Here is a 72,089-nt window from a genome sequence, read left to right as displayed (position 1 = left end):
AAATTTCCTTCTGTTTACTCTCACTAAAACTGATTGCTGAAGTTATATTTCAGTCCCTTGTGGAAGTTATAACCTTTTACAGAAACAGAAATGTCAACTGCACCATCAAAGTCAAGCAGTCTCTTGGTCAGGTGAATTTCCAAGATATTTTATGAATATTATTTTTCTGGTCCATTAGTTATTTGTATGAAATGAATCAGCTGCATCTGGTAAGATATGGAGAAATGTACTCCTGCAAACAGAATGGTATTTGGATGAGGGAGGTGAAGCTAACTTCAAGGATCAAGGTAGTACAAGAGGGTTTGGTGAACTGTGTAACTTCTGGGATATAGTGAGTAACAGGAGGCAACTCTCTTCTCTTAATTTTCCATATGATATTTTAGACCCCTTTAATTTGTCCTGAAAAACTCTATCAGAGAAAAAGAGAAAAAGTATATCAGAAATACCAAAATGAATGGTTTGATAGCTTCAGATTTTAATTTTGTTTAGTTTTAGGCACTTAACATTAAGTAATACCTCACCTGAATTTTTTTGGCTCAGGCTGATGATAGAGCTTTGTCTTGTTAGTTCTTGTTGCTATATTTTTCAGAGACACAGTCATCCTTTACAGATTAACTGACTTGCTAACAGGCTGACATGGGAAACATTAGTTTTGTTTGGTCTTCTAGTATTTTGCTATCTTCTCTTCAGCTGTCTCTGGAGAGAGAGTTCTTTATTTTGTTAGTAATGAGGAATGGCTTTTAATAATCCTGTTGACTGCTTTAGCGACACTTCCTCTGCTTGTCCATTTGTAGGCACACAGTTTACATTTATTTCTGTTTACTTCACTGACTGGAAACATCCTTTTTTATCTCAGGTGAAAGAAGACAGAGTTATGCTTAAGTATCTATATACTTTGCAGCTATTCTGTTTGCAAGTTATTTTGGTCAATACCAAGCATTTAACAAGTGTCCTGTTAAAACTGGACAGACCTGTAGACTGGCAGATCTTGTGTACAATTAATAAATCTTAGCTGTTGGTTGCCATCACTGCCTCACTCTGTTTCTGGGATGCTCTTGATATTGCTGTCTGGTTAAAAGTTTGGAAGTTTGCGTTATTCCTCTGTGGAAGGATGAAGGGTGAAGTTGTCTCCCTTTGAAGCACCTCTGTTTATAAGTTCAAAGCCCTTTTTCTCTGAACAAAAGGGAACTCAAATAGCCCAATTCAGTTTCCCACCTCCCAGCATGCAGGTGTTTTCCAGACAGCCCATGTGGTATCCCTCCAAAGATTCAGAGTGGTGCATCCCAGCCAAAGTGACTGTTCTCTCCAGAGAGGAGGAAGTGCAGGAAGCAAACATCCACGTGTCTCTCCTGGTCTGTCTTCAGCCCAAAGACAGAGCTGAGTCTCCTGTGCAGACTGGGAGCAAGCAGAGCTCCTGCAGAGAATGGAGGCATTTCCAAAACTCTTGGTTTGTTCTCAGGGACCCAAACCAAAAGTCCTTAGCTGTCTTACTGCTTCCAAAACTAAGATTTTTAGGAAAGAGCAAGATTGGGAAGGAGAGAAAAATACTTTTCCTACAGGAACCACTACATCTGGATGAAAATATAATCTTTTAGGGATGCAAATTCTTTCTCAGCTTGTTGTTCACCCTATAAACACTACATATCCCTGTGCTATTGTGATTACAATTGTATCCATTTTACACATACTCTCATGGTCAAAAAATATTTAGTGAAGAGAATTAAAATTACTGCTGGCTCTGACTTTGTTTTGGCTGAAAACGTGTCTGTGTTTTGAATTGTTTAGGCTGAATTTACTGAACTCTTTCATAGATTTAGCTAAAAATATTGTAGATAGCTATCTTCAGTGTACAGTAGTGGTGAGATTTAGGAGCTTGATCTGGACTAGCAGAATTCATGGCTTCTGCTCAGAGTTAAAACTTCTGATTTTCATTGATAGATTCTCTCACTGCAATAGCCACTGCTCCATAGTTTGCTTAAGTTATGTTCTATAGTTTTTGTAATATATGGTTCCCATACGCATGTATTTCTGTGTTTGGACTGGAATAACACCTCTCTGAAGGATATCTCTAAAATATGCCTGAAAGAGACACTGTTTCTCTGACTCAAATACAGTCCTTATTTTGTTAATGGTTAGCTGTGAGCAGGGTTGCACCAGGTCCATTCTTGAACAGCTCCACACATTTTTCTTTAAATCCATTAAAGCTTCCTCCTCTCCATGGTCCCACTGCTGTCACTTGTGTGAACAACCCCATTGAGTTCAAAGTAATGTCTTGCATAAGGAATTAATTAGTTGAACAAGGAAGTGATTTAAATTACTCTTGTGAAGTGGCCTGTTTTGTCCCTTTCTGCTAATTCTGAAGTGGATATGTCTTAGCTCTGAGACACTAGTTCATCTGATATGTGCTAAGATTGTCACCCTGTAATATTTCAGATGCATTTTGTATTTTTTTCAGTGTTTACTTCTCTCTTCCTCAGGAAAGGTATACCTGTGTGTGTATAGGTCTGCCATCTGCCTATAATTTTATTTCTGATAAGATATGTGAAGAATTTATTTAAAGTTCACAGCACTTTCTCTGCATCCCTTAAAAATTATCCTCTTATGCTGTTATTTGTCTTGTTCCATCCATAACTAGAATCAAAATGGATCTTTAGTTCCAACAGTGGCAGATGGAATCAAGTTGTCCAGTGGGTCAATGCAAACCCAGATTCCGTTCATGGTGCAGCACATGTTCCAGAGTAGGATGTTTTGTGTGCTGGCAGTAGGAAAATTTCAAATTTCTTTACAGGTGCATCCTTTAGGATGGCACGAGCAGTGGCACAGAGCACAGCTGTCACTGGGATGTGAGAATGAATGAAAAAAGTGCAAGTGAAAGAATTTAGTCTGGAAAGTGTCTTTACAGTATTTGAAACTGGAGGGTCTCCTGAAAATGATATGGCAAATTTTTTTTGGTTCTGAAACTGTGGGAGAAAGTATATTTCAAAGCTAATTTATTTGGAACAATTTTAATATCCTGATTTTATGATGGAAAATGGTAAAGTAAAAAGAGAAATATCTCTAACAGGTTTCTAATTGTGTTTCTCTAACAATTTTTTTCTACTAGTTTTTATTTTTATAGGAATTAGAATGTTCTTGGGAGAGTTTTGAAAAACTTTCTAGGTCTTATAAATATTTGAGGGTTATCATTTTTACTTTGTCTCTCCGTATTTCTGCACATTTTTCTTTAAATCTTAAAGCAGAAATGGAAAAAGAAAACCACAGCCATTTACCGAAATATTATGTGTATTTATATCTATGAAAATCTTTAAAACAGAAAAGAATTATGGTACTTCCATTTAATTTTAATTAAATGGTATATCATGTTTTTATTTTATGGAAACCTACATATCAGGTGTACAAATATCTGATATGACCTTGAACAATGTTGCACTACCAATTGCTTTATCAGGTGGAGAAATCATGGTCTTACACTGGACCACGTGGAAAAAAAAGGAGGAAAAATAATTTTTATTTTCCTTGTAGGAAGATATTTTATCATGAAACAAGGCCTACCACTCCTTGTTGAACTTGCTCCCTACTGTTCCCAGGAATGTGTTGCTGCAGTTCCCTTGGATACTCACAGGGATATTTCAAAAGCTCTTCCAAGTAAGTGCTGTTATTGACCTTGATCTCCACAGAAGTGGTGGCATTACTGCTCGAGTCTTGGGGCTCTTTTGGTGACTTCTCCAGTCTCCTTGTCCTTCCATGAGCACAGCTTCCCAGAGGAGCAACTCTTCCAAACTGCTGAGGTTGAAAGAACATGGCTAATTGCAGAAAATGGACATTCACTCATTAGGGGACATCTGTATGTGCTTTTTAGATCACTCATGATTAGAATTCTCATGTTTGTTGGCTGGGAAAAAATTGTTTGACAGAAGTTCCCTAGGAAGCAAATGTTTCCCTAAGGAGCAATGGGTTATCTGAAGAATGAAAACCTACCTGAATTTTTTTGGAGGAATTGATTAAAAGGAGGGGTTTTTTGATCATGACTTTTTTGACAAGAAATTTACCAGTTTACTGGCTCTTCTTCAGGAGTTAAGAAAACAAACTGATTTATAGTTCTCATCCACTTAACATCTTCAATTTAGCAAAAGTATCTGACGTGGCAGGTTTAATCATGGTTCTGACAATTAAGAGATAGACTTTCCCAAAGGCACTGTCATAATTTTACCTTAATCTTCTAATTATATGGTGTGTATGTGTCTCTGTGTAAATTTTGACTCTGATGCCAACTTCCCAAGTACTCTCTTGCTTGAGAGAATGATATAATGCCTTGGGGGTCTTGATATCTAATTACTGAGAGCTTTCCCATCTCTGCATTGTCTAGACTTTGGTTGTATCTTACACCAAAAACCTTGAAGATCCCCAGATAAATACAATACTTTGAGTAGCCTGATTTGTAGAAAGAACAATTTTATGCTAGAGAGTAGTGAACTTCCTTTGGTTTTCAAGCATTTTTTTTCAAGCAGTGTAATGTGAAGATTACATGAGGGTGGAATTCATTTGACTAAATAAAAAAGTCTGTGTATGTAAAGCTCTGGTAGAGTAGCTTCAGGTGAGGTTGGGTTCTGAGTGTCTCAGACTTTGTTCGTAGGCATTGTAGTCAATGCAGTGACTCATCTCATTCTGAGGTAGCAAACTGTAATAGGCCAGTAGGATTTTAAGTACTGAGGTTAGAAAATTGCAGAATCCAAAAGTTGGGTAAAATAAATGCCATCATGACTTTTAGTGCAGTTAAGTTACACTGTGTTGTACTGTGAACATCCAACACAAATAGCAAAAGAAAAGGGGGAATAACTTGTAATACCTGTTAGCTTTATTTAGGTATGTCTGCTATAGGCTGAAATAGGAAATGTTATTTTTATACTATATTATTTATTTGTAACAAACATTTTATGTAATATTTGGAATTTCCCTTGTGATCCTAAATAAATTTAAAATTATGACCTTTTTAAAGCAAGGGAACTAAAATAATAAAAAAAGGCTTTCATACTGGAGAGAGCTCAGAAAGGAAAAATATGTATGATTAAGGGGTATAGAAAAAAATATTTAAGAAGAAAGATTAAAGGAGCAAAAATATATACTATAAGTTAACTGAGGCCTAACAAGGAACCTGATAATCATCTTCAAATATTTGATGCACTTAAACAGTAAAAATAGAGAGAAAATTAATATTTGGGTTAATTTCAATTGGAAAAAATTTCTGACATTGAAGTTAGGTGTGTTTTACTTCAGTGTTGCCAGGAAAACCTATGTGCTGTGAGAGAGCTAAAGCTGAAAGGTGAGATTTATGATTTGTAAGAGGTGTGAAGCCAAAAAGTCTAACAGAAATTATTTAAGAACACTTTATGTTTTAATACTGAATTATAAAAGCTTTTCAACCAGAACAGAATGACATAACAATTGGTACAAATGGATCCAAGTATTTGTGATTTTATTTTTTTCCCCACAAGAAAATAAGATATACCATGGAAAGATCCTGGCTGGCAAAACAAACAACAAGATCCTGGCTGGCAAAACTGAACAACTCCATGACCCAAGAAGACAAACTAGTTCCTTTTCATGTATAAGTTGGATGATCTTCAAGCATCTAAGTTGGCCAGCACTTGCTGACCACAGAAAAAATGGCTTATTCATGAACTGCTGCATTGGTCTTGACACACTATACAGCTTTAATAATTAAGCAAAAGCAAGTTCTTTTTCAAGAGAATTGCCATCATACAGGAAACATAAACTATGTGTTCCAACACTGTGCATAGCCTCCACTGATATGGCCATGAGTGGTACTTCAGCTGACCTCATGAAGTGGGTGGATGAAATATCAGGAGATTATACAATTTGAGAAAAGGATCTCCACCGAGGTCAGGTAGATGAAACTGAGCTGGGAGTGGGAATTGTGGGACCATGCACCTGGATTTACAGCAGGAAAGAAAAGAAGCTGTGTCCTAGGAGCTGCAACAGTGGCTGCATAGCTGTGCACAGCCCAAACCCTTCCCTTTGCCATAGGACACATCTAGTCATGTGGTAGAAATTTGTTTAAAAGAGTCAACTGAAGAATCCTTCTTCTTTAGTCATTTGTATAGTTTGTGAGAACAGGATTCAAAGATTGTCAATCATCTTGAAATCTAACTAGTTTACATCTTGTGCTCTGAACCTATCTATCCTTTTGATCTTTTTTTGCCTTAAGAATGCAATGCATGAGAAATACATAAATAAACTTTAAAGCAAATGATACATGTCAGAAAGTCCTTCTAAAAAAAACTTGAAGAATTCATCAGTGTTCCATGCGAAAAAAAATAAAATAAAAAAGAATGTCTTTTTGGAAGTGGAGCAGATTTTGAGCTGTAGCTGTGTTCATTTACATTCATTTATGTGGAGAATTTAATTGTAATTGCTCACTTCTTTATAAGCAATGCATAAGTAACATCAGACATAGAAAACATATCTGCATGCTTTCACATTTCACCAAACTGCAACAGGTTAGGGTCAATAAAACTACTTAACTAAAAAAGAAGACAATGAGTTTTAATTTGCCACATTGAAATTATTGCTTCAAATCCTTGCATTCATTGGTTGCCTGATCTCAGCCTCTTTAAAAAATAATTGACTCCTCTGCTTGCTCTGAAGCTTTTCAGGTCGTATAGTCTAGTTTTTGTTGTTCTCAGAAAGAATAACCAGACAGGTAACCTCATCTAATTTAAGCACTCTTGGAATCCTGAAGAGAAGTGAGGCAGCTTCCTTGTAGCTGAGACCTGGGAAGTGTGGTAAAACACATGTAATTAATAGGCTGGGAGAATTGGGGTTGTGTAGCCTCAAGAACAGAAGACTCTGGGAAGACTCTTGTTGTTGCCTTTCAATATAAATAGATGTCTTGTAACAAAAAAAAAAAAAAAAAAAAAGAAGAAAGGATTTTTGCCAAGGCCTGTAGAGACTGGACAGGGGCAGTGGTTTTAAAGTGAAAGAAGGTATATTTAGATTGGATATCAGGAAGAAATTTCATACAATATATGTGAGGAGACTTTGGAAAAGTTATTCAGGGAATTTAGATTTTGTGGCTATTTCATCTTTCATCATTGAGAGTGCTTAAAGTCAGGCTGGATGAGGCTTTGAGCAACCAGGTGAGTTGGAGTACATGATCTTTGAAGGGCTCTTCCAACCCAAGAAATTCTATTAATATACTCCAATAAAAATGTGAATGTTTCAGAAAGACTTCCCCCTTCCCCCCTCCTCCCATTTGCTTTGATGTCAGGCATTTAGATCTCTCATTCCTGAGGAAGCAGGGTCCCACACGGTCCTGGCCACACCTGCATAGCTGGGCAGGTGACTTGGAGTCATGAAGACAGATGAGAAGAGAGAAACTGTGTAGAGCAAGCTGTCCTTGCTCCACAAAACTCTTATGTCTATTTTTAATTAAATGATAAAATTAGGAATAGTCCTCTGAATTGTTGTATCTAATTTTTGTCAGTGCTACAGAAAGCTTGAACATTTGAAGAACAGCTGAATAGCCCTCATGGTCTATGGATCCCATGTGGATGGAGCAGCCACAGATTTCAGCTAGTGCCTAAACTTCATAGGGTGATGAAATAATTTGAGTTTCTCTGTTGTGAGATAGAGTTAGATATTTCTTTGCATTTACTTTGAGTGGTGTCCTGAACTGTCATTTGTTTCCTGTAACAAATATCTAATCTTGGGTTTGGATTGCTGGCTACAATGCCTGAAGTTCAGGCAGATGTTGCCCTGTTTGGGTCTATGAGCCCCATGGCCCTTTTCTAGACCATCCTGTGAGCACCAAGGTCTCACTGAAGCCCTTGGATAGTGCTGAGCACTTTTGCTGTAACTGTGTGTTTTGCCCTCCTGACATTCCAGGAGTTAATTGAGATTTACCATGTAATTCTAAAAAGCTGAATCAAGACCTTAGTCTCCACAGTGCACTATGGCTAAAGGTTAGAAATAAAGTGTCATATCAAACCTGCAGGAGCTGGAAGCTAGGGGCTTCATTCAGTTCCATTTTTAAGGCTGAAGTAGGAGCCAACAGAAGCAGGACTTGTGTTCCAGATCTCAGACTAAGAATGTGGTCTTGGCACTTTGACCAAGTGTCATTTGTATATATATAAACAAAGAAAATATTGATAGTGAAATAATCACGGATACATAAACCCAGGACATTAGGCAGCCATGTTTATAGGCATTTTTCAGTTTATAACCATACTTTTAAGAATTTCCTGTCTTTTGTTTTAGCCAGACACAAGGGACTATTTTAAAGCAGTTTTATTTGTGTGCTCTGTTTCCTTCATGCTTTTGTTTGAGCAGAAGAGGATGGGGATAAAAAAAGCAGTCTCCAAGAAAGGTTTACAAAGTTTATGATGCTAGGCTGTGGCAATTCCCTTCTGCACAATTAAGACAATCATAAAAAAAGCATACACCATATTTTGAAATGTCATTATGACTTATTATGTAAACAGATGATGACAAAATATTGCGAGTCATTATTCAAACACAGTACATGATAATTGTTTCTTTGGAGACACTGTGCATTTCTGTTGTGGGCTTTATTTACAGAATTCATTGTAAAAACTTCACAAAGGTACTTAGTGTGTCTTCCCATCATCACATTTCAAAATAATGATCTCAGTCTCTAACCATGTAAACTCTGAAACAAAAGAAGATCCAATTGTCTTTTTGTGTAAACAAGGGTTGTTTACAATGTTAGATCTTCACCAGTAAACCTGGATGGAATATGCATGATAATTACACATATTTTCAAGCTATACATGTGAAATCATAGTCAATGCTTGTTCCAAAACACTCAAACCTAAAAAGATTATTTATTTGATATAAAACCCTATGACCATTATCATTGTCACTTCATTCTTGTATTCTTGGAAAAGATTAAGTTTACAAGTACATTGCCTTGAGATTTTATTCTCTTCTATCTGCAGTTACTGATTCACAAGCAGCACAGAGTACTGCAAATGAAGAATGAACTCTTAGGTGGATCCTAAGGGACTCCACTGGGTTATGTTCTATTTCAGAGCCTCTTCTCTTGGGCAGGACTCATTGTCACGGATTGTACAGAATTCACTGCTACTGATTGAACCCAAAATTTAGGTGTATGCCTCTGGGGCATCTATATATGCGTTTGTCTGTTGTGTATATATGTTTGTAGATGGACTGGTAAAACACAGGACCATGAGATGTCATAGGACACCTGATTTTCCTTCAGCTGCATACCTGGGAGAGAGAATCCTGTGTTCTCCCTGCCAGCTTTATGTATGCTACAAATGGCACTAGAAATGTGAGTTTAGACAACTGTATGAACAGGATACTTAACAAGAGTGTCGAGAAATGTCTGCCTTGCCAGAGACTGGGCATCTCTGTGTGGTCAGCAGTATCCTGGAGGAAGATAAGGCAGGAGATAACAGGTTCACTCACCTTGGCAAATGCAGGGATTGGGACAATGCTGTCTTAGTAAGACAATTTTGGTTAAAGACATAAATCTTGGATAGTTGTAAACATCTCAGATGTCTCAGTATGATAGAATTTTGTGGGAGTCTTCCTGATCTTCAAGACTACTCCCTAGTTTCTAGCTGATCCCACCGAAGGTTAATTTTCTGTCATTAAATTTCTCCAAAAGCGAGAAATATTCTAGGCATGCACAGAACTGTCCACGCCTTCAGTCATTTGGAAGACAGGACTGTGGTACCTCAATGTTTTCCCACTAACTCTGCAATAAGATAATCTCTCTGTGCTGTGAGAGGACTCTCCAAATCTCAATTTTTCATCTGCTATTGTGTCTCACTGTATAGTTAAATCTGCAAAGGGAAACAAAGGGGATATTCTCCCAGAATATGATGCACTTATTAGAGACATAAGTCTTAGGCTTTTCTCAGAAGCAAAAACTCCTTTGAATCCTATTTTGCTCAAGTCTGGAAAATTTTCTATTCACTAAGAGGCAAGAAAAGGAAAGGAAAAGCTCAGAAATTCCATTTCTACTTGAAGGAAGGTCAGACTCATATGGGCAGGTGAGCTCTTAAGTCTCTGTGTGCCTACATATGAGTTCTAATGGAAGCTTAGGTACTGGAACAGGACTTGGAAACATAACTTTGGTTGGATTTGCAATTCTTAGCTTATTTTTTGGACAGAAATTATAAAGTCAGGAAAGAGCAGGGTTAGTGGCATTTCTCTGTCTTTCTAGACTTTCGGCTCATTGGCACTTGTGCCAGTGTTAATTTTGTGGGGCCAGAAAGAATGGTGAACCCACTTATTCAAAAACAAATGACAAAAAAAGCCAACTAGCTTCTTAGCAAGGTGAAGGACCTTGCAGAGCCAGTGAGACACTGGCCATGTAGAAATGTGATTTTAGTATTACCTAAAAGCCTTTATAGAAGACCCCACAACACACCTTGGAATTGCCTAGGCAGAAGCTGATTGTTTCAAAAGGATTTGAGATTCACCTATTGTTTTTTCTGGGTTTTTTTTCTGTATAAGTTTATAAAACCCTTCAAAAATATTTGTAGTGAAAAGATCTCCAATCGGTTTTCTTTGTTACTACTGCTTACAACAACGTGATCTAATGAACATTGTTGACTTTGTCACAAAAGTTCTGCACTTCTGAAAGAAAAGTTAGTATTTCTTTCCACAATAGTGAGAATGGCTCTGATTTGTATAGTTTGGGAATCTGAAAACTCTCATCAAGTGCACTGTAAATTGATAACAAATCCATGTTAACAGCGTAAGAGATAAAAAAACCCCCAAAATACAAGGAAAGAATTCTGGGATTCATAAGGGCAGGTCTGTATTTACATGCATTCCAACAATTGTTTTGAGATTAATTTAGAACACCCAGCTGTTTCTTGTATTTGAACTTCAAGGAATTTTCCTATTTTAACAGAGGATGAAGGAGCAAAGAAGTTTCGTTTTTTTATGCACACATGCATGAATACCGACACTCAAAATGGCGCAAACCATTTCAGTAGTGATAATTTCTTCTCAGTCCAATTAGGTGAACTGAATGTGGTTATGCTGCTGTAGTTCTCAGGGCTCTGATTGCACATAAAAACTTCGAAATCATAACACATGTGGTATTTCCACCTAAAACAAAAGGACAATTATTGAAATGCAGTGGCATTTCATGTAGTATTGGCAGGCAGCTTAGTTGGCAATAATTTAACACTTGCACCATGAAATTAAAATTTACATTCCCTCAGTGAACTTCTTCAGACCAATAGCAGACAGTTCTATCCTTTTAATGAAAGCTGGGAGATTTAATTACTTCAGTTTAACTAAAAAAGCCTTTCCATTGCTTGGTGACAAAGGCAAGAATGCTGGCACTAGTTTGCAGATGCTTTGTGAGTGTACTTTCTACAGTCTCCATAGCTCTGTTTTAGGCATCCAGCTCTCTGAAGGACATGAACTATCCTATAGACTTTTCCACAGATTCCAAGCAATGTGTGTAAATTCCAGCTGTCCATAAATCATTTTTTTGAAAGGCAAGTATTATGGCTGCTATAAACATTTCAAGTAAGTTGCCAGAATCTTCAGCATGGTGTCTTTCTGCACAGAATGTATACAAATTATACTTCTTCTCACAAATTCTTCCCTTTTGCAATGATTCCTGCTGTATTGCGTTACTGTCTACAAAATGAATGCTAAAAAGTGAGCTGTAACTCACCAGACATGGACTGCAAAAAATACATTTGATTTATGTTGCAAAGAGGACTGGTAGGACAGAATTACCAAGTGTGCATCCAGAAACATATTTTTTTCCTGACAGTTGAGAGAACCTTGTAGCTAGAACGTTACCCTGAGGCTACCTATGTGTCCATACAAGTAATCAAAATAAGAAACTTTTACACTTGGTCAGACCAGGATGCAAAGGGACAGTTCGAGGGCCTCTTTTATATCCTAGCAAAGAATTTTGGTGTGAGTAGTGAAAGTTGGTAGGAGGGGAGCAGGGAATGAGGCTTATACTCGTAACAAACAGAGGTGTACTAGAGACAGAGAAGACTGCAAGTGTGCAAGAATTGTATAAGGGAAAAATGGGAAATTAATTCTAGGCTAATATTATATCATAAACCATTTCATATGGTTTTGGTTAATTGACTCGAGAGCTTTTAAAATATTTCTCCCTGGATTTTACTTTTTTTTTCCTTTAAGAAAGACTAAGCAGTAGTTATGTCTTGATTTCATTATTACAGAGGTGATTTACCACAGCCTAGGAATACATCTTCCCTTTACTGTCTGCATGGTACCTCTGAAACATTAGATCTCAAGTTCAGTGCAGTGGAAGTTATCCACATCTCTTTATGCTTTATAATCCCCCACTGCTCTGAATTTAAGGGCGAGACACAACTCTCAGGGGTGAGAGGGAGAGGAGGAGAAGGATAAATCCTCCTACAACCAACCTTTTTGTATTTACTCTCGAAATGGAAAATACAGATGTTGCAGAAGTACACGTCTGGGACATTGTTTCCATACTTTTGACAGAGACTAATTCTCACTGCTTTTCAGCTAAGTGGCTTAAAATCAACTTCTTCTCCCTGCCTGAAACTCTGAGAGTTTTTTGAAATAAAATCATGTGAATACATTTGCTGATCTTGCAGACTATGCTGTTGTACTTATTTCCTTTCTCTTCTCCCCAGAAGCTTTGCAGGATTCTTGTCTGGGTTATAGGGTTTAGGTTATTTTCTTCTTTCACCACTGTTCCAATGCTCCATTTGCAAAGTGTTTAGATTATAGCAGACACGAACTTCCTCTGTCTCAGAGCCAGCCATGAATCAGGCTGAGAGCTGAGACCACTGGCTGTCAGAGGACCTTGAAAAGCTGCAGCTTTAAAATAACAAGTGTTTGACAGCTCAGTTTACAAAACAGCAGATTGTGACTGCATTGTACTGTGGGGCTACATATGACATAATAACTAGGGACTTAAAGTTATTTAGTCTTTTTCCTCTTGCTGCAATTTCCAATAAATAAATCTCTCTGGGACAGGAGGTCTGGTGAGTTGTACAATGCTTGCATTTTCCTCACCACAGCTTATCCCCTCTCTTCTTTATTTTACATATTAAAAACCCCTCAGCTCAGTGCCTGGTAATCGCAGTTCCATAATGTTTCCTGCTGAAAGAGGCGGGCTAATGTAAAGATAAATACATACATTTTTGGTTTTTTTATTAGTCGAGGTATTCATTATAAGTCTTCCTCTCAAAATCTCTTTAGAAACTTCTTAATGGGCAGAGCTTAATATTGTGTATTTGGAGTGTAACACAAGCAATTATTTTTAAAGTTTTAAATGGTCCTTTTGAAAAACTGCTCTGCTCACAGAATTCTTGTGAGTTTTATTTTTCAGAATCAGTGGTCAGAGGTTGCATAAATGTGGATTCATATGCTCTGAAAATGCTGAAGGGAATAGAATGTGACTACTGGAATGTTCTTCTTTCTCCAGTCATAAAATATGATGGAATGAATTAATAACTACTTTACATTAACATATTTGCTAAAAGAGAAAAAGCTATTTTTTCTGCATTCCCTCTTCAATACAGAAATGGTAAGAAATGCCAACATTTTATTGATTTTATTTTCCCTTTACTAATATTGAGGCTTCCAAAGAAACCCAAGAGATATGCTTACTCAGTTTCATTAGACATTCAAATCCCTTTGCTTTTGAAATCCCATGTCCAATTTTTACTTCATATTTTTTCTTTGAAGATCTTAATTCTTTACATTCTGTTTACACTAATTTTACTGTAACCTTTAAATAGATATAATAAAGTTTTGGGATTTATTTTACAGGCAAATCTGCAAGAGTTTCAGCTTAAAAATATTTATAATTGAAAATTAATTTTCTTCACTCTGTTCTATGGAAAAAAGGACACTGGCTATGATAGACTACATCCACAAAGGTTGTACGGTGTAGTAGAGGCATGGATTAATTTTAACTTCAGCTATCTTCAGTTGAGTTCATCATCTTAGGCTCCATCTGTAGTCTATGAAGAGAAACAGGCCTTATTAGGGCATGATTTCACTGACCTATTTTAAGTGTGTACTTCAGGATGAAATGAATCACAACCTGAACTCCACTGTCTGCACTGAATACATCTCCATTGACTGTCAAGGGAACCCTGAATGATTAATTGTGTTGACATCTAAACTGAGCCAGATTATTTCTACTCTTAAAGCTGAAGTGTCCTTAAAGTCTGTGATAATTTTCAGCCTTGAGGAGGAGAGAATTTTAAGCTTCGCATTTTCATCAATATCAAAATGAAGGACATCTAGAGGTATTAGTTGTCCTTGTAGGAGAACCACAGTGAAGCATATGGTCTAAACTCTGTCTGTTAGCGTTTGTGAGGATGGTATAGAATACAAAAACATATCTTCTGGTTCTGATGCCTCTATACAAGGATAGTACAGTAGATGTGGCCTTCAGATTTGAGAAATGTAGAAGATAACTCCTTATGTGAAGGTAAGAAGCTAATTTCACTTGAGTTTCTCACTTTAAGACTTTACACAAAACTTAAAATCTTATCTGAGGCTATGGACTAAATTACATTAGAAATGTGGGACTGAGATGAACTTTCAGGTTCTGGTAAAGCTTGCTTAACATGATGGGTTCTGCACATCCAATCATAAGTGCACAAAAGTATTGCTACTATTGCAGGCTTGTGTGCTACAACTGACTATCTAATCAGGACCAGCTATTTTTGCAAGTTTAAGAACTGCAGTACTTAATTTGCTCTTGCAGTTTTATAGCCATATCCTTAAATGCATTTAAGCATCCAACTTCCACAAAAATAGCTCTTGTGATTAAATGGCCTAAATACTTTTGCAGACCTAACCTCTGGATTTTCTTCCTGACTAAATTCCCCGTGACTTTTGCAGTCAGTACCTCTGAAAATTATTTAAAGTACTTGTCTACTAGATCCAAGTTCTTATCTGAGTTTGTATATTTACCTGTATTAAAAAAAAAAAGGTAGGGCTTTTATATACTCTGAAATGTTAATAGTAGATGTCTTGAATAATGTTGATACAACAATAGGAAGATACACCACAACCAAGAGGAAACAAAATAGTTTCTAATAGTTAATTTTTTTTCTTTTCTTTCTTATAATCACGCTATTTTTAGAACACACTTTAAAGGTTTACTTTAAATAAATTTTTGAATGAATAATTTTTTCTGGGATTTATTCAATAGTTTGTCTTTTTCTGTCTTAATTTTTCTATAATATTTGTGTAATTAGTTGATTTTTCCCCTGAGCTTTACACTTGTGAATGCAACTTTAAAAATAATTCTTCCTATCCATTTGGAGAGAAACAATCTATAAATATGCCTAGGTACTTTCAGGGTTTAGTACTTGACAGTTTTATTAAAAACAACAAGTACACACAGTCAGCATTGTTTCTGTGATGTTACTTGCCCTTGTCTGTAAAATATCAGCAAAGAAAATGAGATATTGGGGTTTCAATTTGCTAAATGAGAGAAGCTATAAAAATTTTCTTATACATCATATTTATGAAGAAAATGTACTACAAGAATAAGAAGTTTGGAAAACTGGCATATTTAGAACTAATTGCCATAGAAGTTAATTTTTTGTGAACCTTCAAGGTCATTATATTTCTTGTTTTTTTTCCCAACCCTTATTAGAAAAGGGATTTCTGCTTCCCACAATCTTTTTACTACTTTTACACACCTTTTGTATTGCCAGATTTAACTTGGAAACTAGGAGCCATAAAATTATTAGAGTTTATTTAGCTGACCTTTTTTTAAACTAACTTTAGTCATCTAAAAATAATGTTTCTGGTTCACACTGGTCATCAAGTTCTTGTTGTAGTCAGAGAAGGCATCTAGAGAAGAGCAGTGAGCTTCCAGGTCCTTGATAACTCCGCAGACTGGGTCACCCAGCCTCGGAGTCAGTCTAGGTCAGAGGAGCCCAACCACCCTCTGACAATGGAAAGTAAATGCAATAATTCCTAGGAAACAAAACCCATCTCAAAAGAGTAATTCCACTGAATCTCTGCAGATGGATGGAGCACTGAACCTAGCACACGTGGAATGCTTTCTCCCCTCCTCAGAAGACAACTCCTGGGATGGCTTATCCTTCTACAGTGACCACCATCCTCAGCCAAAGCTTAAATGGTCCACTGTCTTTGCCGTTCTACAGAATTACTTTTTATTTGTCTTTTTAAAAATATTTTTCATTTGTAAAAAGAAAAACCAGTCCAAAACCTATGAATTAGGAAGAGGAGAATCATTCTTAATCTTCTGATTTTAGAAATGAGAATAAACTATTGTGGGAATTAAAATTTGGGGTTTTTGTTTGTTTTTGTTCATATGTTTGGTTTTTTGGTTTCTTTTATTCTTTTTTAAAATCAAGGTTATATTAAATTCTTTTCCTTTAAGAAGTTCATATGAGCATTGAGAGGAAAAAAAAAATCTAAATGAAAAATAAAATTCCAAGACTTTGAGAAAAGAGAAGTGAGGATAAAAAATAACACTAAAAATAAACAATTTTTAAACTGTCTCTTCAGTAGAACTGCTCTGAAAAGTGTATGTGAGGAGATTGGTTGGAGTTCTGCTAAATTCATTAACCTTGAGAATGTCCACAGAAGTCATAGGATAGGCTACCCAGGACATTGAACTAGGCTTCAAGTTTTTCCCAGGGTAAAGCTTTTCCAGCACTTGCAGCACGATATCAATGCAAAGCTTTCCCCAAACTTCCTGGAACAGTTACAGGCAAATCACTGGAGACATAAAAAGTATCTGGGGCCTCAGCCAACAGCATTCCTCTATGAGTACTGGTATCTCAATTTGTTCTTTATTTTTCTTTATTGGCATTATGCAATTTCAAAGATTTACAGCCAGCTAGACTAGGAAAAATAAAATAAAGCAAGGCCAGAGCTGAGAGTGACAGTAACCCCTTACCACATAGTGGACATAATTTTCTACTGCAAACTCCATTTACTGCGAGCTAGTTTACAGCAGTCTCCCTCTCAATCTTCTGAGATGTTGTAAAAAATCATCAACCCCCCCAGATTATATCTCATCTGTGTTTTGTAGAATGACTGTTTTAATTCACTGAAGCAACAGAATAAACCACAATTGCATATATTTTAGACTGAGAGTATGCTTCCTTAAAAATATATACTATTTTAGCATGTAAATGTCAGCTTCTTAAAACAAACAATCCATAGAATACATGATTATTACTCTATATTTTGTGTATGCTGTCAAAACTTCCAATAGCATTTTAAAGAAGTACCTCAAAGTACTGCTGTTGTGAAACCTTTTGTAGATAATCTCTGTAATCAGGAACCTCTGACTCTAAAAGAGAAGGTTATAAAAGGAACAGAGGTCAGTTTAGCATGTAATTGTCTTTGAGAGATAATGGGAATTGGACATGTAACTCCCATTTGTACCTCACAAAATCTCCCCTAGAGAGAATCAGGAGCCTTTGGTTATGTGGGATCTACCAACAGGACAGAGGGTTGCCTTGGGAGGGCTTTTACCTTGAAAGAAAGTTTCCTACAAATGAATAGGGCAAATGTGTGTAGATTTGGCCTCATGGGAGCCATTTCTTAACTACTTTCCTGCACTTTGTGTCTCTGATGTTATCAGTCATAAGAAGTGGTTGAGGTTAGCAGAGTTAGAGAACTTTCCTTTGCCTCCTGACACAGTAAAATATTTCTCATTCTGTGTGTAGACCATCCCCTGCTCCCACTGATCATTTGCTACAGCTCTGCTTTGGAATACAGCATTTCTAGCAATTACAGATACAGCCAGGGCTGGGTCTGGTCCCTTTGCTGTCTTCCCCTGCCTTGTTTGCCACCTTGCTGGAGAGTGACTGGACGGTTGGCTCTTGTGTGGCCACTCTCAGGCTGTTTCTTCCAAGGGACTGAACTGTGCTCCCATCCCTTGACATCCTTCAGATCATGGACTATGAGCAACAGTGGGCTCTTTCTTTTTGCTTGGAAACATATTCAAGCTTTAGGTTCTCTGCACTTCTCTGCAGAGGATGCTTCCAAAGCCGAAAGGTTTTTTCAACTAAACTGAAATCCAGCTTAATATTTTTCTTGGAATTTGCTTGCTTTGTTTTTCTATCTTCTAACTTTTGGGACTATGCCACCAGCTGTGTTCAGGTGTTCTAAAATATTTCAACATTAGGATTTTAGAAAGATGGCCTTAGTTTTGTCTCAAAATGGCAATCTTTGCATAAACAATAGCAGTACTGTGGAGAAAGATGCCAGATGAAAGGATTTAATCATACTGGATTTTTTTTTTTTTTGGTTCTGTTTGGTCTTTGTGCTGCAGACCTGTCATACAGTCTCAGATGTGGAGCAGTAGTCCACTGCATGAAGTACTCTGTACACAAAACAAGAAAGTAGGTCTTGATAAACTCAGCAACACTTACTGAAAACTTAAATCTTAAATAAAAGAAAAAGTCTTGTAGGGACAACCTTTGCCCTCATTTAGAAACAGTGATTCATTGTGATCAGTTACCAAATTTGGCCTTAAACATAGTCCATGTATTTTGACTGTATATGTCTGGTTTATATATTTTAACTGTGTTTGTTTGACAATAAAGGCAGAAAAGTCTTCCTCTTGAATTTGGTAGAAGTGTTGGCTCTGACCTCTTAGAAAAGAAACAGACCAGGAAAAGATGGTTGTTTTCTGTCTTGAATTCTGTTATTATTCTTAACTCAAATTGTAATTCTTAATTGCCCTGGTATAATTGGACTGCATGCACAATTATTTTTTTGGAGGGAGAAAGCTCACGAGGTCCACAAATCAATTAGACTTCTGTGAATGCTGAGGGAAATGTAAATCTAGAGAAATCAATACACCCTGCCACTCATTGCTCATTTTTAAAAAGATTTGCTTGCCAGCAAACCTTCTCAAATGCATATCACAATAGAAAACTTGGATACAAAATTAAAATACATGGACGTGACAGGACAAAGAATGAAACTGGCAAAAAGCTGGAATATATGCAAAAGCTATACAAAAATTATAAAAACTATGAGCAGGGAACTGTGAATGAGTGAAGGAGCTAAAGGAGGCACAGAACAATTCAGCTACTGCTTTTAAAATTGAAATTTTTTTCACTGTTTCCAAACTTGCCTGCTTACTGAAGGGACACTCCAAAACAGAGGACAATGAATGAAGATTGTTGATGAAAATAATCAGGGACAACTGGGAGCTGGACCTGCTGTGGGATTACTGCACTGCCCTCAGTCCAGCCTGCAGCAGTTGGATGTGAGCCCCTCTCTGTGCCAAGATCGCTGCAAACAGCTGGAGGGACACCCATCCCCCTTCCTCTCTCTGCCAACACAACAGCCAGCTTTAAATTCATTAAATGGGGGTGAGAGAGCAAAAAAAAGTTTTCACTGTTTCCAGGCTGATGTGCAGATGTCTGAACTGGGAGGTTTTTTAAATTTTGAGCAGAAAAACGTAGTGACTGATAAAGAATATTCTCAGAATTAGGAGTTTTGCTTTGAGTGTCTCCTCCAGTGTGAAGGTTTGCAGATGCATGAAACTCTGAAGCAGTAGATTAGAAATATTGTAGAAGAGAAGGGTTTGTGGAATAAGAATTAGAGGACAAAGTTAGCATTACCTATTTCAAATATGCGATATGGTGGAATTTCTGGAGGCTGAGAGAAATGTTATTTGGTGGTTCCTTCAGCTGAAGGTTAGTGATGGAAAATCCCCATCTTGGAATGCATAGGAGAGAATAAAAATAGTTGTTCTTTAAGTCCCCACTTATGGTCACATTAACACCATAAATTCTGATGCCTGGTAGACACATACAAATCCATTGGTGAGCAATTAATAAAAAAATAAACCACCATTCAATTATTTTCTCCCTTTTTGTTTTAATGACTCATCTATATGCTTAACAAAATGCTCTGGGTGAACATTTACTTTTTTCCTTAATTAATTTATAATTGGATTTTTTATTTTCAAGTTCCAAAGCATATTCTAAATGGATTTGAACTCCTATGAAGCCATTAGAAAGCATGTGACATTTGAAAACCAAATTGGAAAATTAAGCATCAAGGTCACAGCAGAACATATATTCTTTTAAATTATTACATGCCTTATTATTAAAATTACATTTACTATGACAATATTAGTGACTGTACAGACATATCTTCTGTGAAATTCTATAATATCCATTCAGAAGTTCAGTTTTGGTCTTCCTTTTCAAAGCAATCCCAAATTCATTTGCTCTGAAATCAGAAAGAAAACTGGATGACACACAGCCTATGCCATTGTATAATGTTGCAAACAGGCTCTTTATCACTAATATTTCCCTGCTTGGAAGTTTCCTGTGGAACTGTAGCACATCCTCTAGAAAGACAAGCTGCCTTAATGTCAAGATAAGCAGTAGAGCAAAAGAATTACAGGCAATACCTTGACTTTGAGAAGCTTTGTGTCACTTTTACAATCTCCTGCTCAGTAGCACCAGGGCATTCTGGTGCTTGGTGTGTTCAGGCTGCCAAATGACCTGAGTCAGGAATGTTCCTTGGGAACAAACCTCCCAGTGACACCTGTGATCTCAGTCAGGGTTTAAAATAAGAACTGCATAGGGCTAAAGCCAGTGTAGAAACCCACAAGCCAAGGAGGCTTGAACTAAAAACCCTTAAAAAATGAGTAATGCTCAGTAGAGGGTAAGGTCCCCAAGCAAGGACAGGCAAGAGACACTGGGCTAAGCAGAGGATTTTGCAGGGTATGCTTCTCCTTTAAGCCTTTTGGCACATTTTGCACTATTTTTTGTTGTTATCTTTAGGTTTTTTCTTTCCTTTTTCTGGTGGAAAAAATTTGTATCTTTCCTCAAGAGAACTCTTTCCCTTGTTATTACTTCAACTTAAAAATATGAAGTGAATGTTGCCCAGATCCTTGTATGTACTAAGTTACATTGAACTTCTAGAGAATCTTGGTATGTGTGGGAGGAGATAATTCCATTGTTTGGAGGAGAGAGTATTTTGGTAGCATAAGAGTCAGAGTTGATTCTTTGGCACAACTTAAAGCTAGTGTCAGCTGCAGGTCAAGACACATAAGATTTCTTAAATTATACTAATTTTACGTTTCTATTTTATCCTTTGTGCTTTTACCACAAACTTAGAGTAGCTTGCAGACAACTCTAACACTGAGATACCTACGCCTTCCTTCTCGTGTGGTGTTTTGTTGCCTGTTGATTTAGCCCTACATCCAGTTGTTATCCACAATCAATTTTGCTCACTCACACAGTTACTCATGCTTAAGGCACTTTCACCTCTGGACATTGTAGGTGTATTTTCTACTGTTCAAAGACAATCATAACACCTCACTTCAACCTAAAACCAACACGTGAACAGAACTTTTGAAAAGGCATGTTGCTTGGATCATACCTATTTTGACATGGAAATAAGGTGAAAGGAAATATTTCTTTCCCTTAAGATCCCTGAATGAATATTGCATCTAGTATGAGCTCTGTATGCCTTTGTTTTCATGCATAAGACTCCATATGCTCTCTCACTTTCAGCACGTAATCACATTTTTATAAAATAACTTTTCAATACCTTTTCTGCAGACATTTGATATTTGACTTCAATGGGATTCTGAAATCATCTGAGGCATATTCCATAGGAAAATGTGCCATAAAATACCATAACATCTATATCATGTCTTCTACAAATTGCTCTTTACATCTAGGATGGGGATACTGGGTGCTTTGTTTATTGGTGCTCATCCCACTGCTATCTCTTCTCTCAGTTCTGGAACATGCTCAGTTACATCCCAAGTTTGTTCCCTTTCAAGCCAAAACAAGAAAGGTCAGAGAGGGAACACTGGAATACTTGTTCCTCTTGTGTCAGCCCTGCTGATGTGGGACTCAGGTAACTGCAGAGCTCAACCAGAGAGCTACAGGAGAATTTCTTCTTAAAGATGCAGCAAAAATTCCTGCCATGGTCCAGGCACTAAATAACACTAGAAATTTAGCAAAAGATCATAAGAACAGTTGAGCCAGCAATGGAGAGAGACTGCAGATTTTGCATGTTTCTCAGATATCTTGAAGCAGGTAACAAAGACTGAAACTATGCAGATGTGAATCACTAGTTTGATGGCATGAAAAACTGTCAGATCCAGGAAATGTAGTTTCATTTGTTCCTGCAAGAGTCTTGTTCAAACAAGCATGTGCATAATGGACACTTCAGTGCTATTGCTAGCATTAAACTGACTGGATTTGTTTTCTGACAGCCTTTAACAAGGTGTGATTATTAGTTTGATCAGTAAGCAAGGCTATAAATGTTAAAAAGATTTTCCAAATAAAAATTCTGGTTTTGGTCATCATATTTTTATGTGACCTGGAGCAATACATTGGGGAAGTCACATTCAGGCAGCTCATGCTGAATTGCAGTGAGTGATCTTCCAAGCAGAGAACTCACACTACCAGTCCCATAAAACACTAAGCATAAGATAAACATGCTATATCCAACAAAGGACTGAAAAATCAATGTATTTTGAATCCTCTTTTGTACTTGCACTTTGGAAAGTGTAATCCTTAGTACTTCTTTCCTCTTGGACTTTTTCCTCACTTGGACTTTCATGTTCTTTCCCACACAGCACTCAGCAGTTTTTTGGGGTATTCATAACTTCATACCTACACCATAGACAAACAATGGCCTTTATTTTAACTGAAAATTGTGCCCTAAATGCTAGTTCCTTATGTTTGTACTATATATCTCATAGGTTTGAAATGTTTATATATATGTATATGTGAAATGATGAATGTTTGTATCCAACTTTTCCACTGAGAGGATAACCTTGAAGACTCTGCTTCTGTGTTTACTATATAAAGCATATTTCTTCCTGGGGAAATTTGTCTGTGGGCAGATTATTATTAAAATGTCTTTCTTAATGCTTACTCTAACTCATTTGCATATCAATCTGCAAGCATGCAAGTTATTACCTACACTATAATTTTGACAGGCTAAGATGATGCTAGTACTGGCTTGAATCTATTTCCAGACCCACAATAAGTTTTCTTGGCAGTTAGAAGAATGTTTGTATTCAGGTAAGTTAGTGATTGGTAGAAGTTTGGGGTTCTCTCAAAGAGACCAGAATTCTCAGCACATTAGGTACAAGACAGACCATCAGGGAAATCAGTGGAGAACTGCACACAAGTCAGTTATTTACTTCAAAAATTAAGGAGTTGTATGATGGGAAGGTAGCATCAGAAAGCTCTGCTCTCATCCTGTAACAGCCCTCAGCTGAATCAAGGGCACAAATTTATTAAGAATATGTCCTATTGTCATGGTAAAAGGCAAACTTCAACCCTAGAACTAAAAATCAGCATCAAAAAGTTTAGTTTTACCCATTTAGGTGTTCTATGGAACCCCCTTCTTTGCAGTGTGGCTTCACAATTTTCAAGGGGTAGATGCAGATTTACCTCAGCCTTTATCAGGCTTATATTTTAATTTACAAAGGACTATCCATTTTCACTTTTTGGCATTACTTTTTGCCCTTCACCGTGACCCCTCTTCTTGATTAAATGTTTCATGATTTTATATGGCCTTTACAGAGCCACAGCAAAGGAGCGTTTTAGATTTAAATAGTTTTGGAGAGCAGGTTGGCTTTCTATCCATCTGCTTCTTCCCAGTGGGCCCACTGTGCTGCCTTCCTGCCTGAGGGGGTCTGCTGTTAGACCTCTGGCAGAATCAGCTTTCCATAGCTGAGTTTCCTACAGAAACCTGACTTCCCTGAGGACGCAGGGAGAGAGCAATAGCAAAGTAGGGAAACCATGTTATTGTCAGATGAAGCAGCTCTGAAGAGTGCCTAGTGCTGCTGGTACAGTACTCAGTTAGCTTGGATTTGCCCTGTTGATGGCTGCACACCCTGCACATCCTGCAGAAACCTGTCCTGCTCTCCCAGGTGTGGCACAGTAACCCCTGGCACAGGGACCTTGTGCTGCTGGCACATTGTGTGTGTGTGTGTGTATGGTGACAAGGCAGCAGCCCCATTTCAGAGAGACCCTGTGGCCTTCAGAGACACAGCAGAGGTTCAGCACTCATCCAGCCCCAGAACTGAAAGGTTTCCCCACTGCAGGCATCCTTTCTGCCCTGCCATCTCCCCCTCCTCCCACCCCATTAGGATTGCTCATAGGTACTGGAAATTTTGTTTTCTCTTGTTAAGTGCTGGTGTTCAAGACATTGTCAAGACCAATAAGAGTTTACATTTGCTTCCTTAATTTATCCTGTAACTTCCCTCAGGAGAAGAGTCAGATTTTAATCAGAGATTCAGTTTGCAGCCTTGCTGTTGGAAGTTGGTCAGGGCTCAAGGACTTGTGAAGCTGAGTATGGGAACCTGGGGATATAGTGAAAAGGTGCTTCAGTATTTCTCTGTTTCAGTTTGCATTAAAAATACAAATGCCTTGCCATTATCTGTGCAGCTTGGGTTACTTTTATTGTGTTTGTCACTGTCTATTACTCGTTCTTTAAATATAAGAAATGAATAAGTTTTGTAGGAATTGTCACATTTTATTCAGCCATGTAGGCAGTTTGGGTCAATTCAAGAGGTAAAAAAACACATGAGGAGAAATAAAGGTTTTTCTTGAGAATGATTCTGAAGGAGAGGTGGTCTTTACTGTTTTAACTTTTCTTCAGTAATAAAGCATCTTTCTAGATAGTTCATTAAACTAAAAAATATCCTAAGTGGTCAATCTTTCTATCCCTTCAGGTATGTGAGACATTCTTAATGACAGGCTCATTTTTGCTTTTGGTGACAGAAAAAGCAGGCTGCCAAAATCGTAAAAATTGAAATCACACAGACCTACATATTTACATAGTGTTTTTTTCTAAGCATTATTCCCCTGTGCTACTGGTACAAACTCATCTACTCAATAGGTTGACTTGTTCAACTCCATGTGTGCTGCAGGTGACTCTAATAAAACCACACACCTAAAGGCTGAGGCAGCTCAGAGATACCTACACAAACATTAGTGAACTGCTGTGCCTAATTTCCACTTTCTGGTACCCATTTCTCAGCCTCCCCTTCTCTGTGGTGTTACTTCCTTCACCTAAGCAAGATAATATCAACAGGTACTCTGAAGTGACAACCACAGGAGCAGAAGCACAGCCACTTTCAAATGGAGGAGGTTTAATGTATGAGCCTAAAGGATCACAATCCCCATCAATAACAAACCCAACACAACCCAGTGCGTTATGAAGAAATGGCTTTGTTCCTAAAGTAAAGTATACAGAAATCCATCTAACTATGAGCTTCATGAGTTCTTCACTCAGCAAAACTATCAAGGCAGGCAAAAGTCAGTGTCTATTTTCTAAGGCTAATTCTGGGCCACCAAAAAACTGCACCCCAAAAGCTGTGTACAAACAAAGAAAAGAAAATTTTTGATATAATGCATGCTAAACATGCAAAAACACAGGAATGACTCCAAAAACTATTAAACAAGAGAGCCATGTAAAGCGCAATTCTGATCCTGAAGGAATGTTAAGTTGTCAGAGAAACAAACAAAAGCAGGTGTTTCAGTATAGTGCTGGCTTAGTAGCTATGACTGCTGTTGCCTGAACTTCCTCAAATGGGTGGTTCCTCTGCAGGAACCTTTGATTTGCAGGCTGTGCAAAACCATGACATGACCCCAGAGCCAGAGGAGTAACACCTGCCCCTGCTACCTCTCTTTCAAACAATGAGCACAAATGAAGCTGAATAGATAAATGGACTTTATCTCATGTCCCTGAGATGTTGCTCACCAGCTGGAAAACCAGATAGAGGTTTTGGGTGATGCATGCCTGTCAGCTGTGACCTGTACCATCAGATGAACAGCTATCAGATGATTGTAGGCTTAAATCACTGGTATTCAGCAAGGAAAGATTCAAACAAATGGCTTGCATATGAAGGGTTACAGCCAAAAGAATGGTTGTCCTGCAGGATGCTGTGTTTATCTTTTCCCCTTTTTATTGATGGGTAGCATTCCTGGAAGGCTTAAATTTTTTAGGAATTTTAGGAGAGCTGTTTTTTTCCTAGCATTCTATATGTTTCCTTTTCAAAATTACAGCAGTTATAACACTAACTTATCTATTTTTTTTTGCAGTTTTTGAGAGATAGTTCTTGCATTATCACCACAGCTATTGACTCCCTTACTTTTCTACCTAAAAAAGGAAAAAGGTAAGAACTGATTTTCTTTCTTTTACTGACCATCTATGTATTTGACTATTAGGTATGCAATACTATGAAAGTTAAAGAAATAATATATCCCTGTATGGAAATCCATATGTTAATTAAGGAAATGCTGTTTCTATACTTTGAAATTACAAAGAAATTTCTCCATCAGAGAAATTAATTTTAGTTACATGCCTAAGACACTGTTTAATGTTTAATGGTTCTCTAGCCAACAAATTTGAGAGTACACATTTAAATATGCAAACAAAATATTTTTCTGGTAAGAGAAGAACTATTTTTCTAACTTTTATTCTGCAACACATCTTTTTACTCTGTTATATCTCACCTGTTCAAAACCAGAGGATTATAATGCTAATCCAAGACAAGCTGTAGTGATTCAGACACACAGTCACAATGCTCAGTGGACTAAACAAAGAATTATTGATGTTCACCCTCTAAACACTCCAAAAATAAACAAAGTTTTTTTGAAGTTACTCATAAACAGCTTCCACTAGGGCTTCAGTGGACATGAACTCCCTAATATTTTAAGTTCCAAATATGTGAAAATGAGTCCAAGATTGACTATGAGTGATGAATTTTGACCTAGATATGATTGAACTTGAAAAAAAGCATCTGTTATTGCTTAGTTTTGTTATTGCTTCTTCCATCAGTAGCAAATAATCCAAATGTGAACACATAGCATTACAGTGTTTCAAAGAAAGAAGAGGGGAAGATAGGAAGGGTGACCACAGAAAACTGGTCCCTCAAATCCAGGATTCTAACAGGTAAAATCCTGCTTTAACACAGCATCATACACTGAGGTTTGTCTGAAATGAATAATGTAAATCTGACTAGAAATAATTGTACATAAAGTAGTATGTCATTTAAATAGTGTTATTGCCTAGATCTGTGGAAATATAATGAGATAAATTGTTCTTTTAGTGGTGTGAGACTAGAAGTGGAGTATTACTCCAACTGCAAAATGCTGCCAGCACTGTGGATGTGTGTGTGCAGGACAAGCATCAAGTCTCACTGGCCCACAGACCAATGCTGAGCTGTTTCTCAAAACTTTTATTGTAACACACACTTGACAGCTGCAGATAGAGCTTTTGTACACACAAATCCCAACATCCTCAGGCAGATTTATTTCCAAAACTCTTGTAAACGAACAATGAAAAGCTAAATTTCAGGCACCCTTCTCCACGCTGTTTTGTCTTGTTTCTTTCAACACACACACTGCTCAAGCCCAGCTCCCAGCTGCCTGTGTGCCCTGTCTGTGCCAGTGCTTCTGGTTGTAGCACTGTGATCACTCACTGAATGGGAATTGCAATTTCAGGCAGTGGCACCAGAGTGACAGTCATGGGGAGCAAATGTGTAACTGCTGTAGGGGCAATGGAGCTAGCATGAGTGAGGAGATAGACTTCACCTCTGAGATGAAATCTTCTGAAAAGACAGTGTCTGTCCTTCAGCACATCTCTGGTATGCTTTTCTACCTATCTTGTTTGCAGAAAATACTGTATCATACCATTACTTTTTGAAAAAGAAGAAAAAAATGACTGCAGATTGTGTGATTAAGAATCAGAGTACAAAAAAACTATCACAAAACCCAAGGATTTAAGATTTATTATAAAATGACTGAATTTTGAGAGCCTAAATCAGGGGACCCTTCTTTCATTGTGATGACAGTGGATTTAGTCTTAATCAAGAGTGATGAAACTCATTATCCATTCTTAGGGAAGAAACAGAATGGAAGTACAGTACTGAGTAATACTATTTATATATTTGAATGTAATGTTTCAAAATCTATACTCAAGAAGTCCTTTTTAGGTTAAAAGTAATGTTCCCATAACATGTAGTATAGGTCTGATTGAAGATTTAATATGCAAACCTTCTCCTGTCAGTACTTCACAGTGATATTTATCAAAATCTTCAGTTTGCACTGAGCCTACTGTGTCTGTACAAGGGGAAAAAATAAGAAATCTAAAGCCAATAGAAAACCCTAACTTGTTTTTGCAGATTGTACTACTGTTTTTCTGCTGTCCTGGTTCATGTGTAATTTATTGCATTCTTTTGCACTGTAAAAGCAAATGGCAAAACAAATGTTCTTGCAAATGGGATACTTTCTTCTATCTTATTTTCTCCTTTGTCTCCCATCTTCACTCCAATCAATACTGGGATCTGAAATCACATTTATTCACTTTAAATCTTGACCGAATCTGAAAGGAGTTGAGGGGGAGGTGGAGGGAGAAGATTTGTTACCCAAAGAAATTTTCTTTGCTGAATATCAAAAGCCTGCAGCAAGCAATGTGGGAGAGCTTTGAAAGAGCAAGTCAGAGCAATCCTTTTAAATAGTAAGTTTGAGGCAATGCTATCATGTTCTTACAGAAACCAAAATGGTGCTTTCTGTCTGAAAGGAACACCTCAAAGTGGTACTGGAAAGCAAGAGGTGTGAAAAACAAAACCTTGAGGGTTCCAAGCCAAAGAGACAACTATGATCCAGTAACTTGGTTAGTTTTGTAGGGCAATATACGTGCTCACAAAGGTGGACACCTGAGGTGGGCCAAGAGCACCTCCAAGAGCAAAACTCTCAAGGAGTTTCTCCATCAGATCCAGTTTGTACTACTGATTAATTTCTGTTCTGGCCCTTAAAATAAATGGGAGGTTGAATTTAGCCAATCAGGCCAGGCTGAGTATTTTTGAATTTCCTCCTACCTCACCTACTCTGAACAGCACTGAGCACTATGTTAACAAACCTCTTCAGCTTCCTCTAATCCTAAAGGGAATTTCATGTTGGTAAAAGCTCAGTGTATTTATTAGGGCTGTTCATTTTGCATTTGAGGAAAGAATTTCACAGCTATATTTCTAAAGATTTCAAGTTGACTAAACAATGGCAGCCTCTGTTGACATCAGGAAGCACTGGCAGCAGACATTTAGCAACCAGAGCTATATATTATGTATGCTGTGTAAACCTTTACTCTCATGCTAAACAGCACTTAAAAATGCCAACAGTGTTATTCCATATATTTCCCACAGAGCTCTATTGTATGCACAAATGCCTTCAACAACTTGCACTGCCATTCCTGGAACAGTCCTGGACAAGACACACTTTTAGAAGAACATTTTATCAGTGACCAGATCTAGTGAGCTTAGTAACAATAATTCAAGAGAGGCAAGAGTTAATGCAGAAGGAATGGCACATTTCCTGAAAGGCTTCTGCCTTCTGCTATGGACTATTTCACTCAGACCTCCCACAGAGTCAGCTTTCTAAAACTGTGGGTTTCTTTTTATTCCTAGTTTAGAAGCTGCAGAACATTGAAAAGGCAGATAAAGTATCCTCTCTCATTTTTTTCTCTGTCCTAGCACTATGAGCCCATTCTGAATTTGGTCCCTTCTTGCAAACTCCTTTATAAAAGCTTGCAATTTTCAGTGGGATTTAAAGACCTAATGCTTTTACCAGCTGCTGTTAAAAGAGCAATTAAGAGCTTCCTCCTGTAGTCTTTTCTCCAAGCACTGAAAACCATGATGATTTCTGAGAACCTTAATCCAGGGGAAATACCTGCCAGGAAAAGTTAGGTAGCAGTGGGGGGGTAAAAAGTCACTCTGAAAGGAATTGGAATAAAAACTCAGACACAAGATTGAACCATTAATTCTTTATTCATTCACTGAATCTGAAGAGACAACTTAGATGAGCTCTGAGATGGATAAATGGGACTATATTTCACTTCTCTAAAATATTCTTCAATTTCTCAGTGGAATGATTCCATGTTCCTGAAGAAGAACCATGTAAGAAATCACATCATTTTATTGCTGGGTGAAACAATAAAAATACATTTTTCAAAAGTTGTTTCTAGCATTTAAAAAAAGGGTCTACATTAAAATTTCAACATCTGAACTCTGAAGACATTTTCTGTAATGTCATGAACATGCTTTTAAAGAAGAATGCATCTTTATCTTAGGATTGAAAGAGTACAATGGAGAGAATGAAAAGACTCCTAGTAAGAACTAATCCCAACCATCTTTCAGTCTAGTATCACTGAGATAAATCCTCTAGGTTTGTACCATTCATCATTCAGCCCATGTTCCTATGTTATAGGTCCTCTACTCTATCTCCCCATTTCAAAATGAAGCTTCATTTTTTTTGAAGCAAATGGTAGAGAAGTAAATGAAGATGCAAAATACTTTCTTGGGCAGCACTAAATTACCCCAGACTATCTGGTCTGCCTGAATCTGTGCTTGAAGGCTTTTTGCAACAATACAAATCCGAAGGTTAAAAATAGGGCTGTGCTGTTTAACTGACCTTTACTTTGGCTACTAAACAGCAAAAGCCACTAATGAGGGAACATTGATATGGGTTGATTTAATAATTTCCCTGTCCCCATCTTTTTTGTGTTTGACAGCTCTTGTCAAACACAACATTCACTCTTTGCCATCTATAGGAACAAGCGAATGTGACTGCATATCTGAGAGGACTTTCATTTCACTGTGATGATGAGCTCCTGTGTCCTTTGTTTCCATGTCATACAGTGTGCTGTGACAGGTTGTCTGAGTATATCCAATTCAAAAAGAAAATGGGTTGGATTTACCAGTGTGCTAGAAGAAATCTAGTATTCAATAGAAGCAGAGCATGTCAAGTGCATGGTTGTGACTGCCATGCTGATGTCTGTGGAGAACTGAAATAGTACACAAAATTCAGCAGTGTCAATATCTACTTACTGAGGAGCATGCAGGGTTTGTAAGATGATCTGTTATGTTACACAATTCAGGAGACTGGAGCAGGAGAAAAGAGAAGACGCATGACAGACATTAAAAACCAACAAATTTTGTGTTATCTGCAAAACTGCAATCACAGAATATATGAAAATGAACATTATTGAGGGTGCTTCAAAAGAAGTGATAGATAAATTATGAACACTTTGGAGTATCCAGAGAACTTGTAAAAACAGCTTAAAAGGTAGGCTGGGAAGAGGGAGGAATGCATACATAATCATAAGGGAATTATACAGCCTCCTGGCAAAAATCTCTTGCTTGGTTGGAAAATATCACAGACTTCAAGTGGAAGTAAAATAAAATCTATCAAACAGTAGTTTAATTTAACAACAACAACAACAGAGACAAAATCTAAGCTACTAGAGAGGAGCTGTGAACTGTTTCAGCCAGTGAAAATTACAGAACTATACGATATCCATAGAAAAATATTATAATGACAGCAGTTTTAATACATAGAAAATTATTTTCAAGTCATATTACCAGGTCAGTAGTTGGGTGAAAGTTATGGTCCCATATTTTGAAAAAATATCTACAATTAGGCTTACAAACCAGTTCTTTAACTGGAATAAAAATTATGAGAAGGATGTCATAATGAAAACAGTGGCAACAGTTGCAGGCCATGAAAAAAGGGAAAAGAGAGAAAAAAAAAAAAAAAGAAAGTTAAACTCTATGAGTTAATAAGCCAGATCTAGGGTATGGGAGAAGCTGAAGTCTGCTCATGGAGGTGAGTGTTGGATTTTGTCTTCAAAAAAGAAAAAATACTCCCTATTACATTCCACTTTTCTGAAAAGCGATCAAGTCTTAATGTATTTTCTCCATTAAAACAAAACCAAACCAACCAACCAACTGACAAAAAACCCCCAAAAGAACAAACAAACAAACAAAAAACAAAAAAAACCAACAAAAAACCGCAAAAACAAAACGAAACAAAACAAAAACCAAAAAAACCCAAACAAACAAAACCCAAAAAGTGGCTCTGGAAACCCATTGTTAACAAAGCTTTATAATCTGTGCAGCCTGAAGAACTTAATGCATGGTTTCATATTAATTGCTAAATCACTGAGTAGCTTCATTTGCACAGAGACAGTGCTCATGGAAGTACATAAAGACAGGAGATACACAAATGCATGGAAAAATTGAAATTGAACTTCAAAAGGAGCTCACTATGACTTTCATCTGAGTGTAGGAATTAGCAGCAAAACTTTGAGTAAACAAAATGGAATTAGAATTCGATTAACAATCATTAGAATAATCAGTGACACTGTATAATTTTAGGAAGTATTTGCCAGTGATTTAAAAGAGGCAAAAGGTAAGTCCTTCTGAATCAATGACACTGACAAATGTCTAACACGTGATCTTGTGAGAACAAGTAGCCTCTTCAGAATCAGGAATTATCTGTAAAACTATCCAGTACACACACTCTGCTTTCCTGTCTGCCAGGCATGTGCCAGGTTTGCTAAACAGAAGTGATAACGTCTAGATAATTTTTACTTCTATAAATAAATTTGTCCATAGATACCTCCTATTTATTTTATAGTGCACTTGCCAAAGCACTGTGCAATTAAAATTTAACAAATTGCTTGTATTTATAATGTGACAAAAAGATTCATATACGTTCAGACAAAATTTCTCCCATCTGAGGAGCTGGAATGCTTAAATGGGTTACAAGGACTTGGGATTCAGTTCCCATTGACATTAGGAGACAAGAAAAATAAGGCAAAGTTGTATGGTGGGAGATGCAGCCTTAGTGACAATGGGACTGTGAACTTGGCAAGAGCTTGTCCAAGCATCCAAGGGATATTGCCTTCCCTCCTGAGCTGTTAGAGGGAGGTGAACCAAAGGCATAGGCAATCATCTGAGACCAGGTAGCACCAAGTGGCATCCTAACAACACCTCTCCAAAGATCACAAAGGTGGACACTGGAGGTGGGCCAAGAGCACCATATTCTCTTCTCTGAGAAGCCTTCAGGCAGAGGGCTGTGGTTGCTCACCCAGCCATCTATTCAGCTGCAATCAGGGACAAGAGCTCTGCCAGGGAATAGTAGGTACATGCATTGAAGTTGCTTGGAAAAGCAACATGCAGTTCCTACTTGTGGTATTGCTCTGGGGACACCCAGAAAACAAGATTCCTCTCACCACCCCCAACCCTACAGGAAGGCTTTATTCCTTATTGCTGAGGAGGAGCTCTGCCTCCAGATGTGAAGGTGTTTTTGTTGGGGTTGTGAAATATAAGTAAGTCAGGCTCCTCTGGGTTTTAGCCTTTTCATTCTGTTTTACCTCTTTAAAGAGAAAATATCTTTCTCCAGTTAAAAATAAAGACGTTGACCCCTTCCTGGTAAGAATAAGATTTGATTCCTACTGTGCACAAACAGACTTTGCTAACTGATTCACCTGCAACTCCAGGAATTTATTTGATCCATGCACATAGAGGACTTCATAAGACTTAGATTATGATCATAGGAACTTGTTTAGCTGCCTGAAGATTACTCAGCTAAACTTGGTTCCTGCCATAGCCACTAGGGAGATATAGTGACTTTGGAGGGCCACCCTTGAAATGACATAAATCATTCTTTCCCATGTCTGACTTTCTCCATTGAGTAGGGATGACATGTTTACACTTGATGCTGAACTTTAGGATTGCTTGGCTTGTTAGATGATGGGGAAAAAAGTGAGAAAAGCTGTAATAATTTGCAGTTGCAGACTAAATAATATATATCACTTTTACATTGGAATGATCCACCATCTGTGACTTAGAATGTGATATTAGCCAGGTTCTTTCTGAGCTAATAGAACTTAATCCAGCTACTGAGTTTTAGACAAGACTTATGGTAATGCCATTGGTTTTTTTACACTGCCAACAGAAATGTCTCCAGTACTCCCTGCAGTGATTTTACTGCTGGTGGTGTTCATCTACTTTCAGAACCTTCCACTTCAAGATGCTAGAATATTTTATGCAAATGCTGAATCCCATTTTTCTCAGGTCCTTTTTCATTGTTGAATTTTTTATAATGCTCTTTTGCGGTTTCACTGTTTAGTTAGAACGCTTCTCTTTTAGGGCCATATTGCAATTAGCACTGTGGTGATAATCTTTCACTGCAAATGAAGGCAAGGAAATCTCTCCTTGCAAAGAAAGAAAATTCATACTCAATTTTTACAATCTCAACCTGTGTTTATACTCCAAAAATTAACACTGTTTCCTCCTTCCCCCAAGAAGCCCCCCCTCAGATCTAGTTTACGTTACCAGATTCATTTTCATGGAAGTCGGGAAGCCATTGGATTCAAGCTAAAGTTGTACAATATATATGATGAAAGGAAGCTATCTGCTAAACCATGGCCACATTGTTAATATTATTCTGGGTGATTTGTCTCCATAAATCAGTTACTATAAATGCAATGCAAAAAAATCACCAAAAAATAACAAGAATTTTTGTTAGGAAATGAGAAATATATCGTCCATTCTGAAAGAGTTTGTCATGCTACTTTTGTTCATAGTGGCATGAATGCAAAGCAACCTGCCATAGAGTGGTGCCTCCAGCAATCCCTAACTGTGGTACTCTGGTCCCACTTTTTTCATCTGTTGGAGATTGGAACCCCACACCTGTTAATGTAGCACAAGGTCATACAGGCATTTGCTTTCAGTACTCATTTGCTTACAACTGCAAGGTTTTAGACTGAGGGTTCCTGTAAATCACTGTCCAAGCAGCTGGACTCTCTGCACTCTGTTTCTCACTAGATTAATATCTCAGGCACATATATTCATTAAATTTGTTCCTATTTCTCTAACTCTCCTTCCTCTACTGTCAGTGTCACCATTAAGTTCTGTCTCTCTATAACCTCTATCATCTCTATAGCTCTATACCTCTTAGCAATATCATCTGTGTCTAGATCTGTAGGTATCCAGTGGATCATTACTGGCACTTTGCAGTCACCTGCTGTCTGCAATGACTTGTGGGATCCCTGCAGTGCTGATTTGGCACCTCTCTAAGTAGCACTGCCATTACTCAGTAGGGATTTTGTACAGTACAAGAACCTATAGACTGGCTGAACCAAAGTATTATAAGAGAGTTTTAAATAGAGTACAGTCAGTGGGTGCCTGTGGCCTCATTTATTTTTGAAAGACTGTATTGATGTATCTCCTCCCCAGAATTCAAATGGAAATCTGGGAGAAGATCCCTTGAAAGACAAGCCAGAGAATGAGGGAGACCCTCTTTACCCCCTACATTAACATTTCAACCTTGCCTCAAGTGCTTAGTAGTGAGTTTGAGAACAAGGGAAATGGTGTCCTGAGGCTTCAAGGCACTACTTTGCCTTTGTTCAGACTTAGGCCATCCTGACTGTACAGATTACTGTGCTCCAGCACCAAAGGCTCCCTCATGTCCTAAGGAGGTAATAACTTCTCTTCACATCATCATTGTCTCAGCTCAGCAGTCATATTGCTAATTGACCTTTGGTGTATCTGAGTCAGGAGACCATGCTAAAAAAGACATCTGTGCTTACCTCCAAGTGCCTACCTATTCGTCATTGGCTAACTGTGGGCTAATGAGCCCTCAAATCTGATGTGTGGTGGCCAACAAACAATGGATAGTGGATTATGAGAGCAAGGTTAATAATGTACAACTTGTGATGGATAGAAATAATTGTCTTTTTTTTTTTTCTCTTTGCAAGTCTCTGTGCAGTATTCATAAAACAGCAGCAGAAAACACCTGAGTGATTTGCAGCATTCAAAAAAGTGAAACTCACAGAAAATTGATAATGGATAAAGTTTTCAATCCAGCTCCACATAATGACTTGGCAATTCAAGCCTGGAAAGTTTTGGATTCTAAATGTTTATAGTTTTTCAGTGGGAGTTTTCCCCCAAGGCAGTAGTAAAAAAGTACTGATGCAGTCAGTCACTTGTCTAGATGGGAACCAAATATACTGACTTTTATTGAGGAGAGATTGATATGTAAGACTTTCTGAAAGTCAGGGAGAATGGGGAAGTCATTTATGGATGTTCCAGCAACATCTGTGTGTCCCAGATCACATGCAAGGGAGGTGCAAGAAACTTGCAATATATACCTTGCTAGATCTGCTCCTAAATATGAATGATCCCAATTTTTTGGTTCTAGTGGAAGTGAAAGTTCACAGTCCTTAGAACTCTCATTTTGGTAAAGCAAAGCACTAGATGGGACTGAGTTGCACTAAATGTTTCATGGGTGTACTGCAGTCACACAGGGCAGGGCTTAGGCGGGAACCTGTGCACAAGAGGAGTGGGAGATCAGACATCAGCATAAGTTACCTTGTGCTAACTTCCAGCATAAGTAACCTTGTGCTAAGGCAACTTCTCTGCACTGCTACCACCAACCAGCACCCAGTGAGATTAGAGCATCTCACACTGACCAGCTGGACTCATTGCTATACAGCTCTGACAGTAGTGCTCAACTCCACATTAGAGGATGACAGAGCTGTGTCTGATCAGGATTTACAAGTTTTAACCCTATCTTGTAGCTAGCTGTTCATTTTGGCAAGCACACACACTGAGAGGAAACAAGGAGCTAAAATTATCAGTGATTAAAGCAATCACTTATCTTGTGGTGTTCTCAAACTGAGCACCTTTCTTTAACAGAGTACAACACAAGAAATTAGAAAGCTGTTTGTCTGTGGATAATTGTACAATCTCTGAGAAACAGCTAATTTAAAAATGAAGTACAAATTGATATTATCTGCTATAATAAATATAGCTTTCTTCATTTTCTGACTTGAATTCTCCAGCTAAGTGACTAGAAGTGCAGAGATTCTGTAGATTTCTGTGGGTTTGTATCTACATGTCTGTCATCTGATTTATGAAATGTAAATGTGAATTCAGCTTTTTTCTTATGTTGCATAAATCAGCAAGTTTTGGCTTGCCCATTAACTATGAGGAGGCATCATATCACAGATTTGATGAAACATATTCTCCCATTTTTTTAATTTGCCCATAAGATATTTCAAGCCCTTCAAAGTTGAATAAAATAACAGACACTAACTCAGTGTTTTATTTTCCTTTTTAACTAGATTTGATTAAATTTTCTTCATATTTAGGATTACCTGGATTATAACACTGCACTCAGCTCAGAATGTAGGATTGTATCAAAATACCAGATGTTTGTTGAAAAATATCAGATATTTTATCAGATATAATAGCAGATATCTTGGTGATTACCGGTCCACCTGAGATTTTATTTCAGTGTGCTGACATTTCTTGGTGAGTCAGTGTGAAGGGAAGTAGAAAAATTACACTTATTTTTAGTTCTTTATCCATTTTATTTTTCACTTTACACCCAGATACACAGTAAAGTGAAAGGGTAGAAGATAATGTATACAGCAGAATCTAAGAATTAATTTATCATACAGAAAACTGTGATATCTTTCCTCTTACTAGGTATAGGATTTCTTCACAATATTGGTGTAGCACAGGACAGTGTGTTTATTGGCAAATATGGAATTCTCTTGCGCAAATCACCTGCTTGCATCTTTGCTGGCTGTGACAGTGCCCTGCTGTAACAAAGTACTGCTTGTTCCAGTCTTACAGTCCAGAAATTCAACATGTTTTGAATAAATTCAGTCATCAGCCTCTTAAAGTCAGTGGAAGTCAAAGGTCTGTTTTCTTGTGAGACTTTCAGTGGCAATATGAAGAGCCAACCTTTTAATCCTTCTCAGAACTCACTGATAGGCAGATCCACATACAGAAAAAAGGACCTGTTTCAAGTGAATCATGGAATTGATTAGGTTATAAAAGATAATAGATTCAAACTGCAACAGAACCTCAAGAACTCTCCCTGATAAACATAAAGCAAAAAATAAAAGGTCATAATGGTCCCTGATCATATAATTGTCCATTTGTCCATTTGCTTTTTTTGTTTCCATGAGACAGTAACTCCAAGGACAGAATTGATGACATACATAAGTGTGAAATGCCATGTGGTAATTTAGAATTTTATTTTGCACTTTTAAGAGAGATTTTTTTTAAAGGATAAATGTATCCCCTCCCCCCTGTCCCTGATAAATTGAATGATTTCTTCTTGCTGGGGTTACCTTAAGCAAGCAGCACACCAAGTTCTTTTTGTATTCACCATGTGTATTACATGTACATGCGTGTGTGTGTGTGTGTGTGTGTGTGTGTGTGTGTGTGTGTAAGCTGTTTGTTCTTTCTTTCTTTCTATTTTTTTTTTTTAATGAATAGAAGCTGTGTTGGGAAGGTGGGAGGTCAAAAGTTCACATTTTCCTGAAGAATCATCAAGAAAAATGAGTCCATACAGACTGGTGTGGTAAAAAGCTTTATGAATGGTAAAACAGTATTAGAAAGTAACCTGTTGAAAATCTTGTACCATTTGCAGAATGTTTCTCTCATATTAAAAATAAACATGGAATATACAGTGTATTATTTTATATGCGTAATTGAAAATCAGTTTCTCCCTTCCCTAGTTGTTAATCTTGCGGTTATACAAAAATCTTTGTGTCCCCTCTGGTGGTGATGATAGCCCTGAGGCTATATAAAGATGCAGGAAATATAGGTCCCAGTATAATTTTAGGTGTTACTAATCAAATGCTGCAAAAGAAACACAGAGCTGTAAGCATGAATTCTTGCTCTTAAATATGCTTGCTGTTAGCCTTTAAATTAAAAAATCATCTGCACACACTGAAATAGCAGTGAATATATAGTAGAAACAGTTTTCCACAAATAAATTTAAGTAAAATAGAATATTTTTAACAACTTGGAGTGATACATATGCATGTATGTTAAGAGTGAGGAACCAGCATTGGTTAAATATGGGTTTTGCATGCTATTGTGTATAATCCAACTTTAGCAAAGATCCCAGCTGAGCTGTCTTTGTATTAGACACTTCCGAGATACACAGCAAGTTATTAGAGCATCTTTGCAATGAGGACTTTCAGTCTAATACTACAAATCTAGGAGAATTTAAAAAATCTGTCCCTTTTCTGAACAAATAGGCAACAGAGGCACAGAAAGATTAAATGAATTTTCCTAGAACACATTGTAAAAAAAAGTATGGTGAATTTTATTTTAGCCCTGAATATACTTGTTTTTATGATTAATTATCATGTTATTGATTGCCTTTCAAGACATGTTGGGATCTTATTGCTGTTACTCTGCTGGATCACAAAGGTGTTAGCAACATCCTGGGAACTGCATCTCCAGGAACTGACTCTAATTCAAAATGTGACTGACCACATTAATATTGACAAGTTTGCTATTGATTTCAGTTCATTTCACATCTATCCTGAGTAAATCTTTGGGCTGATATATACAGACATTTTAGGAGGTTGGGTTTAGTGTGATAGCATCTGAGTTTCAGGCATGTACCACTTCTTTTTCTGACTATACCATTCCTCCTGTCATTGTTCCACTGACTAGGTTATTACTTTGTCTAAATGCAAAAATCTATAATATAGAAAAGCTCTTCAGAACCGATCCTTTTAGTACCCTTTTATTATCAGAGAAGAGACAATGTGAATTCACTCTAGTGTTGCTTTATCCTAAAGTTAATTTTTAAAACTGGACAGCAGTATTTTTTCCTTGGAACAACAACTTCCTTTCCTCAACTGGAAACAGCACACATAGTATCTGATTCAAATATAGATGTCTGAAATAAGTGATTTGGCCAGCTCACACCTAAGACCTATGAAACCTATGAAAAGAAAGTCTTATAAAGACAATCTTTAAAAATTTTGATACAGAGTGAATTTCATGCACTGGGAAGTCATCATCCATCTCTTGTTTCTATGGGATAAATGAACCTTTCAATTGTAAAATTCTATATTCTATTTTCTATGGTGTAACTGAGGAGCGACTGTGATGCCTGCACTGGCCATGTTTATGTACACACAGTATAGAAAGGATGAGAAATGTTAGCCCTCTGCTAAAATGTCACCTGTGTTATTGATTACTGGTTCATCACGTCATGAGGGGATAGAAACAGTGACTTCCCTGTGGGTTTAAATACTCCAGTACTTGAGTACATTCATAAAATGTTATCCTCTAATAACACATTTTAATAATATATTCTGTATTCATAAAATATGATTCTTCTAGCAGTTATAGCACTATTTTGGCTATCACCTCTTTTCTCTTATAAAGGTACAAAGAAAAAACTTGAGGCCCCTACTCAGGTCAACCTGCACCTTCTAATAATTTGTGCAAATTGTGCAATGATTGTCAAATTGTATAACACAAGAACAGGAATTACTGACCACTTGGAAAAGAATAGACTTGAAACACAAGAGCTGTACATTATGTAAAAGTCTGAACTTTTGTGTTTAAAGACTCCAATAATGAACTTTTCTTGAAGCAAAAAGAAAAGAAAATGTCAGCTCTGCCTCTTAGACATCACTGGTAAAGGTCTACTGATTACATTTTGCATCTCCAAAACAAATATAATGGCCTCTCAGGATATACACTGTGGAGAACACTAAATGCTGAAAAAAATGCTGTAAGGGCATGAGAAGGATGCAGACTGGCTGTAGTCCAGCTCCCCATTTGTAGCTTATTGCTCTAAAATTTCCATATACTTCCCCTGAGTACAATGAAAAACTGTGTAAAGTGATACTTCTGGCTTTGAATGAACTAACAGCACCAGGGAATTCTTACAATAAAATGGAAGAGGGGAAGCTTGTGTAGCCATACAATTCAATCACTTTTTCCTTGGAAAAATGGATACATAAAAATATTGCTAGAGGTCTGTCTATAATATTTTCTTGGTATATTTAAACCTTGTTTCGAGACATTAAGCAACTTTGCAAAATGTGGATCTGAGTACTGCAGGACTGAACATGCTTTAGACATTATTGAAGCTTTTAAAAGGTGTGGTATGCAAGTAGTCCTATGCAGACCTGCATTTTAAGCTGAGGATTTACTAAATACTAATAGCAATACCTTACTAACAGCCCGGCCTTCCAACTGAAAGCTAGAGGAAGTTGTGCTCTATTTACAAAGTTACAGTCTTCAAAAAGAGGACAGAGATAATTAGCTGGATTAAAAACAAAAAGTTTTTTTTTTTTTCCAGAGACAACATGTACACATACTTAACATTTATATTTTTTGTGAATGGAAAAATTTAAGTTCCTGAAACTCAAAAAAATCCCCCCTACCATTTTACTAAACACATAGCAAAGAGCAAAGGTCAGAGCCACAGAAGTGTTTAGATTTTGTTACATTTTATGCAATGCTTCTGAAGCAAAATACCTGTATGGGCTGGTCCTGGAGGATGTGGGCACATCCTCTGGGGTGAGCTGCATTTCAGAGCTGTGGGTGTGAAAGGCTGCACACAGCCCAGGCAGGAGGCAGCTCAGACATGCCTGGCTGGGGACCTTAGAAAGGTGAGCCATCACTGGATCCCTGCAAAACAAATTAAAGGGACAAAGGCCTGGTTTAAAAATCTCATCAGTTGAAATTGAAAAGTGTTTATTTTACCTTACAGACAGAAGATTGAATTCATTTAAATGGGCAAAAATAAAGTTCAGATTAATAAGAAAGTCCTTTTTCTTCCTTTTTTTTTTCTTTTTGCTATGAGCTCATGGAGAATTTGTCTTTCTCATACATCAGACCAAAATTATATCCCCAAAATACATAATTACAACTTAAAATTGTGACAATGTGTCTGAAAGAGAGAAAACAATGGGGCTGCACCCCAGTCTATGTCAACAGCCAGCACTATGCCTCAGGGACCCAGGACTGTATGATGTTGTTTATCTTGAAGGAGACATTTTAGCGTTTTCTGCTACTTTTCCTTATCTTGATGTTAAATTTTTGCTGCTCTAGTGAACTTTTTCCTTTATATTTGTGACCTCAAAATATTTATGAGTGAGGAGGTTCTTTTAAAAGTTCTCAATTTAAAGGAATTAAGGCTCCTAAAATTCTGAATTTCTTGTGTGTTTGTCTACTACTAGTAAGTAAAACAGAGAATATTTATTGTGAGAGGCAGAATTACTAACTGAAAAAAAGACATACGTTGCTTATCAAAATTATTGAAAAAATTCTCAGATTTCACTTTCTGTTCTGGCTAGAAGAAAGGGGTTTTTTTGTTTGTTTTGATTTAGGTTTTTGTTTGTTTGGGTTTTTTGTGAAAAAATACTAAAATTATGTTGGCATTTTCCCAATGACATAATGTCATACTGTGAAATTTATTGAAAATTACATGGTTTTATACACGTATAAAATACATGTAAATATATTTGTATGAAAAAGTAATGTAGTATCAAATTCTTATGTTCAGTGTTCAGTGTGGGCATTATTTGTGTAGCCATTTATTTCTTCATTTAAAGTTACAGAGAAAGAGAGAGAGAGATCCAGAAACTTTTGCTTTTATTTTAAAAATTAATGTGGATTGTGACCAGCAACAGATATTCAGATTTACGTAAGAAAGACCTAAGACATTAAAAAATGTGATATTTTAAACCATAAATTAAAAACCCAACAAAGCGTCTTAGAGGACAATGAACAGCAGATGTGGGTAAGATTTTATGTCGAGGAAAAGAATTTTAACCTGGTGTGAAAAAATGAAAGAAAGTGAGAGCTGGGGGCCACTGCTGGGCCCTGGGTGGGTGCTGTGAGCGTGGCCAGGGACAGGGTCCTTGCAGGGCTGCAGGTGCTCACGGCTGTTTGGTTTGAAAAGCCCTGAGCTGCCCTGAGACTGAGCAACTGCAGAGGAGACTGATGTAGGGCCCTCATCTGCAGGTCAGTGGTGGTGCAACTGAATATCTGCATCAACATTGGAGCTGAGCACTCACAGGAAAGCCACTGGTGTGGGGGTGCTGGTACCCAGGGCAGTGGGCATCACTGGGAGGGTCAGAGAAACACAGTTTAGGCTGGAGTTGGTACTGTCAGTTGGACATGACTTAAATGTAGCTTCCTTTTAAAACTTATTGGAGGCACAAAGCTGTTTGGGACATTTAAGGCTTAATAGCTTATAAAGCATAAAACATAATATATATAATTGTATTCATACAATTATTATTTGCTATAAGGTTAAGCCTTTGATTTGCTAAATTTCACTCTGGAGTCAAAATTTACAGCTGAATCATAACCTCTTGAAGACAAAGTCTGTTGGTGGAAACTCTGAGACAAATTTAACTATATTAGTGACTAATGAGGGACGACCAGAGTAAAAGATCTGGCCTCTCTGCAAGCCAATTTTGGAGGGGTTTTTACAGCATTAAATGGGGTTACACTGTATGGAAGCCAGAAGTAATTATTTTTACTCAGCAAACTTTATGGTCTTCTAATGAAGAATCATTGTGTAATATCCTGGAAAGGTTCGCTCAGTTTTCCTAACCAGTGCTTTGAACAAAATAAAATGAGTCCCCATAGAATCCACCTCAGTTTCATACAAGAACCACCTGACATTTTTGTGACAGAATACACTTATTTAAAACATCCAGCTTTGTATGGTTAAAGTGGAGTTAAAATGTTTGGAAGTGAACTTACTAAGATGTAGTTCCTTATCAGGCCTATTTCCAAAGGAGATGGTAGACCAGCTTTTAGGAGTTCTTGGCTGAAGTTTTGAAATCTCAAAAATATGTGCTTTTTTAAAGGTTTTTGTTTTTTTTTCCTGTAAACTGTAGCAACCAGCTACCAACACTGTGTAAGGTTATATTATATCATTGGACTTGTTATACAATTTAAAAGTTTAGATTGGTAATGAAGTAATGAGTATGAAAAAGGCTGAGCAACACATACAAAGACAATTCTAACTTTAATCAGTTTCAGGTAAAATTTTAAAGGGTCAGTATCTCATGTAGAAGCTTGAAGGTTTTGTGTCAAAAGTGCAGAGCAGAGTCAAGAACAAAGATTCTGGGTCATTGAAGAGGGTGCTTTAGGAGGCATTTAGCACAAGAGGGAAGACTTGCCAATATGTTAAAGATCAACTAATTGGTAAATGCTTTGCAAGAAATTAGTAGAATTGGGATAGCTAAACTCAGGCAGTTGCATCAATGTACAGCATACTTTACAGAAGCACCTATGCAATCCTTCCACCTACTGTTTGAGGAGCAGAGATTATTTTGGATTTCTGTGTGAATGTATATCTAATTTTCCCTTGGATTCACCAGTCATGCTGAGTGTTCTGAAAATGCAGTACATGCTGGGCAAGGCAAGTGTAGTATTGTTGCTTCGTAGGAGGCAATTTTGGTGGTGAAGACCGTGATTTGTCTGACAGAAACATTGGGATGATCCAGGGCCTTGAACTCACAAGGAATTTCAAAAAGTTCTACGGAATTTTCAGCCAAAAATACCAGGTAAAACAGCATTTTCTGCAAATGAGAAACCCTGCTTATAGGCCACATCCAACTAGGAGGGCCCTGAATAATGTTTATCAGTGACACCAATTTACTTCCATAATAATTAAGATTAATTTTTGCTACTTCATATCACATACATGCTGACCCACCTCTTACCTTTCAAGCTAAGTCACAAGGCTGATGTATTGTGAGACTCCTATTACTGAAATTGCTCTGATTACCCACAATATCTAAACTTTTTTACTGAAAATTATGGTTTTCAAATATCCTTGGGATTTAGATTTCCATAGTTCAGAAATGCATCATTCTTGCCAACACAGAATGTCATAAGCAAATAGCATAAGTTCTAACTTCCAAACCATTCAGAAGCCAAACAAAATATTACGGGCAGAAAAAAAACCCAAATCCAAACATAATTATAGAGCTGCAGTTCAGGTTGTTTGGACTTGGAATGAAGCTGCTTGCCCAATCCTATCAGGGGTTCTTTACAGTTCCAAATCCATGTATGCCTCAAATTTACTATTTCTATTCTATACCAGGCTGCTATTTTCTGCTCAGCTGGTAAGCAAAAGTTGCTTTAAAATTTTTTTTTTGGTCTGTACTTATCGTCAACAGTCAGACAACAATAACAGCCAGAAGAGTCTGCTGGTCCATCTGCCATTCAGGCAGTCCCTCCAGGAGAGGCTTTCTTTATCTAGGTGGATATTTAATCTGATTCTGAGACCTACCCTGAAAGAATGTTTCTCAGTCAGCCATAAGACAGCAATTAAAATATCCTACCCTTTCTAGAAAATGTTTACATTCACACAGTTATGATTAAGGTGACTTTTAAAGAAATTTAAAATGTGTATCGAAAAAAATTACTGATTTTCATGTGAGCACTTTTAAAGTATAGAGGCAAGGAATTTATAATTTGATTTCAATTTGAGTTAATCCTCTGATATTGTTTCTATGTATTTAGGTTGAGATTATAAGAGTATTTTAGATGGAGAAAGGGCCAATAAGATTCATAGCAGCTCTTGGAACTATTTTAACCAATTAAAGTGGTTTCTCTAAAGGAGTCCCTAGACTCTGTATTTCCTGAAGGAACAATATCCTTTTTGGCTGTAGCTCTGCAAATGGTAGTTAATGGCAATTGTTTCTTACTTCAAGGACATGTTTTTTGTGTAGGAATAGAAACTGCTGCTCCACTGTCTTTTGGGCATTCCCTGGGTCCCCAGGAGACACTGCATCTCCATCCCTGTGGCTTGGCCATGATGGATCAATGGCCAGGTGGACTATGGGGTCAAGAAATGTTTTTCTGGGGAGGTGTTTGGGGAAGAGGAATAGCCAGTGGGCTACTAGGGGAAAACCTGAGCCTGTTATGCAATGATCAGCATGCAAACTGAGGAGAACTGATGCTCATCAGTGTGGGCACCTATGTGAAGAGGAGGAACAGCTCAGGCAGCTGACTGTGTCATACTGGGGCTGGATGTGTTTGCTGTGTGTGTCTGCACTGCACAGTGCTCTAGGCATGTAAAGGGAGGAGGCTTTAGAGCTGCCATTGTCACCCAATTATCTGTTGCATTTTGCTTTCTCACTAGAAATAGAAGTCTGTCTCTCCTGTCAAACTGAAATGTGCTAAATCAGAAACTATTAATGCAGCGTAATCCAACAAATTATTTCTTGTGTAACCCTTGTTTTTGATGACAAATACAGGAAGACTCATCATGAGTTGTGTGAACTGGTGTCTCAGGTATTAATTTAACATAATTCTAGATTACAGAGACTAGTGCCACAGAAAAACACTTTCTCTGAATTAAGTATTATGAATAAAGAACAGGGAGTGATATCAAATAAATAAACTAAATGCAAATATTATATATTTGGAAATTTATGTAAAGGCTTTTCCTATGTCGGAGAAAACAAAACAAAACAAAAAGTAAAACCTCACAAAGCAGTATATAAAAATAATTATAAATTTTCTCTTTGTTCTATACTGTTAATGATTATCAGATTTTTTTTCTGATTAGAGAAAAAATGATGGTCCTAGCCCAAATGCCGAACAAGTACTGCTGAAAAAGTAATAACACAGAAGTTTTTTTGCTTGGAGTTTGCAAACTTATTTTTCAATCCTCTCCTGTGCCACAAGGTCTTTTTCTTTTGTTTCCTCATGAGTGCCTCTTTGTACAAGACTTTTTCCTGTTTTGTATACCATGTTGTGGCTATGGAGCCTCCATTAGATGTATAACCCAGCCACAAGAAAAACTCCTAGAATCTGAAGCCTGGCTTTGCTCAGCTTTTACCATTGGGACAGTTCTTTCATGAAAAAGATTCTGTTTTTCATGATGTTAGATTCCATAAATGTATGGGCTTATTTTTTTCAATTAGCTTGAAAGAGAATGGGAGAGATATCATTCATTACAACCAGGTCTGGAATTAATAGCTGTAACTGGTGCCTTTAAGGAGATCAATATTGGGGGGTGGAAGGGGTGGAGTAGAAAGACCTGTAACTAAAATTGCCTGACATGTCTCATAATAAATATCTTCATCATACTTCAACTGCTTGGGCTGAACTTTCTGTACTCACTGACTGCCTCTGGCTAAATTCTTTAGAAAAAATTAGACAAAAATAATTTAGCTAAAGAAATCTTCTCTTCGTTGGCTGGGCTTGAACTCTTTCCAACTACTAGATATAAACCATATTCCTTGACTTCTTCAGCTGAAGATTCCTGTAGCAATATAGGATTTCTTTCTAAAGCTTTCTTTGGAAATGCTCAGCAAACTCTTTACCTGGTAAAAGGAAACAACACAGGAGATGGTAACAGGGAGGGGTGATTTTGCACCACTAAAATTTTGACCTACCACATGGATCCACAGGTCTCTGGGAGATGTTAAAGACTGGTACAACCAGTTTGATGGAACTGCAGGGAATAGAATGCTTGATTATTTTTGTTTTATTTTGTTTTCAAAGTGAAGTTATAGGCATTGATCTACAGATATGTTTGTATTCTGCCTGGCCACAAGGAAAAACTGTTTGATTTCAGTCTGACATGGACTGATGTAAAACTTTGATGTATTTGCTAGAGATATTTCTAAGAGAAATACATATTAAAAAAAAGTTAAATTTTTATTTTTGTATTAATTGATCTCTGCAACCTGATTAGTGAAGATAGGAGACCAGTAAATGTGGCTTTGTTCTATTTTATCTTGCACCGCTAATAAAAATTTAAAAATCTTTCTGACATTACTCTGCTAGAAGAAATGAAAGTGAGAATCTTCCATACTATTAAAATGGGTCTTCTTTCATGTGCATCTTCTACAAACATTCACAGCTTCTGTGATGGTGGTACCACTTAACCCTATTTTGAAACCTCATTAACCTCTTTCTTGATGCTTGTGAAATGAGATTTGTTAGATACTGCACTCTTTAAATATTTCTCTTCTGTAAAGCTAAAAGCAAAACAAAATAAAAGCAGAATATAAAGACCTGGAAAACATCTCATCAGCAATGTGCTATTTGTTTTTCAGTAGAATAAGTGTAGAGTATGGACCTCCTGATTTGTTGCTAACTTAAGATCCACTGATATATCCTCTGTACCAAATCTTTGGTTCTTTTCTTTCAGATAAATGTAATTTTATAGACATTCTATTCAAATGTACCATTAAAAGATAAACATGAAAAGAGGTTATAAGATATAACAAAACCCCATGGGATGTAACTAAGAATCCAATCCACTGATAATGGATAATTTTCTCACAATCTGGGTAGGTGGTTGCTCTCTGAAATGAGCCATTCCCAGTATTTGTTTCATTTCTCAGTCTCCTTGCCTTTCTCACTGTATGTTTAGAGTCCTGCACCAAAGGTTCCATGCACATTAGACTTCTCCTCACCCTCCATTCTATGGGTCTCCAATGGAAAACCAAACAAAACAAGGTAGAATGTTTATCTGAGTAAGTGGATTTTTGAAGCTTGATAGAATTCCAGCCTCCCTATAACAAAAATATCCATATTTATGGTATACCTAAACAACATCAGACACTCTCAGAGATGCACAGCTTGCTGTAGACTCACTTCAGGTATGTGTTTTACCATAGCCTCTGTCAGTAGCAAGATCAGGTAAAAAAACCCATTTCTAGAGTGAGCTGACAACAGTTAAATTTAGAATTGGACTTTTCCTTTTAAATTTTTAACTCTATTTTATTTAAATATTTTGAAATATGAAGCTCTGCCATGAACTCTCCATGAACATTTTTCCTGGCTAAGTGATTAGGCAGGTCTTCTGATATCCTTGGGAGAACAGGACTTTATTAAATGCCTCTGAGGAGAACTGAATGGTAAATGTGCAACTGCTAGATTTATGGAGCTGCTGGATAAGGAATACTAATTTTTCCTGGTGTTAATATATTTGTGTGATAGCCTTCTGAAACATGGCTGAAGTGTGTAGCCCATACCTTATGCTCTAGTAGAAGAGCCCATGATAAATGTACAGTCAAATACCCTTAATATTTTGCAGATGCTGTGAACACCAATTATAGAACACTGACTGCAGTGAAGGGGTTAATGATTAATTAAGTATGATGATATGAATTAAGTATCAGCAGGGTCTAGGGTAATTGATGTCAGGTGAATGGGAAACTCCCCAGGATAATGTCAGTGCCAGAGGGAGTGGTGATTAGTGGGGATAAATGCTGGTGTGATCTGCATCTGATGAAGGCAGAGCTGAAATGTTTGTGGGACTGGGCCCAGCTGAGAATAATAAAGGCTTTTCTGTTCCCAGCTGAGAATAAAGGAGATTTTGAATCAAAATATGTAAATACAGGTAGAACCCTTTCCATCTTTAGAAAGTGCAACAAGACATATGCTTTTAATACATATCTGGACAAAGCCTTAGAAAGCAATTCTAAAAGTTCATTGTGAACCATGTAATCCCTGATTTTAAGTAGTTTTAAGAAAGGAAGAAAATTGAGATCTATTATTTTTCTCTGTTCTTTTCAAAGAACAATGCAGAACGGTCTTCAAAGTACAGATGAAGACTTTGCTGTGCTTCCACTTATTTCCTTTGCAAACTAGATTCCACATATTCTGGTAGGACTTTGTAAATCTTCCTGAGGATCCCAGATGGAAAACACTGTTAAGTACTATTTTTATTTACTTTTAGATACATAAAACTTCCTATTGTTGTAAAGGCAGTCCTAAGAAGGGCTTCTTTAGACAACTCTAGAAAATTTTGATTCATTTTCAGAAAAAAAGAAAGACTGTTGTGTGCATTATAAAATGCAATACAGGATTTGTAGTACATAATCACTTAAGATTGTCTCATAACGTAGGTACTTTGCTGAGATTAATTAAGGTTGTGCAAGAAAGCTCAATTACCCCACTACCTAACCTGGATGTGCTTGAAAATGCTCTTTATTGAGTAACCTCTTACATTAATCTAGACAGACAATTGTGTGTCTTGTGCAATTATTTTACTTTAATATTTCTTTCCTTCCCCACTACCTACAAGGTACATGCAATGGTACTTCTTTACTTACTGTAGGCAGATCCTAGGAACTCTTGGTGTGAATCTTGGCCATTCCTTCAGTTGACATGTCTGCAAGAAAAACAGGCAGAAATTAAAACTTCCCTGGTATCTCAATAAAGGTTTCCTGTGAAGAAATTTGCAGAAGTCTGACCAGGTTTTAGGACAATGAAACCTAAACACGGGTTGGAAAGAAGAAAAGTTGATTTTTACTCCGTGGTTTTCCAATGATAATTTTAGCATGATTGTTGGGTGGCTTGCTGGCTCATTAGTTACAGCACAAAATATGCAGTATCCATTTCAGCATTATATACTATCTTTAAATGTAAAGGTAATGTGAAACAATGGAGATCTGCCATGTTGCTACTTCAGCAGCAATTGTTCAAAAAATACAGCTTTACTGCTATTTATTAGAAGGGATTCCTGTCGATTGCTGTACATCTGGATAGTGAGATATGTGTAAAATGCGCAACTAATAATTAATAATTTTTTCAGGTTTTAAATAGTTATATTTCTTAATTTTATAGATAAAATGAATTAGTCTAAATTAAGGAGGGATTCATCTTTGGAATGTACAAAATTTACATACTTTTTGTGAAAGATCTAATAATATGGGAAATGTTTGTTTCACTTTACAATAGATTGTCCATCTATCTCTCAAAAAATACATTTTTTTCCTAATTATGGATGAATTTTTGCAATTTACATAACTTTGAGTTCAAAACCAATTTAATTTAGTATACTATATATAGTACTATAAATGAAGATATTGTTCTTTCATTAGAGGAGTAGATATTTAGCAGTTATGCCAAAATTTGTCACTGAATTAATTTCTTGCCTTTCTGTTAAAGTTCTTAAAGAGCTCTGTGTAATAAAGGGAGTAACATTCTCCAATCCTTTACAAAAGGGAAACTTGAGGAAGAAATTGCTCAGGGAATCCACTTCTTTGATGTGTTTTTTTCAACAGCTCTTTCATGGAGGTCAGCTGGAACTCCCACTGACCTCTTTGCAGCTACACTTGTGCCAGCACAAAGCAGCTGATGCACTGGAGAGCTGGAGAACCTGGGCAGTAATTTAAAGCCAGGCCTTATACTTTTCAATCCCACATGTTAAAACAAGGAGAAATATTTGTTTTTCTGACTCTTTCCCCCTGCCTATGAACACATAACTGTTATGAACTCAGCTTTTTGGATTCTGTGACTGTGCTGAGACTGGGGTCACTTGGCCAGCACTGCAGGGCTGCACAGCTGCAGCACGAGCCCACCAGGCAGCCTCCCCAGCAGTGCTTACTGCACTTGTGCACTTGCACAGCTGTGTGTGCAGCAGGTCTGGCTGAGTGATGCATGCAGCCTCACTCCTGGCGGGCTCTGCAGTTCACCCTCTCAATGAGTTCGTAGCAACTGCCATTATCTAATTTTCCTAGAAAAAGTTTCTTTTTCTGAAACTATACATTTGATTCTGATGTTTCCCTGCTGCTGGCAGTAAACTGCAGGAAGTATGGGACAATCCTTGGAAGAGAACAAGAGGTGACTGAACGTGCAGACATGCAGCTAAGGCACCAAGTGGGCATTCCAGCAGCTTGGATAATGATTATTTATGGTGTGGCTATGTCTAAAATGATCTGGATGCTTTCCAAATACAAGGGAAAAAACAATCCTTGCACCCAAGAACTGGAGTGTAAGAAACCAGAGAGACACATAGTGAAGGCTGATTGAGGACAGCCTCAGCAAAGAAACAAGGCACTAAACCTGAACACAGACATTACTAATTTTCTTAAGTTTTTTTGCTTTGTTTAATGTCAGTACTTGCAAGCATACTAATATCAGTACTATTACTACTAAAATCTTGTCTCTTTTACAAGTATTTTCACTGTTTTTGTTCTCTCCACAACCAAGATCCCTTATGTTCTCCCTTTTACCAGGTCAAAATTGTTTTGGTAAAAAGGCAAAAAGTGAGTCATATACCCCTGAGTTATAAAGAGATAAAAATCTGTGGTTTTAGGGGCTGGGGCAACTTGCAGCCACACAGGATTAAAAAGTGAATAAATCTTGTGCAGCAGAAGTTTACCCCATGTTCTCAATCCTGATGACTGGAGACAGACTTTAAAATATAAGGAAAAACTGAAAATGTTATCACAGCATGAGGTTGTGGAAAGTTTGAAATTCTATGTTTGTTTTGCCTGGTGCCCTAGGGACTACAAAACAATACAGCCTTCAAGTGTTCAGCAGAGTCAAAATATAGAAATTAAAATATCCTTTGTGATAGGGGAGTGGAGAAATATAATGAATTGGAATGCCTGCTGAGTTATTGCCAGCTGAAGTCTGTGAGAAATGTCACTGATGCCCTTTCTAAAACTTTATGAAACAGCCACATGGATTATTTTGGTCAGGGCTGGATTCTCTGGATAAATACTTGGATTAAATTATTGGTGTTTTCTCACTCTGGGCAACAGTGTAAAGGTGCCTTAAAAACAACCAGGGAATTTTTTTCACAGAAATACAATTGTAACTTTATTGTCACATGGTTCTAAATCAGATTCACTGCTGGAGCCAACAAGGAAGGCAGTGCAGGGACAGCCCTGGGTCACTCAGGGATGCTCAGTGTGTGCTCAGAGGGGCAAAGGCAGCACATGGAGTGGGGGCTGCTTCTGAAAACAAAGGACTGGCTTGGTCTTGCCTCTTGGAAGTTGGTGTCTAACCTGCAGTCTGGCAGATGTGTCTCTCCTTCTTTCCAGTTTCTTGGTTTCCAGTGCTTTCCTGGGGACAGCTGACCTGTTTTTAATAAGTGGAGATATTGCCAAACCTGTTCTTCCAAACACAGCCCTAAGGACCTTTTCAGACATTTCCTTAGGTGCCAAAATTGTTTCAGACAGCCAGGAACTCTCCATTACAGGAGAGTTGCTTATGGGTTTTGAGAGGCAAAAGTTTGTTTTACTTTCCTAAATTCTGCCAATCTCAATCTTTAGGGCTCTGGATCTCAGTCTGGACTCTGGTTACAGAGTGACTTTGTGTCAGAATAACTTCTGCATCAGGTGTCTTGCATTTCTCTTTATGTTTAATGGTTAAAATTCCTGTTGGACTCAAAACTCCTGACGAGTCGAATAGAGCACAGACTTGTAAGTTGAACAGGGCTGTAAAGCAGAAGCAGGTCAAGAGGCAGTTTAGAGGAGAGGAAGGGATCTAGTGATGTTGGACAGAATGAGCTGTGCTTCTGAAGGACCCTGGAAGTTGTACTTCTTTGGGGCTTGTGTTATAGTTTTCAGGGAAAAAACAGAGGAGATTGAAGGCTAAGACTTTAATCTATACATTTGGGGTGTAAGATTTATTTTCTCAGCCTTTTCTGAGATAGAGATAACAACCACAAAGTTTCTGAATATAATTTGCATGTCACAGAATAAGATTAGCCAAAAGAATGAGAAAATACAATAGGGAAACAGAATGGCATGACCTCATGGAGGAGAGTATGGGCTGTGGTTCATTTGGATTTGTCCCCTGTAATGGCTCATCACAGAGCATGTTTCTCAATTCATGCAACTCCTCCCTAAAAAAGAGATGCCTAAATCAATCAGTGGAGGCTTTGCAGAACAGCATGAAACAAGGTCACTTTAATTAAAATCTGCTTCCAGATTTCAGGTGTGAGTCTCAACATTTTATGCTTTCTTCAAGCAAACAAGATACTGTCCCAGGACTGTGCAGCCCAGTCTGGTTAATGTCATGACAAAAAAAAGAGAACATATTCTGAACTTTTCCTACATCTTTCCAAGAGTGCTGGCCACATCCAAGCACTGATATATACATTATTGCAAATCCTCTGGGTGAGGCTTTAAAATGTGTTTGCAAGCAAACTCCTGACAGTTTTCAGGTAAAGGCCTTCTTACAGCTCTCTGAAAATATTTCTTCAGGTGTAAATTTTCTAAACAGATCAGGACATCTGTCTGCAGAAATTTGCTGTGCAGTGTGCCACTGTGGTGGTCTGAGGTGCTGAGCAGGTGGTGGACTGAATTCAGAACTGTGAGGGTGCAAGAATGAGATCTTAGTTGCTTCTCACATTGGATGGAGTTTTCAAATGACACTGTAAATTTCCTCTGGGAATCCCTTATACCCTGGAATGAGGCTAATGTTTAAAGACTGAGAAGTGGCCACAGTAAGACCAGAAAATGTTTGTACACAAAGATCCTTTCTAAAATAACAGAGTACTTATATTTCTTTGGGAACTCAAAAGAAAAATCATCCATCACTGAAATGTAATAGAGCTACATTTATTTCTACAGGACTGAAATGCCATGCATTTACAGCAACAACATATTTCCTATTTGAGAAAATTGACAGTAAAGGAAATGCTCTTTTGTGACTGCTGAAAAATAACGGGAATATTTGGGGTCCTTAATTAGCGCAACTTAAGGACTGAGCTATTATGTACTGGATTTTCAATATGGCAAAGTGATTATGTAAAATTATTTGCAAATATAAATAACTTTTATATTACTTGATACAACATAGTTGCTGCTCATAATATAAGTGGTGATTTCAAGAGAAGCACCTTGGTTTCTTGAAGTGCAAAGAAAATGAAAATGAGTATTTTCCAAGAGCTGAGTACACAGTGATTTGCCTATACTGCAAATATATGTATGGAAGTATTTGCAATTTCTCATATACTACTGTTTGATTGCTAATAGGTAGTATAAGTTTGCATTTACATTTTTCTTATTATCTAGGAAAATAACATTAGAATTTTAGAAAATATTCTTGTTTTCAGCCTGGCATATTTAGTAATTCTGAGGAAAAAACTATACTCATAAGTGATATTGATTGAAGTTGGAAATATCTTAAAATGTCTTTCAGCTGTTAGAAATGCCTTTGGACATTAAGTGAATACAAATCAATTGAAACTCTCTAAGACTGTTAATAGCTAAAATATTAAGTATGATTCAACAGCTGCCTAGGATATTTTTATGGTTGATCTTTGAAAAAGTTGATGTTGTATAGTTGTAACAATGTGATATTACTTTTAATAAAGTCTTATGCCATAATACATTCAATAAGAAAAATTTGCAACCAGAAAAAGATTTTTTTTTTGCATAATAATGTGACTCAGCTGAATAAACCTTAGGAAAAAGGGGAATGTTGTTCAGTGCTATATATTAAGTCTTCATCTGCTTTCTCACTGATTTCAGCACACAGAAATACCTTAATATCTTCCTCTAAAAATATAGTGAATTTATAGAAAATATTAAACATTGCTGAAATTATTATTGCTGAGTGTTATTTTATGAGAAGTGTCAAAATTTTCATTCTATTAGCTGTCAATGCTTCAGTATCTTGAATTTAAAAATGGTGAAATATTCTAGCACTGATCTTGCTTCTTTCAGTTTCTTAATGTGTAGGAATCATTATATCCATTCTTACTTCAAATGAATAGTGAAAATATTATTTCACACAATTTGGACAGTTTGCAGTAACCTCCTAAATGCTATTCTGATATGGCTGAGGTAAAATTAAAATTAATCATTCTACTTGTTAAAAGCTTTATAAATTTTATATAAATATAAAATTAAAGACTTAGAAAGAATTTAGAAGACACTTGAGTGTATTATATTGGTACTGAGCACCATTTAATATAAGAAATAATTTGAAGTACCTTTTTGTTTCCCCCAGCTTGGCTTCATGGGCTAATACAGCTGTCATAGCTGCATAAAACATCCTTAAAAATATCCAGTGTTGCAAGGTATTCTCAGTAAATTAACTTTTCTCTCAGTAACAGACATTACTAAACACTAAGGCAAACTGAAAGAAAGCTGGGATTTCATTGACATGAGCCTACTATGGAATTTAACCAATCAAAATCAATTCTTCTGACCTTTAATTGAAAATAATGTTCTTTATTTGTTAAGAAGGTGTTTCTTTTAAAATCTGTAGGGTGTTGTAATCATATAAAGAAACTGAAAAGCTCTTTTTGTATTTCTTTCTATATGTTGGTGAATGGATGTTACTAGAAAAAGAATTGAAGTGTTGGGTCAAATATTGACAAGACAACAGAAAATAAACTGTTTAAATTTGGTTTTTATCTGGAATAACGTTTAGAAGAGGGGTAATTTCCTATAATGAAAGAACGTAGAAAAAAATTTCTTTTATTTGTAAAATACTGTAATGAAGAGATGAGCTATATCCTACTTACCTGGCTAAGCATTTCATTGGCTTTATAGCCAAAATACTTTTTTAGTGTCCCACTGGATTTTATTTTTATTTCAACCAAGCTTCATTATTTTGGAGATGGTTCCATCTTTTCCCTCAGTTTCAGACCTCACATGGAGATATTACACAAGCTGCAAATTGGAACAGTTATATTTGTCAAGGCTGTCTACCTTGAGTGTTGCTGTTTTGTGAGTACTGATTTCACTCATAAAAGGAGGAAAAGGCAAATTCGAGGAAAACTTTGTTTTCCAAAGTGGCCACAGAGATGTATCTGTGAAACTGAAGGCACAGACTTAACCTCTGAGAGATGGATATTAAAAGAGTTTTGCTTTGTTTAATTTACTGTATAGAGGTCACAGGTATTGTTGTTGGATGGTTTTATAAAAAACCCCTAAACTTCATAAATATAGAGGAGATGTTTATAGAGGCTCTTTTGCATAAACGAACATGGATGACACTGAACAAATCCCAAGTGAAAAAGTGGTCTGAGTGTTGGACTAAGCAAAAGAGAGAAGGGGAAAAAAAAGATTTTTCCGAATATCATTCCTAAGGACTTGTCTGATCCTGCCGTGGGAGCACAGAGCAAGCAGCTCTCACCTGCTGTGAGCTGAGCTGCAGCAACTGGAGCACAGGGACGAGCCCAGCCCCGGCTGGGAGTGTTTGCAGGCAGCCTGGGCCATTCTCAGCTCTAGCACAGCCCTCCTGCACTGTCAGGAGCCAGTTCAGCACTTGCAGCCTGCTCTCCCCAGCAGGAGCACACAAATTCCCTTGGTGCTGGCTCCCTTTTCCCTTTCCTGGGACTGCAGGTGGTGGATGGGCCCTTCCTGGGGCTGATGAATCTGTACCACAGGGGAGTTGCTGGCCCTGTCCCCCAGCACCTGAGCTCTGGCCCTCTCCCAGCCCTCCTAGAGATCCTGGGAGCCCAGGAGAGAGGTGATATGTGACCCTGGCAGCACAGAGCTCTCCTATAGCAGATGTCACAGACATCTTTCATGAAAAATCCTTTCTTAGGATTTTTCCTTGTGAGAAGCTGCAGTTTCAGCAACCAAAAGTAAACAATGGTTATCTGCTGCTGTGGAATGCAACAGGTAAAACCGTGATTGGTCTCCTGTAGATGTTTAGATTTACTGACCACTCATGGCAGAGCTGGCTCTTGCTCTGTCTGAGACAGATCTTTGTTATTCATTCTTTTCTATTCTTAGCTTAGCTAGCTTCTGAAGAAACCTTTTCCTTTCTATTGCTTTTTAGTATAGTCTTAATGTAACATATATCATAAAATAATAAATCAAGCCTTCTGATCATAGAGTCAACATTCTCGTCTCTTCTTCATCCTGAAAACCCTTGTGACCAAGTCACAAGCAGAGAGCACAATTCATTACTTATAACACGTTAATTATGCTGAGAACCATACCTGTGCAGAAACCATCTTGTTGGGAAATCAGCATGTGATTGTGGGAAGTCCAGAAGCAGACAGATTTATACTCCACATGCTAAATGGTAGATTTCTGCTAAATGGGCTGTGGTTTTCTGCATGGACTTGGAACATGCCAGTGAGACAAAAGTGAAGGTTTTTGTGTACAGAACGATTGATTTTTCTCCCCACCTAGAGGTGAGCAAGCAGGAGGAAAGGGTGGGAAATGCTCTTGATATCTCAACAGCCTTCACTGAAAAAAAGAGGTTTTGTTGGTTGTTGGTTTTTTTTTTCTATTTTTTTTTTTTTTTTTTTTTTTTTAGTTTTTAATTTTTGTAGTTTTGCTGCTATCTGTCTGATAAAAGGTAATAAGCCCTGTGTATGGTTAAAGGATAAATTCTTACCTCTGTAGCTAAAGTACTGCCAATAAGTAATCTAACACATGATACATCTCTATCAATGACCGACTGTGTGGTTAAGTCTTTCCAACTGCGTGAAAGACAAAAGAACTCTAAATAGAAGAATATTGCAGATTATGCTTTTGGTTATGAAAATCTCCACTACTAGGATATCTGTCTAGTTATCTCTAAGTGGATGAACTGAATAATACATTTGGCTATTAAAAGCTCTTTTTTAAGGTAATATTTTCCTTAACTGGTTTTGGTCCTGAAAGATTTAGATTGTCTAAAGAGATATTATGAAAGTGCCTAGGCAAAATGGATGCTTAATTTTACTTGGTTACTCAAGTTAATGTTATATATTTTGAGTATTGTTAAATATTTATATAAATATGAAATGACAAAAACCCCCCAACAGAAATCAAAATATTCAATTAACAGAAGTTTTGAAACCTAGAGGTATTATTTTTCTGGGCTGTCTTCCAGCCTATGGAACAGGATAGTGCATCTGTGTGCACAGCTGCCCATGTCACATTCTGGCTTCCATTCCTCTGTGCTCTTCAATACCAGTATAATGGGGTTCATTTGATAATAATATACAACTATTTTTTGCACTGGTATAAATTGCCACAATACATTATTATGGCTTTTACTTCCTTCATTGTTTCAAACTTCAGGTAATTATGTGTAGAAAGGCTTTCTTTGAGTGTTTATAAACAAACAAAATGAAAGGAATTCAAATCTAGAAAGCGTCTAAGGAGATAGTAATAAATCCAATTTATTTTAAAGCTTTAGATTTCTGTGGCTTCTAGAATACTATGGAGAACTTTTAAGGTTCTGTGGTGTAGCAGATATCCCAAAGGGTAAAAGCACCACTGAGAATACTTGCTGCAGTCACCCCTGATATTGAAACATCATGATTACTGAAGGGGACAGTGTTTTTTGGGATTTGACATTTTAAAGAGGTAGCTAGGTGTAAGTAATTTAAGAAAGAATTCAAATTTTTCACAGGCAGTTGTCTATCAATAAGGAGCAAGAAGGGAGGAGTGTGTGCCATAGTGAGAAAGAGTAGGGAAGCAGATGTTTGCAGCAAGGCTTGAGGTGGCTCAGCCAGTCCCTAACTCAGCACAGCTCTGATCCTGGGCTTTGCATCAGCTCTGATGAGATTCCTGTCATCACCTTTTGTACACTTCATGTTTTGGGAGCTCTTTCTGTCTCACCTGGTGCTGCTGAGGCTCTTCCACCCACTCTGGAGGAAGTGGCACAGACACACTTAGCAACTGGGAGTGCTTTTAGCAGGAAAAAATAGCTGCATCTCCCTGCTAGATGGAACTTAGGAGGAAAGAGTGAAGAGCCACGGGGTGTTGAATCCCCAGAAGGAAGGCAGGTGTTTACAGATGTTTACAGATGTTTAACAGATATGCTAGATGAAAAGATTTTCAAAAAGTAAACCTTCACCCCTGATTAATGATATCTTCAGGTACAGATATTAAATTTTTCAAATATTTTCCAGTGCAATTTTTATTGATGACTTTGTTAGAAACTTTCTTAACTGACAAAAATATTTTGTGCAAGGACTGGTAGGATCTGTAGCAAACCCTCTGTTTCGCTATATCAGAGATTATCTCTTTTTATGTCATACAGATAATGTATGACATGAATAATGAAGTGTAAGGACTTGAAGATTTCTCTGCTCATTGCTTGAGTGTGGGCACAAAGCAAGTGTACAGTTGATGAATTTTTATTAGACAAAATAGAATTTTTTTTAGACAATCTTTCATGTCTGTATGGTTTTCTTTTTTACAAATCTCTGTTCCTGAGGATGGAAGCACCTTCATGAACCAAATATGTAATTTTGTAGGTATTCTTATTGTTTTGATTCTTCTATATAACAGTGAAATTTTTTGGCAGAAAACCTCTGAACAACGCCACTCCTCATGTTTCATATTTCCATTGGTGCATGTTTACATTAAAATTTTTCAATGGGATTATAAGGTAATAAGAATTACTATTGAAGCAAAAAAAATGGCTCAGACAGCTCCCCTCATGCTTTGAGCCAGTCATTTTAACAGTTAACCCTTTCCTCAAAACCCTATAAATGGAGATTTCAGACTTTTGAAAAAAGTATTTTCATATAAGCACGCAGACTATTGATTGCTCAAGAAATTATGGCAAAAATCGAGTGCATTTTATGAAGTTTTAAGGTTGATCAACTTGTGGAAGGCTGAAAAAGCAGATTAGTTAGCTGACTGAAAATTGAGTTTAGAACTGAAAATTAAGCATTCAGTCACCTGGAGAAGCATGTCACTGAAAATAAATGGTTGAATATTCGTCTGTAGTTTGGTTTGCTGCCTAAAGTTTGTCAAATGTATAAGCCACAGTAAAAAAATTTTTGAAATTATTTATGGTCCTTTTTGTGCTGAAGACCATATGCTGCTTAGCCTTGCACAGGTTGCTATTGTCATTCTGCTGTGTTTAGCATATCTTCATGAAGGAGAAATCTAGAGGAGAATTTTTTATAAGTTTCTGAAAAATTGGTTAATAGAATGGACTTAGAAAGAGAAGATAATTTCATAACAGAAACAAAAACCAAATTAAATTATATTTTAAAAAACAGTTGCTTCTCTTGAAAGCAGTGTAGCAAAATGCTGAAAAAAATTGCAATTTTGTAGTTTTGAAGCTATATCATTTGTCTCTGACTTGTCTTTGACTTTGAATGCAAGGGCAAAAGTCCTCTCTCTTCCAAAATAGTTGTCATTCTTCTCCTCTTCCCCCTCCTCACACTTCCTGTTTTTTATTTTTATTTTTTCTATTGTTTAGATTTTAAAGGAAATAAAGATGGAAATCAACAGAAAAAAAGGGAGAAGCCAGAAGAAAAAACACATGATATTAGACATTTCAAGTAAGACTGATGCAGATTTTCAAAGTTAAGTTTATCTGATTAAATTATTTTCTACCACAAAATTTAATTTTTTAAGAGAATGCCCTAAAGAAGAAAATCTCTCATGAAAATGCTGAAAATTTAAAATAATTTCTAGCATTCAGTTATGCTTGTTCTGTGAAATGTGCATCTCGAACAAAGTTACACAACAGATCTAGAAATTGCTATCAGACAGTAATGGCTTGGTCCAGTTGAAGCCAATGACAGAAATGCCATTTCCTTCAGGCTGGGATTTCTCCCCATAATATCACATTTAAAGAAGTGATCAAAGTTTTATCAGTGCATATTCTCTGACTCCATGCAGTGGTTCCTCCCTCTGCAGGTAGAAGGTCATATTTAACATATTTAGGTCTCTTTAATGTGAACATAATAGGAGAACCAATAAACCCACAAGATTGTCAAGTTCTCCTGTAGAAGTTTTCATCTCTGGCAAAAGGTTTTGCATTAGCTCTAACAAAAAACAGATAAACAGCATTTTTATTTAATGTCAAAAAAAAAAAAGAAAGAAAAGGGAAAGACCCCCACTTCACTTAAGAAGTTTATTCACATTTTTTTTCAAAGTTTTCTTTGAAACTCAGGGGATAATTGTAAATGCAATTCCTAAGGAAGTAGTTGTTCTACTGGTGAGAATCAGCATGTAGCCAGGTTAGAGCGGAGTCCTTTTTGCCTATTGAAGAAGTGATCACAGGGCTGACAGCTGGAGTTTACTTGACTGTACAATAAAGCATCCCTATAGGTACCTTTTGTTGTATTTAAAATGCCAAGCGTAATCTTAATGCACTTTTTTCTTTGCCTTCCTTTTTTTCCTCTGTTGAGTATTATATCTTTAACCAAGGAAATGAAAAGAAGATAGATAAGAAAAAGAGATCAAGATACCCCCAATTATTTAAGACACTCTCTGGGGAAATGATGTTTTTCACTTATTTATGTTTTATTCTTGTGTTTTTGGGTTAGCCAGTGAAGAGAAAGTCCAGTAATTGAAGTTTTGTGCCACGATGATAGTTTAAATGAGTAGAAATCTGTATGACAACTACATCTCTTGGTGAGATTTCATGTTGTCCTTCAAATTCTATGCATTAGTGCTGCTTGAATACAGGTAGAATATATTTAATAACTAGAAAATAGACCCTAAAATATTGAAACTCAGGAAAAAAAGTCCAAAAAACAAAACCTCAAATGCTCTGAGTGGACTAATTAAATAGAGGTATTTTCTACAGTTTTAGAATCTACAGTACATTTGAACATATTTTGAAAACCCTTTTTTACTATTACTCTAGAAGGCAAATGTGTTTGCCAGTTTATATTCTCTATACAGTTTCCAGTCACAGGACTTGCCATAATCATCATTCCCTGGTCTGATTTTGCTAGCAATTTTTCTCCAGAGTAGGACAAACTTGTGGCATCTGTCTTGCTGTTGAAATGAAACAATCTGTAGACAATCACAGTGTTTTGTGATGCCCTTGTTTTATGACAAAGAGGGAAGATATGTATGAGTGGAAACAGGAATCTACTGCCTGGAAAATCACTATGTGAACTTCATCTTTCTGAATGTCTGCTGTCACACCAGGATATTTTGGATGACAAATATTTTGCCATCATATTTCAGAGGATGTAAATCATCAGCTATGTGAAGTTTAACAAGGAAAAGTGCCAAATTCTGCACCTGGAAGATTCTGGACATCTGCACGGACTGGGGAACGACAGGCCAGAGAGCAGCCCTGTGGAAAGTGATCTCAGAGTCCTCATTGATGGCAAACTGAACTGAGCCAGCAGTGCCCTGGCAGCCAGGAGGGCCAACCCTGTCCTGGGGTGCACCAGGCACAGCATGGCCAGCAGGGCAAGGGAGGGCATTGTCCTGCTCTGCTCTGCTCTGGAGTGGCCTCACCTCAAGTGCTGGGGCCAGTTTTGCGTGCCATGATGCAAAAAGAATATAGAGCTGTTAGAAAGCATCCAAGGACTGGCTACAAAGATTGTGAAGGGCCTTGAGGGGAAGCATTAAAGAATGCTTGAGGTCACTTGGTCTGTCCAGCCTGGAGAGGAGACTGAGGGCAGGCCTCACTGTAGTTTGGAGCCTCCCTAAAAGGGGAAGGGGAGGGACAGACACTGCTCTCTTCTCTCTGGTGACCAGTGACAGCACCAGAGGGAGCGTCAGGAAGTTGAGTCAAGGGAAGTTTACATATCAGGAAAAGGCTCTCCACTCAGAGCGTGGTTGGGCACTGGAGTGGGCTCTCCAGGGAACTGGTCATGGCACCAAATCTGACAGAGTTCAAGAATATTTTAGATGCTGTTTTTAGGGAGATGGTATGGATTTTGGAATTGTTCTGTTGTGTGTGTCAGTATTTGGATTTTGTGATTCTTGTGGGCCACCCTCTATATCATGATATTCTATGATTCTATGTTTTATTTTCAGCTTTATTCTGGAACTTCGTTTTAGGGATTAGGTAAAGAACTTCCAATGTACTTTGTGCTGACTTGGGATGTTCATCACTATTTTGCAGAGGTCACATAGGGCATAACTAAAATTCACAGGTAACATTGTTTTTATTACCAAATGTAATAAGTATTCATTTTTGTTTTTAGATATCAGGAAACCAAGGTTGTGCCTTAACAGACTTTGAATCCAAAGAACATACAGAATGAAATGAGACTTGTTGAAATGCAGAATTACATTTTGGGTCAGCTTTTCTTCTCCATTAGCATCAGATGACCGGGTACCCTCTTGCAGGACATTAGTCATGCAAATACAGAACCTCTCTATTTCTACCAAAGCTGTTTCATAGGTGTGGGTGGGTGCTCGTGAATGGAGAAGTGTGAATTATGTCCTTATTTATTACTCTCTTTTAAGTCATAAAGCAGAGTGGGTGTTTTTCAGCTTCAGAGAGGCAAGGTTCCTGCAGAACTAGCTCTGCTAGTGACCTATGATGGTAAGAAAAGGTCTGCCTCAAGGCTCATTTGTAAAAACAAATGTGTTGCTACTGAGGAAAAGTGTGTACTAAAGCCTTTCAAAAAGGGTAATGTGTTTTACTGCCAAGACACCAATGAGGAACTCAGGTGAGTAAGGTCTTTATGTCCCTATTTTTCCTATCAAAAGTTTTAAATTCAAACAGTTTGCCTCTAATAGAAGTGAAAAGCAAAGTCACTTTGCTTTTTGTTTAAAAGCAGACCTGAAAAATAACTTTCACTTCTATACCCACAATCGATTGTTTAGTTTTTGAAATTTAGCCAGGAAATGTGCTGTGGAAGAAATGGATCTGAATGATCATTTAAATGTTTGTTATCTGCAATACCTGTTGGGTTTGGGTTAATGTCATGAAAATCTCCTGAGATTTTGACTGAGCCTAACATGCAATTCTTTCATGAGCTCTAGATCATAAATATTTCACATTTCTTGACAGCACACAAGATTGTCCCTTCTATTTGAAATGGGGACATTTTAACTCACCCACTGAGGCCCCTTGCACTCTTAGCAAATGTGGATATAAACCAGATGCAAAGGGTTATCTGGAAAATTATTCTGTCAATTGCAGTACCTTTAGTTTGTGGCATTTTGCATGCCCAGGACAGGCTGTGACATCTGAGGAAGAGCTCCACAAAGGAGCGGAGACTTGGAGTCCTTCTGCGCCTCCGTGGTACTGCATTCACTGAGGCTGGCTCTAAGAGCAGGAGAGATCAGATGATAGAAAATTCTGGGTTTATCTAGTGTGCAGTGGTCAATCAGGCTGGCAGAAAGTGCTAGTCTGGCATAACCTCTTTTACCATCTCATTCAGTCTTTGGCTTAAGGCTCAATCTATTTTGAAAACACAGTATTCCTGTAACTTTCCTCCCTAGATACCAATTCTATTCAGTACACTTACAGGGTTGAGAAAAAAGCCCAGAAAATGGCATTGTGGCCAATGTTTTTCAGTTATAACCAGAGAGGAATGTCTTGAACTTAATATGTTTGGTTTGGGAGATCTGTTTTTGTCCGCTATAACCAATTGTCCATTATAACCATGTCCATCATAAGTGTAGTGTGCACTATATAATTTAACAGCAGTGGTTAGTACAGCAAAAGCCAACTGTTGAGGCTGGGTGGGAAACCTGAGATATTTTGTTAACCAAATATGTCCTAAAATAATCTTAATTTTTTGAGAAACTATCAATCTCTGCATTCTTGGCTAAGTGCTGTTGCTGAAATTTTAAAATGATCTATTCATCCTTAAATATACGCCTCACCAAGAAAAGAAAAGGAATTTTTTTATTCTTTCAAAATATCAGATGTTTTATGCACTAAGCAGAGCCTTGGCATCCTTGAGCTTGGGGAAAAAGGTTAAAATAGGTGGAGAACAGACCCAATTAATTTCTGTGGAGGAAAGCAGAACCTTTAAAAATTGGAAATGTAAAAATACATTCTATCTCATGAATAGAGAACAAATATATAAGACTAAGCTTTCTCATCAAATAAATTTTATGAACATTTCAAGATCTCAGTAAAAGTTGTCACAGTTTAAAATTTTAAAATTTTTAAGTCTTGCATAAAGGGCAGGGAATGGAATAGGGATTCATTAACAAAACACTGTATTGTACCCTTTTAAATGCCAATGATCTTTTAAAAATGGAAATCAGCTTGGCTTCAGCTAAGACTAATAAACATATCCTTGCTTTTGCTACGTGAGAAAGAAATGAAATTAGTTAGAAGTAGGTTTTTGGGGTACAGAATGGGTTTTTTTTTCCCCATAAAACAAAGCATTTCAATTTATGTACCAACATATTTTCATTAAAATCAAAGCTAGAGAAATAGCATGCTGGACTTGTACACCATTAATAAAGCCAGCAGGTGATGCATTCAGTCTTGCAGTCAGCAATTCACTGGCTGGGGAGCTTCCCTAAGGGGATGGGGCAGGAGGCTCTCATGCCAGTGGAGAACCCCTGTCTCTACCTTCCAAGAAATATGCTATGGAGACACAATTTTTTAAATTATTCCTTATTGCTGTAGTCCCAATTTGCACATGATACAACTATGGTTTTACTAAGGATTCTCCCAAGTTATAAATAAGAGCTTATGTAATTGTTTCCTTCTTCTTGGCTCTCTCCTGGCATCCTGAGAGCCTCTGTTGCCTGGAGTCCACCAAAGGTCCTTGTTGGATTTCATGGTCTGAGAATGGCCTGGAGAGGTGTCATTTGGAGAGTATCACAGATGTGTCCCCATCTGAGGGAGCAGGACTGACATGGGGCTGATGGAAGGAGCAACTTGCACAAACTCAATTTTTGAGGCACATGCAGGCATCTGCATGTACCAAGCAGATGAGGAGAAGAAGAGCAAGCCTTAGGCACAATCCTTGATTGGGTGGTAGCCTGTAAATTTGTCAGTGAAGAACTGTGAGATAACTTCTAAGAGAGCTCTGCTGAAAAGGGGTCACTAGCCAAACTCTTCCTGAGGGCTCCCTTCTACCAAACTGAGACAAAAAAAGAATAGCATCATTTCTAGTCCCCCAGTAAGCTGCACATAGCACTTTTCATTTATTTTTTCCCCAGTTTTTCTGCCCTTACTTGTGTTGGTAAGGTAAAGTGGAATACAGGCAGTTTAGTACTGAAGACTGACGTTTTTGGTTTTTTGTTTTTTTTTTTCAGTCTCTACTGTGAATGGAACAAGACTCCTCTTCTTGCTGCAAAAATGCAGTTTCTTGATGAGAGGTATTATGCAAGTTACTGTAATTACTTAGCCAGAGCACCCTAGGGAGCCCTTCTGAACCACAGCTCTTCTGTTCTTTCAGGCAGGATAAAGTCAGACTTGCTCAGCAGTGAAAGTAAAGCTTTAGAACTGTGAGTTCTGCCCCCATCCTGACTAAAACAACAAAAAACCTCACTGCAGTAAGCTCCAGCCTGTCTCAGTCCACCCAGATATAAACTAACTCATCTACTGAAAGTTTATGACAAATGAGATGCAAACAGTTCCACTTTGGCCTTTAGGGCTGAGGAGAAGTAAAGGCCTGTCTTTGTCCAGTGATAAATGAGATGCTTATTCCAACATTTTGCTCTGCCAGTGAATTATTGTTGGAACTGTTAGGAAAGGAAAAATTGTGGTTGGAAAAAGGAGTGTATTATGTGTGAGTGACACAATGTTTGTGCATGTATGTGGGTGTTCTGAGCAGATCCTTACGATGCATAAAAGAATCAGGATGAAGAATGCTTGAGTGTTGCCAAGTTGCCAAGTGTTTATCTTTTCAGATATATAGTATTATCGACAGTGCTTCTTACTGGATGGCTCCTAGAGTAAGAAGAGAGAAGGAAATGAAGCTGATAGAATCCTAACAGAATAATATGAATTTTCTTTGAATTAGAAAGTAGTGTAAAAAAAGCCAATACAGAGAATTTGTTCTAGGTCATGACATGAGAGAGAGTCTTGCAATTGCAAAATTGTACAAGCTTGGAATTAAATCTTTAGCTGAGGTTAACCTATTCAGGCAGATTGGCTCTGTTTCTAAAGCCATCAGCATACATTTAAGTTTTTGTGGTGCCGCTTTGTGAGAATTTCAGTGCTTTGGCAGCCCTGAGGCTTGTTTTGCACCTATCTTCTGTTCTTTGGAGCACTCAACCTACTTCATGGGTTTACCTTCCTGCTTCAGAGTTCCAGATAATTTCTTCTTTCTCCTGGTTGAGAGAGATTTTGCACCTCTGAAGATCTGCATAGCCTTATGTCTATGTCTATCTAACCAAGATGAAACAATTGGATTTCCCACTACAGAATACAAACCAGCTAAGTCCACTTGGCCATTCTGGCTTGTCTGCTGTTTGGATCTCTTTGCAGACTTCAGAGGGTCTCTCCCTCATTAAGAAAAGCGCTTGCAATCCTAATAATTTGGCTAAACTGCCTCTATATGGCCTGCCAGATAGGCAACATACTCCTAGTTCAGTGTTCCCTGTCACTTCACATGAGACCCCTCTTGGGCTGTCAGTTTGTCAAAGAATAATTGTTCCACTCTCCTCAATTTGGGGACTTGAGTATGACAAGCCTTCACATCCACACAGGAAGACTTCTGAGTATTCAAGGGTGGTGATTGGGAAAAATTTTAAACTTTGTATGACTAATATCCAGTGTATCCTTTATAAAGTGAGCACCTGTTGTGCCTTCTCCCCTTGGTATCGCCTTGGCTCTTGCAGTAGGTGTGTACATGCACATGGGCACAGCCAGCAGTATGAAAACTTCTGCTTGCTGTATTCCATAACACTGTACAGATGGTCCTCTGGATTACAAAGGAAATGCCTCTGGCAAGCTGTGCTCTTCACTGTGATTGATGCTATGAGGTATAAGCTTGGAGGTTCTGCAAAATATCTTCTTTTTTTTTTTCTTTTTCTTTGTCTGCTAATAGAATGGTGTAGCAGAGTATACTTCTAAACAATTACAAAATATTTGTAAACTCTTTTAGATACCTACGATGTTTGCAATTTGTAATGACTTCTTTAATAGTGACTTGAAAGGGACATCCTCAGACCATTAAATGTTTTACATTCAGGAACGAATGCCTAATGGTTATTTAACCGTAAAACAACAATATGAAATCCTCTGTTCCTATCTTCTCCCTCTCACCTCCTAACTAGCAAAGCATATCTTCTCCCAGTTTATTCTTTCTTCAAAACAGATTTCAGATAGTAGTGAAGTATCTCTTCTGAGCTAGAGATAAAAAGCTTCCTGCTTCATATTTGGGACTTGCCTTTATATGCTTCATATTTATTTTACTTGCCATTTTCGTCACTTTCCAAAATGTCAGAGACAACATTCCTCACCCTTTTCTTCATAAAGATTTTCAATTTTTAATGATAAATTTGTTGTCATTCAATTGGGACAATATCTAAAACCCTCACTGCAGTAAACATAGAAAGGGTCAAAATAATCAGGTTATGTTACTTTTAGAGTTCAGTTTTTAGTGTAAAGCTTTAACTTTTAGACTGTATTAAAAAGCTGAATTTTTCCTTTTACAAAATTGAAAATAAATGTACTCAAACAACAGATTAATTTAGTGGGTTTTTGAGATCTCTGTATTCCAAATTATCTGATTCCCTAAATGTCATATTAGCAGTTAATGGCTGCCAGTTGAGACCATGAGCCTGGAATAGGGTGGTTGACAATTATGTTCATGAGTTTTATTATGAAGATCCCAAAACTTCACTAATTAGGCACATTCTTACAACGGAAGGTCCGAGAAGTGGGTGTGGAAATTTAGGTGTGTTCTTTGCCTACTTCATCTCTGCTCCGACTGAACTGGGTGAAGATTTTTAAGAGAGTATAACTGAGATATGTGTAAGACTGTCCAGCTTTATAAACCCCATGTTGCACTTGTTTGCTGTCATTTGAATGATGTTACAGACATGGTGTTAGTAGAACTGCAGGCAAATATGAGACACAGTGTATAGAATATTATTTTTAGAATAATTTATTACCCGTGGCGTGGCAAAATTCTTTTTTTTTTTTCTATTCTTAGCCAAGTAATTCAAATTGCATGCATTCTTGCCAGGTGAACTCTTAAATTCTTAAGTCAAGGGCTTATTTGGGAATAGGAAAGATTGGGGTTTTTTTTATATTAATCTTTTATTTCAGAGATGGTTAAATGGACTGATTTTTATACCTGATCAAAGACCTGTTTTTTCTTCCATTGAAGTTAATGGCTATGCTCATATTGATTTCTTAGAATGCTGGATATTCTTCCAAATTAATTCTGTGCTAAAATGGGGCAATCTGTTTTTTCATATAAAGTGAGATTTGTGGTCAGGTCTAGCTCAGTATATGTTGTTGAAGACTATGCAGGGCTACAGCAATCGATGCAAAATAATAAAAAATTAAAAGGGAGAAGCATTCTGTCAATAGCACTCCTGTAACAAAGGGAATGCTTGTTTTATATTGATTAGGTCCTGTTAAATAATGCATCATGGCTTCACAACCATGTAGGCTCTTGCAGGGTTGTTTATTGCAAGCAGTGGCAGTACAGAAATGCTCTTAGTGAGCAAGGAAATCAATATTGTATCTGTAAACACACTTGCAAATATAATAATCCCACAGCTCACCCTCCAATCTGCAGCTCCCCATTAAACCAGAATAGAGTGAAATAAGACTGGATCTTAAATTCTGTATTTCTATTTCTGCACCTCTCTGGACAGCTGAGGTTCTTCAATTAGAACCCAATCCATAAGGAACTTGTTTGGTATAATTCTACTCAGTTGTCAAGGGTATAGGAGTGGAAATCAGCTAATCTACTTCCAGCATGCTAGATTTTCATATAAAGACATATTTTTGGCAGCTTTTTTTTATTTGTTCATGCACCAAAAGATTCTGAGAACATTTTATTTGTAAATCTACCAAACAATTCCAGTTAAAAATAGGGCATTTCCAATATAGTTTATCAACTCTCTCCAAGGAGTTACCTACTTAACTCTCATCCCATTAGGGTCCTAAAACAGTGACATCTCTCTGTAAGTCTTCAAAAGTGATTCTTCAGCATGGCTAAGGAAAATCCCCCTATTCTTTGGAAGGGTGGTGTGAGGGCCAGATGACTGAAGGTAAAGGGAGTGGGGCAGCCAGTGAAGTGCACACATTCCATTCACATCATGCACTTCACGTCAATGGGCTTAACACAGCTCTGCTCAGGCCCACTGTGGTTAGGTCTGGTCCTTCTCACTGCAGGTTAAGCCAAGGGCAGTACTGCAAAAGGAGTGAGTCAAGATGAACTTTCTGTTTAGGGAGTGGTTGTACATTTATTTACCATTCATCCAATTCTGAGATCCTTTTAAGTATCACAGTCCAGTCTTTCGTCTTCTGAGCCAAACTCCCAGAATTTAGGAGAGCTGTGGTGCTTTCCCCATCATGATTTTGGTTACCTTTAATAGGATATGACTGATCCAGGAAATAGCTCAAAAATATCCTGGTATTTCTTTGTGCGTATTAAATGCAAGACAAAATAAGATTTACTTCTGATAATGAGCACTCACTATTCCCCCTAATATTACCAGAAACAGAGTAACATTTGCAGCACTGGACAGTTTTAAGTAATGATAAGCAATAAAAATAAACTGCTAGATATAGCTGATTGTTTTGGACAAACTGCATTAGAGTAAATTTTGGTTTGTTTTCATAGACTGGTTCTATGAGATTGTAACTGCAGAATTTTAGGTTATGATCATTATTGCATGATACCTTATCTGGACAAATAATGGGATTTATCTAAATGGATTTTAGGCATCTAAAAGTCAGGTGTGTAGGTGATAGTCTGTATTTCCCTTGTAGCTGATGGAGATATAGAGTCTTGTACCAGAGACAGAGATATTGATATAATAAGGTAGAATAACAAAAGTAATTAATTTATTTGCACCTGACTTTTTCCATTGCCTCTATAGGGAGCCTTGGCAGCTAACCTATACCAGGTGACACGTTTTACAACATTAGGCTAACTGAGGGAATCCTATTATATGAAAAATAATGACCAGCAAAGGTGTGAGGAGAGTGGAGATGGGGGATTTCAAGTTAAAAATAGATGCTATGCAATAATTAGTAACAGCTGGAGACACCAACTAGCACTGAACAGTGCTGGTTCATTGGTGTCATTTTGAATTATTCCAAAAAGAAAAGACTATTTTTGAGGTTAAGTTCAGAGCCAAATTTCAGTCAGAGAGTTCCAACTCATTTTGCAATGACTCTAAAAGTATTGCTTCAGAGGAAACTGCCTGGCCATTTAATGGACAATACTTCACAGAAAACTTTTGAGTGGGAACTGGAGTCTGGAATACTTTAGTGAGGTCCATTATTTTTCAATACCTATATAAAGGTTTATTGGAAATCACTGATCTTGTTCCTTAATTTCTAATGGGCTCCATATGACAGACAAAAATATCAGGGAAAGAGGGTGAATTTTACAGTTCTGAGATGTGTCCTAAATCTCTTTTGGGCTAGGTATGCTGGGAAGATCTGGCCCTGAGCCTGGTGGAACAGTCCAGAATAACATCTCAGTGGCCCTATGCCATGGACAGAGCAAGGGAATGACATCCATCTTCTGACCACATAGACATGCTCTATATTTTCCTCTCTCTCCTAGGAATTTTTCCAGATGGGGTCACTGATATTTAAATTGGGTAACCAGCAGACCATGGCTGAGGGGGCAGGCAGTTTGGAACCTTTAGTATATCACTTTCACGAACACATTTTTTACTTTAAAAGTTTCTAAGAAGGTATCTCCCTTTAAACTTATTAATATACTTAATAACCACAGTGCACTTTGCTGTCATGACCAGACCTGTTCATGTTCCTGAAGGAGTTTGTTTAACTCTAGTTTGGCTATTGCAATATCACAAGCAGAATACAGAGAAGCTTTGAAACATGGGTAAAGTCTGAAACTGCAATATCACTGATATCACTGATACGATGAACATACAAAAAATCCTGCTTAGGAGAAAAA

This window comes from Molothrus ater, chromosome 1 (genome assembly GCF_012460135.2).
Source record: "Molothrus ater isolate BHLD 08-10-18 breed brown headed cowbird chromosome 1, BPBGC_Mater_1.1, whole genome shotgun sequence".
NCBI classification, from domain to species: Eukaryota; Metazoa; Chordata; class Aves; order Passeriformes; family Icteridae; genus Molothrus; species Molothrus ater.
The sequence above is the reverse complement of the archived record's forward strand: the minus strand, read 5'-3'. Positions refer to the sequence as shown.